The sequence below is a fragment of the Chanos chanos genome, chromosome 2 (genome assembly GCF_902362185.1).
Source record: "Chanos chanos chromosome 2, fChaCha1.1, whole genome shotgun sequence".
Lineage (NCBI taxonomy): Eukaryota > Metazoa > Chordata > Actinopteri > Gonorynchiformes > Chanidae > Chanos > Chanos chanos.
The window spans coordinates 42,628,784-42,698,439 of NC_044496.1; the positions used below are offsets into that span (position 1 = coordinate 42,628,784).

Below are 69,656 nucleotides of genomic sequence, written 5' to 3' on the forward strand. Positions count from 1 at the left end.
CCCGTTTGTCAATAAATCAAGGAAAGTGATGGAGGCTCATTGGAAGTAAATTTCAGAAATTATCCTATTTGCAGACATGTCAATAAGGCACATTACCGAGCTGAATACTCTTAAACACTTTTTGCCATGTTTCTCTTTAGTGGTAATTGCTTTAAAGAGTTTAAGAGCAATTTCTGCGGACGGGGAGGGAAACGGGGATGGAGATATGGGGAGAACTTTTATGATGAAGAAATGATTGTGAGCTGATATTCTTGATTTTTCTTTCTACATGTGAGATGGCACATAAGCCAAACTGACGAAGTGGTGTGTTTCATTATGAGGATGTTACAATGACTAGAGTGTGATCATGAATGATCATGGATCAAGATTATGAATCAGATGTTGCATCAAAATGTTTATAAAAAAGTAAGTTATTTCCTCTGAAGATAACTTGCAAATATCTCAAACGTTTGGTTTCCTTTGGTTTCTTATTTTCTTGGTGTTATCAACTGTCTGTTTCTATAGTTTCTGTAGTACTTGTTAGTTTATTTAGAAATCTGCAGATCAGTGTAAATAAAAAAAATCTGCGCTGCAGTTATCATGCATTTAAGTCCAGAAGAGTTTTGATTCTGTACTATAGTTTTTACATTGAATTCAGCATTTCGTCTCATGCCACGCAGTGAGCGGCACCATAAATGCTGAAGGATCTATAATATTTGATAGCGGTGAATTTCTGGCTTCTCAAGTAACACTGGTAAATGATGTGACGTGATGCAGAGGAACATCCCTCCAAATGACAGCAAACAGTGTTTGTAAAATGTCCTGATCAAGGCTGTCTCAGCCAGTGTATGCTACATTTGCGCTCCTCTCCACTCATCTCTTTCAACCCAAAAGACATTTCTCAACTCAGTGATTCCTGACTCAATGAGACAGTGTGTGTGTGTGTGTGTGTGTGTGTGTGTGTGTGTGTGTGTGTGTGTGTGTGTGTGTGTGTATGTGTGTGTGTGTGTGTGTGTGTGTGTGTGTGCAAATGCTCCCACACACAAGTGAATGCACGTGTGCTTACATTCTCAACTCTTAACTCTTAACTCCTTTCAGTCATGTGAATATTGGGAAGACACAGAGAAACCAGCTCTCCCTTAGCCCTGTAATTATTCTAAATGCAACAACCTCTTCAGAATAGGACTTAAGGTCCTATTGCATGATTTTAATTAAAGATAAGTTCCTCTTTGTCTGAGTCCATGCTTAGGTTACTAATCTGAATTCAATACATCCATATGTTGCAGGTAGGAGGCTAATGTGTGAACAGGGAAAATATTGAAACCCATTGCATTTAATTTGGCTCTGATCAATCCAGATTGACTGCACTTAACATGCAAATGCTGCTTGGGTCAAATTTGCCTTCCTCTTAGTTTGGCGGTGGTCCCAGAACTAGCACAATCTATTCCCGCACTAAGCAGACTATGGCAAATGCAAACTTGAATGGTTACAATATGCAATATGCAATATATATACAACATGCAATGTTTATTTGGCCCGTTTATTGGTAATATGTTGGTATTCAATTAAAAAAAAAAATCAACTGCCTGCGATAAGCAAGCGAGTAAGAGTAGTAAAAACCAGCATTTAAGAACTGTGTACTGGAATCAGAACACACCAAAAGCAGCATAAAAATGGACAGATGAGGTGGTGCAAATCCTTCCTCCTGTAGTATCTATTTGAGGGAAGACAGCCAAGGACAGTTCAGTCACCAAAACAAAATGAAAATGAACATCACAACTGTGTTGCCTTTAGCTGAACTGGACAAACAACGTGCTGCAAAGCAGTGCTAGCAGAAAATAGAAAACATAATTACACAGGATTCCAATAAATTAAAGAACAATTGCTTAATTACTCACTAATTTACGTCACTTACTCTTAATTTACACAGTCTTCACGGTTCGTGAGGTGCAGTGGGAAAGCAACACATGACCGTGCCCAGGAAGTGTATAGTTCCCGTTTTGGTTAGTTCCGGAACTCCTCAGTTCATGAAAAAGTTCCTGAACCACAGTGGAACAGGGGCTAAGGACTGAACTGAACATATGGGTATATATAATGTTCCACCAAATACACACAGTACATAGAGTATATAATGAATGGTCCACAGACATACTTCTGGTTAAACTTGTTTTCTTTTGAGAAGTTACCCATGCACTGAAAGGAAGCATTCTAAAGTATGAATCAAGAAAACAGTACAGCAGCTTCAGTGAAGTTTCATTGCTCTGGGCAACTCTGGGCAATTCTGATCTAAGAAATTATGGAATTTCGTATGACATGACAAAACGACAATATACCTTTTAGAGTGGTTTCCACATATATAAAAATCCAAAATTTTCTTGCAAAGATATCACAAAACTGATCAATGATACAAGGGAGAGAACACAGCATTAGGGGGTGCTGCTACTAAAATTCAATTTGTTGTTCATTTATTTAAGCGTATTTGCTGGTCTGGAGCTTGTTCACACATGAATTTAAAAATGTGTTTGTAATAGCATATTCATAATAAACAAAAGGATTATTAATGATAGACAACAGAGAGGGCTTGCCAGAAGGCAAGGAGAAAGCGCCTAAATCAATAAAAATGCTACATCCATGTCGTCTCTTTGATATTTTTCCAATTACGCATTTCCACACTGCTGCTCTGTAAAGCTGTTTGTTAAAGCTCTAATAGATGAACACTCAGCAGCGTCTGATCAGGAGTGACTGGAACAATCGCAGTGTTCTACAAGGTAAGCATTTTCAAATTGATTTGTTAAACACCATTTTTAAAGACATTTTGCACAGATGTTTTTCTTTCTGGCAGAGCACAAGGCCGAGACGACAGCAATTACAGCCTGTATCTGTGAATAATTTCATAACGTGCCGAGCCATTTTGACATCGGTAAGAGGCAGCACAGCTCACTGTTTCCCCACTGAGACACATCAAGGAAGTTTCAGATCTTTAATTTGCAATCACTGGTACGCCATCTTCTCAGTCTTATTAGCAACCTGCAGGAGATGTGATGGCTAAAAACAGGAGTGTGAATAATTGTGACAACAACAAAAATGAGGAGAAGGATAATGGGGCAGGCATCAAGGACACCACGATCCTCCTGGGACGATCAGATAGTATGAAGTAAATACAGAGATCTGACCTTCTGGTACGGAAAGACATGAGGACAATTCATTTGAAAGAGAAAAAAATAGAAATGTGGCCAAATGTTGCTCAAATATATTTCTAAAACAACAACAACAAAAAACTGTTGGTATTAAAATACCCTGGCAGTGAAAAAAATTGTTTTGAGGGATAATAGAATACTTAATCATTTTGAAACAAGAAATAAACATGGCAATGTGGGTTTATGTACTGTATATCAGTATATCTACAGCCTGTTTACATACAGTGGGATTAGGAGAAGATGGTTCTATAAAATAGTCCTAAAAGGACCAGATATGTAACACAGTTAGTTTTAAAGTGTTTGAAGTACAGGTATACTTTGGGAATACATTATTAACTAACAGAGATGGGTGTGATGTAACATGAAGGAGATACAGTATTGCTGTAAAATAAGAGCTTAAAGTATGTGTTTCATTGATAGTGACTGTTCTGAAATCCATACTCATTAGATTCTAAGTCTCATCTCCATTCAGTGCTTGTTCAGGTGATGCATTGGAAACCTATGTTGTGAATCCAATTTTAAAGAAATTTAGGGCATCGTTTTAGAAATATTTTTATGTCTGAACACTAATGTTCAATTTCACATTCTACAGTCCCTTCTCAAATATTTCAGTATTCCAGTATTGACAATGTGCAATTGGACATTAAACCTCCAAAGTATCATCAATTCATTCCCAAGAGAAGAAAGGTGTAAAGAGGGAAGAAAACAAGAATTTGAAATAAAAATCGGCTGAAAGGATTTCCTGACTGCAGAAGGAAAAACGTAAGAACTGCAGCAAGGTCATCTCTGGTTGGCCCTTATATGAAGAGGTTTCAATGTGTGTTTGTGTATGTGTGTGTGTTTGTGTGTTTGTGTAGGTGGGCGGATGGGGGGGGGGGGGGGGGGGGTTCTGAGGAGTCCCTCTCTCTCTGTGTGCGTGTGTGTGTGTGTGTTTATGAGGGAAAAGACACCAGTCTAAAGGATGAAATTGAATGGATTAGCATGAGCCGCTCTGCTTTTGATTGCCTCTGACTGAAAATATTTGAAAGCCACCAGGGGCCCCTCAGATGTTATGATATGGTCAATTCAGCCCCCAGTGTGTTTTGCCATGGGCTCCTGTTATAGAAATTGAATTGATATTTTGTAAACTTCATTTGTGGATAATGTGATCTGACAGGGACAAACGCACAGGCGAATTGTTTTCAAACCGACTCCAAATGAAACTTATTACAGGGTAAATGTGGATTTCTTTGTCTTCCCTCCTCTCTTCTGGCACTGTCTACAGCTCCCTCTAAGACCCTGAATATGTATCCATTTTCAGGGTAATTGAATTGATACTGTCATGTGTGGGGGCCAACAGAATCGCGCAGCAGGGCGGATGGCCCAAGTGATTGAATTGGAAAAAAGGAGAAAAAATTTCCTTCACCATGAGCCCACTAGGTCACAGTGCCATCATAAGATAGACACACCTCACTGTTTTCTGATTACACCGACGGCCCCAATTGTCTTTCCAATAATCTGCCCCTCTGATATAATGCAGACTTTTCCAATTCCGCCAGCTCTGGCCAGACCTCAGATGTGTTACATATTAATTTCCTTCCCCGTAAAATTTGCTCAGCTTTAGTTCAAATTCAGTTAGCCGGATTGATGAAAGTGGCAAAAGGATACGACGTTTACTGATTCTCCCTTTTCACCTTTGATTAGCTCCACTTGTGAATTATTCCTTTGCTGTCAGTGTGCTATTAAGCGGCCGGGAAAGCCAGGCTCAAAGCTATAGCCAGGAGAGGGAAAATAAGGTGGGCCACAATCCACCAGCACTGCAAACAGTACAGCTTCAGGGCAAAAAACAGCAGAGGGAAAAAAAAAAAAATTCCTTCACAAATATTGTGAAAAGTGAACGGTTCTATATGTGGGTATATATGTGTGTTAAGCAAACACGGGAGTGTTTCTGGAAGGTTAATAGTTGTTTGAATAAGGTCATAGCATTGCATTTGAGGATTTCATTTGTGTTAATGATGCCATGTTTAACACACGCTGGTTAATGATTCAAACAATGCACACTTTGCTGGAATGATGACTGAACAGGTCACAAAACAGTAGTGCAATACCTTTTTTGTTGTATTTACCCTCATATTTAGCCCCCTTTGTTAGTGAGTAAACATCAGCCTAATTGCCTCTTTCATGTTAAATTATTTTTTATGGACATTTAGAGGGCATGTAATTGCCATGGTCATAAACATTGACTTCTGTCTGCAAGACATGACTGGAATCTCACTATAAAAATCATCTTCGATGGCAACCTGCCAACCTCCCTTGATGTTGGTGTGCAGTTTGTCATAAAATACTAATTGCTTATTGACCAAGACCCTATATGGAGATAAGAAGCCTGAGTACACAGCGGGGCATAAAGCTGCAGATATCACGGATCATTTGGAAATGTGATGGGCTGAAAGGCCTGACTGCTGGTATGGAGCTGTGTGTAAAGCTCATTTTTAACATTTACATCAATGCAGAGAATGTGTAGGGTTAAAGTAGAGACTTTTTTTTTTTTTTTTTGAGCATCAATAGTTTGATTTGGCTGTCTCTACACGTGTGAAGTGTTATCATGATTTCACCATGGCTTCAGTGGCAGGTTGTCATTCATTTAAAAAATAATTTTCTTCATTTATTTACTTATGTGTTTTAATAAGATTGGTATTTCTTCCTCTTTTTTATCTGCATAACACCTGCTGTTATATGTTTTAGCAGGTCTTAACTGTATCATGCTTTATACATCAGATCAGTGTTAGAGTAGTATCTGTCTTTAAAATACCTCTTTAGTTTTTATCACTGGAACAGCAGAAACATTGTACATAGAATGATAGCTACACACAGGTATATAGTATATTTAAAAAAAGCGAAACAAGTAAATCTAATTCTTTGTAAAAATGAAATTAACCTAATAGCATAGACGATGGGTACAACTGGTAAATATCCAAGTCAGATAAACATTAATTTGTAAATGCAAGTCGATGTTAAATTGGACTATTTGTCAACCATTTAAATGTGTAAATACCTGCAACTGAGGTGTAATTGACTGATCTTTTGTAGTCTATAAGGCCATAACGTTTAAGCCAATGGCTCCTTTTTTAAAGTCATGTCTCAGCAATCCATGGTGCTCTTAGTTCTCAACAGCAATTCTTACTTAATGGGAGGATAAAGAGGTTTTAATGATAATGTACTCTAATTTCCAAAATGGTATATTAACTGAAAATATTTAAGTGTTAAGCTAAGTGAACTGTTAATGGCTTTATCAACCATGAATCTCTAACATTTACTGAAAAAGTTGATGGGGCCATTTCTACTGTCTGTGTGAGGTATCATTAGGTGAAAGACTGATAAGAAGAGACGTCTGCAATTGTATTGACCAGAAATCTGAAGGTTTTCTTTCAACTGAATTGAAAACCTATGTAAAGATAAATAGAAATTGGGCATTGTGAGGTTAAGAGAAGTTTATCTGAACACTTGCAATATTTCAAAGGTTTTCTTTAATCTGGTAGAGTGCTAAGGTATTTCATTTAGCCATTACACTGCACACCTTACAGAAACCATAATGAAACAATATGCTTTACATACTATAGGCTATTGGACAAAAACAATTTTCAGGTGACCTTGGATTCAAGCTTATACTGCTTACCTGACAGTGTGTGAATTTTTATGTAAGTGCTCTTTGATTGCACATCATCCCTCTTAAAACAGTCGATCACTTAATCAATGTCTAATACTTACTCTTTTTATGAAATCAGTAAACTTGCACTTACTGAACGGGAATAGTCCCTGGTCTGTGTGCCCTCTGGGTAAATCCATACTTGGTTAATGTCTTGTGAATATTCTGCTGCAAGCAAGAAAAACTTTTACATGACATCCAATGCATCTCCATTTCCGCGTGAAAAAGGTAAAGGCAAAAAATGGACACCAGCACATGATGTTTATCACGCCTGAAAAATGCTCATACATGCACAGGAATAACACATGTATGTACATATGTAATAAACTGTCTGTTTAAAAAGAGAGAGAAAAAAATGGAAAAGCCCTGAAATAAGCATTGGTTGAACACAACGTGAAAACATCAGCTTATTCAGCGCATGATTTTTAAAGACCCAATAAAGAAGGTACTATCTATATAAATATATGGAACTTTTTTCTTTGGCAAAATATCAGTTACCAGATCATTACCAAGTTATTGAAACTTTCCTAAGCCCAGCAAAGCTCTTATAAATCAATGAGTAATGATTTCCAAGTCCTTCTTTTACTCTGACACTCTTATAGAGGATACAATTCTTCTACATATTGTTTTTCTGCAGTCCAGTTACCCAGTTACCAACCAGTACGGTGCAGCATCCAGTATACACAGAGTGTGTATACCAGTGTAGTGGTCAGAGATAGATTAATGGCAAACTTTCTCTTTAGAGATTGGGATGCAGTGAGCACTTACTCGGAAAGATAAAGTTAAAACCACACTGAGAGATATAGTACCTCGCTGGCCATGTGGGCTATTATTTCTGCTTCATAACTTCAGAATTATTTGGCTCAAAAGGACCAGGCCTCACAGATAATTAAAAAAAATCACAGAGCAGATCCAATTTGAGATTATTCTATATGAAGAATTTGTGTGAAGAGGAAAGAAAAGGTCTGTGTATCTGAACACATGTGTGTGTGCACTGTGCATGCCTGTGCCTCAATATGTGTGTGTGTGTGCATGTAGCTTAATACATCATTTTATGTGTTTCTTCTGTGTTTAAAGTAACATAATGAATATTATTATACAGAGAATCTTGTGCTTTGAACTGTGTGTGTCTCAGCTATTGACCACATTGACAGTACCCTTTATGGAAAACAACAAAACTCTAGAGACAGCAACACAAAATATTGTGGGTAATATGTACGCATGTCATCTTATACATAACCAAGATCCAAATATGTATATATGCGCACATGTCATCTTATATATATATATATAACTTGAACTTGGATCTTGCTGAACTAAAAATATAGTCTCTATATTAAGGAATGGCAAGAGACACATAAATTAAAATAGCAAGAATACATGATAAAATGATTTAAACGGTTGTATGTGTGACAGTCTGTATTGGTGTTTGTGTTGTCATTGCTGTGTGACAGGGGCACGGCAGGACGTGATGAACGCCGGGAGAGCGGAGAATGATGCCCTGTCATGCCTCCGCCTTAGCGCCACCTTTCCTTGGCACTGCTTCCATCACTGGCAAAAAAAAAAAAAAAAGACACGGCAAAAAGCACACAGGAGGAATGAGATTCCTTTTTTTCCATTTATACAACAGTGATAGCGAGCAAAAAGACAAAACATTTTCTGAAGATAGAAGATACAAGCCGCGGCCGATAAGGGAGCAGCGGGCCAGGCCATGGTGGCGCTGTGACTATTTCATCTTCCATGGTAACTTAAACAGCAGACAAAAGCCTTCACACTCCAGGGCCCACTGCCAGCGTGCCAAGATTGACTGGGATTGTAATAATTCATAGACTTTGGTGTTCCACTCGCTCAAGGTGAGCGATTGCATTAGGCTCAGAGGAGATGGCCACTGGGCGCCCACCGTTGAGCCCCTCCGCGTGTACTGCATGTGGTCAGTTCAGGCGGGCAGTGACCTGCGGCTGTGCGGAACACAGAGTGATGGGCTGGATATCACTTAAGCTTTCACCAGGGAGGCATGCCATGCTGAGAGCATGACTGCCTGTGGATGCAGCCCGTTTTTTAGTCAGGTCATATAGAGTCAGTCAGTTTAGACTGCATGACATTGGAGAGGCATGTGAAATCTTGTGTAAGGTGCACATGCTGAGACTGTCCTTGACCTGATCTTCAGTTGGCACACCCAAAAGCATGAAAAAAAATAAGTCCTACCCAAAAGGACTCACTACTACTGGGCCTTAAAAAACACTGTATCGATTAGCAGAATTTAGAACTAGAGGATTGGAATTAACACGTAAGTAACTGCATGTTATTTTGATATGATATTTGCTGGATGATGTAGAATGCAGCATGTAAAGTAATTTCTGAGAATTAAGCTCTTGGCCTTGGAGCTTGCACGGTTTAAAGTGTGTACTTTTATTCTCAAAGTTGAGTAGGTGAGCGTAATGTGAATACTACCCTGATAGAAAAAAGTGAAGGCAACCATAGTTGTGTATATAACCTCAACCCCTTCCAGACTCACACACACACACACACACACACACAAACACACACACACACACACACACACACACACACACACACACACACACACACACACACACACACACACACACACAACCTTATCATCATTAGCCATTTTCTACTGGATACAGATATCAAATAAGAAGCCTTTACATTGGGCCATTAAAGTGTCATTTGGGCAACTATGCATGAAGAGCCCTCAGATAAGGCACAGAGCTGATGCAGAACCAAGTTTTTGAATCATGGCCGTCCACAATGTACTTAAATCACATCCCGCACTAAAGCAGTCAAGGGTTTCATTAAAGAGGAAGTCACTCAGCAAGACAAATACTTTCAAAATGGAGGAGGGAGGGGTCAACAAAATAGACCAAACCTTTGTGTGGCATGCTGTAGTTATTTCTTTGCTTAGGATCTCAGTTGTTTTTCATGTTCATAATTTTCAGTGCTACTTTCGCATTAAATTGTTACAAGTTTCAATGGGCATTTACCATAATTAAATGGGTAACTGCAGGAAATGGCTAGCATTCCACTTAGAATATCAGTTGTGTGATTGGTTTTCAAACAGAGAGGGAGGCTCAACGACTAAAAAGGCTTGCTGCTTCCCTAATGTTCCCTAATATTAAAACCCTATTTTGTTAGACTGGCTCTTTCAAGGGAACTGTCTTTAACGTATGAACTGTCTTTAAGAAACAAAGATTAAGCAAAATACACTACAATATGAGGAGATATTACACAAAACATTGCATCAATACACAAACTTACAAGAGTAACAGTGACTAAAAATTTTTTTAAAACAAAGTATGAAATATCATCATGAACCACAACATATAATATCTGTTTGTGACAACAAACTGTCAATGTTTTAAACTATAATTGTTTTGTCTTGACCTTTTACAGCATGACAAATCATGTTTCAGTCCATTGCTTTAAGTGTGAATATAGATTTGTGATTCAATGCTAATTCGAATGTAGACCACCAGCTGGCCCTCGCAGATTCTGCATGTTCTTTATCGGTTCGGAGACGAAAAATGATATTGCAGCCTGAGCATGTGAATGTGAGATACAGATTATGAATAGCACCTTCTGGCAGAATAAACGTCCTCCACCGACACAATCTGTGCAGCGTTGTGGGCCACTCTACATTCGTGAAAGCCATACATTCAACTGGAGCTCTCCACTCCAAAAGCTCATGCTGCCAATACATTAAATACATCAGAGGAGGGAGATAGCATCATTTATAGTACTCGTTCATGATGTGCTGCCTGTCTGCAAAGTAACATTGCCCTGAATAGCCTACCACCACTGACTTTTTAAACACACTAAATCAGCCCTTGAAAGAAATATATATTTTTTTCACCGATAACCCCATTTCCAGCAAGTATTCATTGAAATGATATAATAACTGACATGGAAGGGGTAGACAGTGCAAAAAAGGGATTTGATAAATAAGGTATTTGCAAGTTCCTTTGTGGCTTGGCCTTTTATAGTAGGAAGAATTTAAACACCCCGAAAGGCTGAGTTAAATTGAATGCCAGAAACCCTCTGAGCTTGTATGTCTAAAAAGAAATTCAATTAAGTGGGATTTTAGTGTTCTGAATGCGTCAGAGACTTCGCTCAGCTGATAAGGGCTCCACCAAGCTGAGCCCACCTTTATGCTGGGGAAATATCTGCCCCCTCTAAACGTGTAATCCTTGCTCAAAGTACAATATGGATAGCTGAAATACCAATGCACTCGGGAACCAATTTTAACACATCAAATCAACAGAGGGGGACAGTTGGGGATGAACTTCCTGTGGCTTACAGAGGGCCACACAAGATTTAGCGTCCCCTCAAAAAAGAGGTGAAGCTTTCATAATGACCCACTTCCCACTGGCTGTAGACAGTCTTTATTATCCCTCTCAGTAGAGAAGATTTTCTTTTCTTTCAACCTTTTTTTGGAAATGTACGCATCAGTTTCACCTTACAGGAGTCTGCCTGATGGTGTACTCCAGGATAAAGAGGTAAAATGTTGCCTCATGCTTCACTAAAGTGGATCAAGCATCCCATCAAGCTTGGTTTCTTAAGTTCCAGGTTTGCAGGGCTTGAACCATGTTTGAACGACGTTAGATCAAGGGATCTTGTATTTGTTTATTGCTGTTCATAACAATATTGGAAAAGGGATCCCAATGGTTTCCTTTAATGCAAAAGAAAAATAAAAGGTATGAGTATGACATGTTTGATTAAACATTTAAAAGTGTAGCAATTCGACCAAGAGTTACTGACAAATAAAATTTCAGATATGAACAAACATTTAGCATTTTATGAATTCATAAATTTACTGTTGCATTGTTTCAAGATTCCACACCTGTGAAGTCCTAGTGGATTTACCTTAGTAGCAAGGGCGTAGGTTTGGTCTCAACATTGGATTGCATGCAAACTAACGCTAAACGATATTTTAATTATTTGATCAAAATAATTGCTAGGGACAATTCAGTAGTCGCTGGATATTGGTAGGGACATGTCCCTACCGTCCCTACCAAATTCTAAGCCCTAAATATCCTGACTAAATGTAATAAAAAAATGTAAATATCAAAATCTGCCCTGCATTCTCTTAGTTCTCCTCCTCTTATTGAACTGAACTGATTTATATGTCCCGGTTTCACTGGACACAAATACTCACTTATGGAAAAAAAAACAAGGAGGAATATTCCAGCACTTCTAACAAACACAACAAATCATATCATCGACAACTGACTCTATTAATTCATCGACAACTGACTCTATTAACCTTCTCTATTTTTAATGTGTATGTTAGAAGTGCTGTTGAAAGCAGTAGAAAATGGGAAAGTATATGGGCCAGAACTTACTTGGTGAAGATAACATCTACCGATATACGATCCTGCAGACACACACAAACACACGAGGAAAAAACAACAAAGCAACAGACACTATCCGCCATGGCCAGATTCTTTTACATGGATACTTATTCTGTTTAACAATACATTGTTTATGGTTGTCGAGGATTGCTAATCATATCTTTATAAAAATACCTAACTAGAGCATGTGAGATCTGCAGAATTTCAATAACGTTACAATAAACTTGAGAAGGCAATGCAAAGTCAGACCAAAAAGACAATAAAAAGGAATCTAAAAGAGACCATAATTGCTTCAATAACAGAGTTTATGGACAGTGTCCACCTTTTAACTGCGTAATAAAACTAAAAGGATATTGTAAAATGCCTGTACGATATCAGGATCAGAATCACAGAAAAATGTGAGTAGAAATGACAATATGAACGAGTGCTGTTAATGCATGCTTGGGTTCTGAACTGAAATCTCAAATATTTTTACAACTGAATACATCACAGAATTCCTGAAAAGAAAAACCAAACCCTCTTTTACTTTGCAGACCTTTAAATTACCCACCGCACATGAGTAATTGAATGTCTAAGATAACGGTTAATTAATTAATTACATGGGGACACACACAATGAGGAGCCATTAATGTTGCTAAGCTGCTACTAAGGTGATTTGGTACATAAATGTTTTAACTACTTATATGGTAACTTGTGTGACCATATTATACAATTTCAAATTATTAATTAAAGAAAGCCTATTAAATTTCTTGCTTCATTATGTATTTTAGGGAACTTTAGCGGCATTGTTGAGTGTTTCTCCTCCACCTTTTTAACAGGCTAGATTTAAGTGCTTATTTGAAATCAATTTCTCTAATAATGATCCTAATGAGCTCATCAATTAAGCTTGCCATAATGGGATGTTAGTGTGTGGTTGTGGTTATCACTTTAACTCTGCCACTAATTTCCATGCTTCATCTATCAAAGATGATTGGCTAATATTGTTTAGCTTCTGCTAGGGGTGATAGGGAGATCAGAGGGGCAATAGCGAGAAAGTCAAATCCTTGGGAAACCTCTGGAAGGGGAAAACAATGACAATTATTATTCTCCTTAAGACTGATATGTATATGTGTGTGTAAAGGCAGGAATGGGAGGACCATGGGAATATGGAATGTGCTCTGATTTTTTTGTATGTCTGATGTGTGCGAAGGTACTGGTAGTGTTTGTATGCGTGTATGTGAGAGATGGGTGAGTGGGTGGGGCAGGTGGAGGAGGGGTTGACCTACGCACACTATTTGAAACTGCTTATGTAAATGAGTTGGATAATGGATTTCAACATTTCAGCCTATTTACATAAGTAAGCTTTTCAATGGCAGTTCCACATCAGAGATCCCATTATTTGCTTTCTTTCAGGGACGTTTATGAGCTTTGCCCTCTCTCCTGACCCTATCCACACACACACACACACACACACACACACACACACACACACTCTCTGAAGCACCCGTCTGTAATGGCAACGACAGGCGCACATACTTAATGTAGTTGTAATCTATGCTTTGGTTAACCGTCAAGAGCGTTTATACTCTTAAAGAGAGTGTTTCTTTAACCCCAGGATTTGAACAGTTCTTAAACAAGCATACTGCAATCTGCTTAGATATGCCTCAGGGTCAGTATACATACATAGAGTCATGGAGCCTCTGTGACCGAAGCACCTGAATCTCCTGACTGGCTTACACAAAACGTCATCTCTGCCGGCCATGTCTATATAGCTGCTACCTCTATTAGTCTGTTATAATGTGTGTCGCAGGCATGAATTACTAACCTATATCTAGTTTTGGCCTTGAGGATGGATAAGATTATGCTTGAAGAAAGAAAGCTTGACCTTAGATCAGTAGTTCTCAAGATCACTGACCGGGTTGTGTCGTGTTGTTTGAGGCTTTCAGGCCATGATGGATTTAGTTTGTTTTACTAATTTGTTAAATGAATAATTTGAGGAGAGTATAACATTTAATTAAGTAAGAAAGGGGAGATCTTCCCTGATTTAAATTAATTACGTATTTAACAAATACATTCATTAATACATCAGTGAAATAATATCTGAACATCTTTAGAACCTTAAATGACTTCTTATATCAATTTCTTTCAAGAAGTGCAGTTATCAGTTGCAACATACAGTAAAAATGTAAATGATTTCTACAGCAAAAAATTAATTGTGACCGCTGAGAGTGATTAATTAGTGCATGACTGCATGTGATTAATTGATTTATCACATATCTTATAGGTACCATTTATTATTTCACAGTGAAGTGGTTAAACAGCACAAACTACTGAAAGAAGGGGATCTGTGAAGGTTCATAGAGGACTAAATGATATTAGTAGAAAATTACTGTGGGTACAAAACTACCAATACAGAAAATGAGACTGATTGTTCAACTACTGAAACATTTCATCATCACTGATGTTCACTGATACACTACAGTCATCACAAATTCTCAGCCCAAGGCACAAAATGTGTGCACATATAGAAAAAACATGTACCAGCAACAACAAACACTAAATTTCATCTGTTTCAATTCTCAGAATCTGTTTTTTTGTTTTACATTGAAATAATATTTAGAAAAATTACTTATATATGTGAATGAGCATTTTTTTTTTCAGGGCTTATGCTGAGGCAGATTCAGAGGGGCAGTTAGTATCATCTCTTCAGTTAGAATTAAATTCAATGACTTCAAAATGCAGACCTATAACTGGACCTAAGGCAAACTTTGAACAGTGGAATTACACAAGCAAAAGTTGTCATTGAAGAAATACTGGGGGAAAAAACTGTTTGCAAGTTGTGCATGAACACGGCAGAGAGCAGGCAATGGCTGTACATCAGTGGAACCATAATGAAATGCAAAAATCCGCTCAGCTAACAATTGGAGGCCTGTGTAGCAGCTTAGCCTGTTGGTCCAAGGCTATTCGTCATAATCAGCAGCACTTTTCTCATTAGTAAAAAGCCATTACTGCTCGACTTTATCAGCCACCAAGCGTTATCGCCACGGCGGCAGCAATCCTTGCATGCAGTGCAAAGGATAGAAGGTGTCCCTGTGCCTTAATAAGGCTACCGTTTCAGAAATGTGCGGTCAGGTGTCATTTAGTGCCTCTAGTTAGTCAAGTAGTGTCGATTCTCACCCACCTCCATACACCCATTTATCCACCAACTACAGGATTAACATTAGCATGGTGTGCTAGCATGAAGACAGCTAAGTCCTTTCTCATCACTCCGTCCTGTATACTGTATTCTCACAATAAGTAGTTGTGAGAGTCCAACTTGAAGCTATTTTTAAGCTGCCAAAATGAAAAGTGAGACATTTGTGCATCAGTTAAGGGATGGCATCTCTTAAAAAAGAAAGAAAGAAAGAAAGAAAGAAAGAAAGAAAGAAATCTATACAGTGATACCATCACAGTTTGTCAGTAGTTTTCAAAATTTCTGTACAGGAATAATCCCATTATTCGACTTTTAATAATAATGTAAGTATGATTCACTTTCAGCTTCATTTAAACAAACTCAATAAAATAACTCTTACTGGAAAGTTGGCTGCAATTTACATTGAAATTTACATTGAAAAATACAGTTCAAGTGACATTACATTTACCACTCATATATTTCAAGCAAATCGTGCTTAAATTGTAAGTAAGACCCATAAAATTAAACTATACCTTAGTGGAGACATTACTTGTCTGCAGAAATTATAATTTTGGGTCTTTGCTCCTATGCTCTACTTTGTCTATTAGAAATATCGCTCTCACATTTTGGTACACTTTCCAAAATAAATATGTGTTATCTCAGTCCATTCAAGACAGTCCCTAAAACAAACACAATACAGAATATGTAAAGCCTTGCTTGTAAACGTCATTTTACTTTAGACTTTTGAAATGATATGTTCATTCGTCCAGTCCAGTGATCTCAGGTCACCATAGTGTGGCTGACCAGTTTGTCATCATATAATTAATACTGTAATGTTAACATTTCAGCAGCCCTGGTAGTGAGTGAGTTAATCACTGGGGGCTAGGGCTCTGAAATGACTCTCCGCTTTACGAATGGCTTGCCAGCTCCCCTCTTAATCTGTATTTTACGAGTGAGAAACTTTGCATTATGCAAATCGGTGGATGGGAACAGGTGACATTTCGTGGCGAACACGAGCAACGGCCCAGTTTGGTCTGGGACGCTGATTTAGACATTAGTATCTGTCAGCACTGAGTGCCCAAGCCTTGATCTGCATAGCTAAAAATTCCCATTTAATCTGTCTATTTTAAGGTGGAATACTACTGATATTTGTGAAATATATGTGTGTGTGTGTGTGTGTGTGTGTGTGTGTGTGTGTGTGTGTGTGTGTGTGTGTGTTTGTGTGTTTGTGTGACTAAATGTGAGTCGTGTAAAAAGTCTAATTCTGAAACTGCAACATTCAGTCTCTTGTCTACATTTTGCCAGCACTTGCTTAAATATGACTGTCTAATCTCCATACATTTTACTATCATCTCAACTCACATAATTTCACTCTTAATTTCCTTATGAGTACATAAATGATAACAATGTAATAATAACCAAATAATTTACAAAAAGACAATTTAACACAAATGAAACTGGATGAAAAATGATCATCTGCAAATGGTACAGTAAAGACCACCTCATTCGCTGATTTTTAGCACAGTATTACTAATATGCAGTTTTTGAGAGGTAACCTGAAATGCTACCTACTTTGTTGTTTTTCATCAAAGACTTATGACAGAGGTCTGTCTAGTTCCACCTTAAATGAGGAGCATCAGCCCAAGCTTGGGTGCCCCTGGCTAATGTTTGTGTCCAATAAAGAACAAATCAGCACCCAACTTGGCTCATCTTATCATGCAGTCAAAACTGATGATCAAAGAAGTCATAAAGATCCCATTTAATCTTTCGCCTATCTATCACGCTGATGTCTTCATCCTCTTTGTGCAGCGGTAATATCAGCCCATTATGAAAGCAAAATAGATCTGGCGTGCATACAAGGCGAATGAAGTGCTCACTTTGATGTGACAGTGTGATCAGTGAGAGCGGTAATCTGTGGGAATAAAAAAGATCTCAATTATTCTGTGAGCGTAATGTGGGAGAGCGTCTCCAAGCACGCACATCTGCTTTCATATATTGTGACATGCACTGATAAAACATCCTTGCCAATTTACACTCTCTCTGCTTGACTAATCTCAAACAGCTCTCATAACCCCTAATCACTCCATCAAGCGAAAGGGGGAGGGGCGGGGTTTTGTGAAGAGACTGTTGTTGAGGAAAGAGAAAGGGGTCCAATTGGGATCCAAATGAGAGGGAGATTGGACGACTTTCCCAAATTCAAATTACATTTGTAAATGAGGCACGCTTCTTTATTTCAGAGAGCATTAGGAATTTTTATCTTGTGGGCTGGAAATACAAAAGGACATTACAAGGCTCAGTGTGCTGGCTATAGCATACAGCCCAGGAGAGTTACTGCTGTTACAGCTGAGAAAATCTGTCCTCATTAGACTGCTGGAGTATGTATGGAACCCACTCCTGCTCTACTTCATCTATGCAGTATGCAGACACCCTGAAGATCACTGCTCAGATATTTTACAAGAAATACATGCAATGTACAAAACACCGCATTATTAAGATAATACACATCTTCTGTTATTCACACCACAAAGATAAGCCTGCACATAAAATATGACTAAGATTATCTTTCTGCCACCATAAACACCAAGGAAAAGAATGTCACCATAAAGTACACGACCATCACAGCAGAGGTTCTGATAGACAAGTGTCAAGAGGGAATTCAATATATTCCGCAAATGCTTCTGAAATAGAAGCTAAGTGTTAATTAATATGGGAGCTTGATAGCTTATGATTCTTTTTTGTAATTACTCCTGAGGGCTAGGGTTTGTCCCATTGCACAACTATTATTGAGTCAATTATCATAAATTTCCCCGCTGTACCAATTAACAATATAGGAGGGCAGTGCTGCATGTATTTTAAGTGTTATAATTAAGCGGAGCTCTTTTGTTAATTAGCCTGTTCTGACTCTTTGCTTTTTATGCTGCTCATCTGCTCATTACCAGAGCCATTTAATTCAATTAGCACCTTAATTAGATGAACAGCCATGTTCTGATGTTGCAAGTCTTGTTGGAAGAGCACTGCGTGATTAGCAAAGACAAACACAGCATGCAAATCATGGGCACTAATGTCGCAGGAGACTGGTGCTATGGACTGGAGCCAGACCACCAGAGCAGAGGACTGCAGTACGACACCCCAGGGGAGCTAATAACCAGTATGAGCCAATTCAGTCATACATTTACACACATGCACATAAATGCACCTTACGAGTCACACGCGACCATACAGCAACTATAATCATGCCACTGCACATCCTAACCTTGTATACCGAAACTAACCCGTAGGTCAACAATTTACCCCATTTCATGTATTTTCATGCTTTTTTTTTTAGATTATTAGGGTTACAAACCCCACTCAATTTGATGTTGTAAAGTTGCAGCTCACAGTAGTAGGCTCGGCAGTGAGAGTGACACGTAAGATTAACACGAAGGGATTGCAGTAGAGGTAGTCTACTCTCAGATCCCTGTTGACTCAGATAAGAAAGCCCATTCGATGACATGGAGGGACAAACTCAATTAACTATAATGGAGAAAGGCCACTCCGGCTCTCCTCTGACGGACGGCTACAGAATTCAGTTTTCTCGCGCAGAGAGATATTAAAAGGCAGTGAAAAGACAGGAAACAACAGCGAGTGCTTTGGCGACAAGCTGTATCAAAGGCTATCATTGAGAAATATCCTAATCTGTGGATTAAAAGCCTGCTGGGCACAGTTTAATTTGAAATGGAATAAAAACCATCTCCACTGAGAGGCCATGGTCACATTGTAGAGCTCTGGGAAAAATGAGAATATAGACGCTAAAGGACGCAGATCAAGACTCAGGTCTTCAATGGGAGAACACAATACACCTTGAAGGAGGAGCCATTAATCAACAAACTGCACAGTACAGGGCCATTTTTTGGGGTCTAGCTATCATTCTTCCCATTTAAGTATTATTCCTTTTAACGTATCATATCTCAATTACTGGAGAAAGACCTGCACCCATGCAACATCATTCTGTGTGTGATTCATGTCTGTACATGTATACTTGGGCCTACCTGCTCATTCAGTAAGAAATACTGAGGGTATTAGAAGAAAACTTAGAGGTTTACTAGAAGGTTAGAAGGTTAACATTTTTATCATTAAATAGATGTTTAAACAATGCTTAAATCTGAAAATCTGTCACACATTTACTAAACACTGAAAAAGTGCTCAAATTTATTTAATGTTGCATTCTACTTTAACTTAGTTAATGTGTCACATTCATAAAAATTTAGACAGCAGTGTAATGTCATGAGAATGTCATGTCATTTGTGGTTACCCATTTAGGAATTTGAACTAAACATTGGAAAATGTGCGCTTGATGGCTAATGAAATTTTTGAAAATTAAACAAATGGATTTTTGATGTTTATATCACATACAACGCTGCTAAGGCTAACCAATGTCAGTATTAGTGACATGTATTCTTGGCTAGAAACTCAAAAGAACAGTTAAACACTCACATTTACTACCATTTTCTTGTAACATCTATGCAGCTAACTGTGTTTGGCTACTTCAGAATAGTCTACATTTTTTTTCTTACAGGAATGGTATCAGTCAAAAAGACAAAGTTGTTTAAGTTTCCACTTTACAGGGCTGCAACATTTTTTACTTTTCCAACTTTTCTTATTTTTTTCCCAGTCCCCTCTTAACTCAAAATTATTGTTGGCACGCTATTCATCTTTCAAAGGTGTGCTTTGCTGACCTGTCACATATTCACTGACTGGCCCCTGAGAATTGTGTGTACAAAAACTTTGATATATATTTACACAGCACTAATTTATAGACTGGCCTGAAAAGGTTAAATTGTTCCAACTGCCATAAAACCACTATAATGACAAATTAAGCGTCTGACTGAATAGGATTTGCCGCTGCAAATTGTCTGAATCTGGGCTCAATCTAAGTCAGTTTTTATTCCCCTAAAGTTCTTTAATTAGTAATGTTTTCTCCATTTCTCTCCCGATGAAGCCATTGTCCAGCGTCACATTAGAACTATTGTCTCCTGCTGAATGGTGAGCCATCTGGCTGTTAACTGGTTGTGAAATTTCTCTCACTAATTAATTTGTGTAATAGTCAAGTTAATGAGGAGTTGTAAATGGTACCATGGAAGTCTACTTTAAAAGCTTAAATTATGTGTCCTATCTTTTAGAAGAAGCTTTGCTTTAAATACAATTCAAGTAGTCATGCTACAAGAAATTGACCCTGAGATTACTCAGGCAGAGTTAAATTTGGAACAAATCCAAAAGCAATTTGAGAAAGCCAGCAAATGTGGTATCTAAAGCAAATGGCTCATTCTCTGATGAGGTTAAAACAGCAAATTTGCTTAAGGGTATCAGGAGGGAAATGTGTTTATCCAGAACATATGATCCTCTAAAAGGATGTTTCACACTGCTTTCACACAGTCTTTGGTGTTAATTTTTTATTTTTGAAAATTTCATTAACACGTGCGCCTTTCTTGTACCTACGGCTTGTGTTTACCAACATGTCGACCAGACGGGGAAAAAACACAGGTCAGAGAAAACAATAAGGCCACAGAGGTCTCCCATCAGTGAAAGACCCCTGCCTTACCAAACAAATCAGCCCCATTATTGACACCCCCAATGGGATGATTAGAAAAAAAAGGATACCCCACCCCCACTACCCTTCTACTCCCCAAAAAAAGCTTTACTGTCAAAACGCCTAAACAATGGAGTGGGCTTGTAAGTATCCTGCTTGTATCAGCTGATAAATGGGCCGCTCTTTAAGGAACTTATCTCTTTAGGACTTGCAGCATGAGAAATGGCATCATTTGTACTGTTTGCCTGGCTGGACGAGTCAAGCTGGATCCATTTAAAAGATAGTGAGATACTGTCGACAGCAATAGACAGGGTAATTGCAGAGCCACTACTGTGGTATAAATTACATCACTCCAAATGGCAGAGGGGCCCGCCGAGAGCAAAAAAAAAATTCTGACAATTCACTCCACCCGCCGCCCCACCACTGCTTATCGCTGCTTAGCAGAGAAAAAAGAGGCAGGTGAAAAAAAATTAAGTATTGATCAAATTAACAGTTTTACCAATCCATTTAAGACGGGCGGAGGCAGAGGGAGATGAAACAATTAAATTTCCAAGACAATATGAGGCACTTGATAACTCATGACCTGCAGAGGAATAGCCACACTCACATCAGGATAGAACTCACATCTAAAGCTAGTTATGCTGACCTAAACAACATACACAACAAATATATTTAGAAAATAAAATGTGTGTTAATATAAAATGTACAAGTGGTTTTTTTTTTGGTTTTTTTCTCATTGGCCACAAAACTGTTTCCTAACGGTATTTCTATTTTTGGACATGATTAGGGATGAATAGGAGGTGCCCTCTCTTTAGAGACAGCATATTAGATCTGATTTTTCATTTTATATAAACAAACAAGACCGCATGCAATATCTTCCACGCTCCCAAAGCTTATCCTTACTTTGAATAGCAAACAGAAAATCATACTTGTGTCTGACCTTACCGGAAGACAGATGAAACTTATTAGGTTATTATTTTTCCGCCCCATAAAATATGAATAAGTTAAACCCCACAATTCATAATGAACAATAAATCTAAATATTCTGATGCATATTTTTAAACATAAATTGATAGCAGAGTCTGTGCATCTCTGGACATTCTTCATTTAGACGAGGAATATAATACTTCCCATTTTGAAAATTTTCTTTGCCATTGTTCCGGAAGGAGGGCCTCATCCTGGGATGAGACCACAGGCGGATTTGTTTTCTGCATGGTGGTTTTATGCATCACCAGCTTGATCTCATTTTACATGTGTGTCCTGGGTTATAGCTGTATTCATTTAGGTGAGGTAGTTAAATCAGTGGAGTACAGTGTAACCTTCTCAGCTAAGACAAGCGACACATTATAAAACATTAAAAGTAGCCCTCATTGCGCCAGACAGTATAAATAAAAGGCCTATTCATGTTCATTATATCGTTAATTTGTCATGACCTTGTGATATCCTCCAAAACCTGGTGATAGGTCTGGTGGGCAGATCTGGGTCAAATGGAAGTCAGTGGTTAGGGAGAAACATGGATTAAAGTACGTCTACATTTGAGAAGATGTGTGCTATGAACACATCTTTTAATTTGGGATGCTGAAAAGCATTTGACATGGAGTTGAGTGCTCCCAGTATGTTTGAAGTTTGACCTTCTTTTAACATGAGGTTTTTGTCAAGTTAATGTTGGAATTTTCATGCTTCTACACTTCTAACTTTGAAAAATTGTTTACATCTTGAAAAGGCTAAACACAGCCATTGTGCAGCAAACACTATCAAAAGATCTTACTAAGTTAGGGCTTGGGCCATTTTTTTCTCCAAAATGTAGAGAGTTAGGCATATTTTCAAATTTTCCTTGGGCTTTATTCATTAGATACATTATAATCTCTTGTTTCAAGCACCCAGTGAAATAACATGTAAATGAAACCCGACAGAAAAGACCACAGTGTATGGCACAAAAGAACGCGCTGTGACCAGGCGAGGACTAGCTGGAGGAAACAAAAGGACATAAAAAGCAATGTATCTAAAATGATTGTATAAATCACAGGATTACAAATCTAAGTCTGCCTTCCAGACACCCCTGCACATTTGACAAAGTGGGGGCAGCAACACACATTATCGCATTGATGCCTCTCCTAACCTCTTTTGGACTAGACATTTCTCAGAACAGATTTTTCTAAACTCAACAGAATCTTTTAAGATAGGATGCCTCTCCTTTAATGCATAATGTCTTTAAAAAAAAATCCCAGATCTATGTTGTAGGAGGTCTATCTCTCTGGCTGGCTCAACTGCTTTAATTCCCAGACACCTTATAGTGATGGCTTCAATTTCCAGGGCTTTTGATAAAATCGCGCAGTCTCTCGTGTACTGGGATTGAGTACCTCTCTATGGGAGCAGTTTAATGAAGTGCCATAGTTTCACCGCCTTGTGTTTGACATAACCTCACTCACCAGTGCAATAAATGCACTGTGATAAATGTGAAGCCAGCATTCATAAAATATATAGCTATAATTGAGTTAATATGATTTAAAATACTAACCATTTATAATACTGGATTGTGCTGTCATAAGACTTCCACAGGTAAGCCGCTGACAATACAAGGTATCCATGTTTTATTATTTTGCTCTTGGAGATGTCCCAGGGACTTTAGGTTGCCAGATGTTATGCCCTGTTTTTGTTGTTGTTGTTTTTGTTTTTTTCCCCTTTTTTTGTTTGAGAGCAAAGTAAAATACATCTCCAATGAACCAAGTCAGAGTATATATGTTCTGTAATTTAGCCTAAACATGCACACTGTTATTAACCCTGAATGAGGAGCCATCTGTCAATCTCACGACCCAAATGGTAAAATCTCCCATTTATTGCATTACGTTTTCTCAACAGCATATTTCTATATTGGAGTAACAAACTTTCCTTAAATCAATTAAGAATTACCTTTATGTATGGATGAAGGTTGACATGAGACTGCAGACTACAGCCCAATTAGACCAATTATCAGCAAAAGGCAAGAAGCAATTTTGAAAATATTGTACATACAGACATGATATTTTTGTTTGCTTGCTTGTTTTATTTTTTTCAACAACACTTCATAAACAAAGAACAAAAGCACAAGAAGGAACACAATGACACTTTGGGGCATCAGGAGCTAGCTCTTGATGTTTTCTGACAGCTCGAGAGAATCACTTTCCTGTGTTAAAACTCAGTCAATCGTTCTCCTAACACCACTTGATATCTCCTTGTTTATTTTTTTAGCTGGCAGATGACCATTATACGCCGGCCTTTTGTGGTGGAGTAACTACAGGATATCTCACAGGTCACATCATTCTAGAGAGGTTGATGACTCGGTTAGATCTCCGTCACCCTCCACTCAGGCGAAGAATATGTCCTCAGCAGAGGTGCAGGGGCTGCCACTGTTTAGATGGTGATGGGATTGAGTGCAGGTGACAGGTTGTTGACAGCCGTTTCCTTGGGAGATGCCTCTATTACTCCTTAGTGACTCCTTAATGTTGTGTGTTTGCGTTGTTACAGTAGCCTCTCATTGTCTTAAGTTCTTACATTAACTAAATATGCTGCCATGGTTACATCAACAGTTTAACCAATTCCCAGATTTATAAATGATTGCATACAGGACTAACAGAGAAAAATGGATACACCACCTGTGTGATAGATTACCAATACATCCAAAATCAATTAGTGCTGAAAGGACATGAGCCATTCCAAAAGAGCTGGTTAAGGATTACACTAGCACATCATTCATTCATTTTCCAAGCCGCTTATCCTAATTAGGGTCGCGGGGTGCTGGAGCCTATCCCAGCACTCATTCGGCGAAAGGTGGGGGAAACACCCTGGACAGGTCACCAGTCCATCGCAGGGCAGACACACAGACAAACACATTTATGCACACGTTCACACCCGGGGGCAATTAAGTATCTCCAATTCACCTGACTGTCTTTGGACTGTGGGAGGAAACTGATGGATCTTCTTGCTGTGAGGCGACAGCACTAACCACTGCGCCACTGTGCTGTTCAATAGCACATTGTCATATTGGTAAATAAGATCTTATTTGGTCTTAATATTTTACAACGATATTTATATTTTGATATACTGTGCGTCACCACAAATAGATAGATTAATTAACTTATTGTATACATAAGAAGTGGGTACAACAGCAAATTGTTTAGTGTAGGTCAAGCAAAGTTAACCCTACCCCCTTATTAATGTGTGTACCCTGCTCTAACAGGTAAATGTCTCTGTGAGGGCATCAAGATACTGAAAGAAGGTAAATATTTAAAAAATGAACAAACAGTATGAATGAACATACTATTTCACAGTGCCAAATGCAATGAAGAAAACATTTACCAGTAAACAGTATTAGATCATGCTAAGACACTCACATATGGATATAACATTTTTTTAAATGTGGAAATTATGAAAGAAAAGCTGTCATCTTATTTTAAGAGAATGTTCTCTGTTCTTTCTAGAAAAGAGGGGTGAAAACGAAAAACACATTGAGTGTGAATATGGGTCAGCATATGATCCTAATATAACTGCTTACATAATGCTGTGTCTGTCTGCCAACATTCTGGATTTTTTGTACTCATATCCCAAGAACCTCTGTTCAGAAAGCTGTACTGAATAAAAAAAACTGTGCTGACATGCATCCTAATTACTAAATGCATTATATATGTGAGTTCTGAACTGAGAAAACAAGCAGTATGACCATGCCAGAAACATGAAAACATCAAACTGGCCTGAAATCAGCAAAAGCATTTGGTACAAATATAATGATTGATAAAGCAACCATGTGTCAATGCATGAGTGAATGAGCAAAATCTTTTATTTTGGTGTATATATGATTGAATTAACAACATGAACAGCTGTGGGTGAATCACAGATCAGTCCAAAAATCTGTGCCAAGGTTGGACATATCACATTACAGGACATATATCCATAAGCATCCCACTAGGAGAAATTTTACCGCCTATGTTTGGTTCATAACTTTACTGCATTTAATGTTTATAAAAATGCCATTTAAACGCAAAAGGAAAGAAACAAAAAATTCCACAGAGGACATCAGTGTCGTAAGCATGATGCAAATGATTGTATTTACATGACAAGACATTTTTTTAACAGCTGAATATCACATAACTGAGGAGTATGGAAAGAAAGGCTGTCAAAGTGTGTGGGCAGTGCACGTGCCCCAGAGTGAAGCTGGAGAGGGAAGGGTGTATTCATTTGAGCCAGTAGCGTATAATCCTGACAAGTTTATAAAGTGCTAAGGTGAAGAGGTTATTCACTTAGAGCATCGGTCGGCTGTAATTTAAAACAACTAGCCTTTGGATTTGTGCTGGGTTCTTTTTTTTTTTTTTACCCACCCTTGCGGGCCTCCCTCAGCGAAAGTTTTCAGCGGGACATTACACACTAGAGCAGGCAGCAGATTGTGTGAGATTACGACAACATCCTGGCGCAGTCTTGGCTCCGTAATATCTCCATGTTTGCAGTCATGGCCTGTCACCCCAGCTGACCAGTGGGGATGCCTGGTGGCTCGAGCGCGTACCTCAATCAACTTCAAGTGTTATTAAATACTGACCTCCATAAAGAAAAGTACAATGTAATGATGGTTTAAACAAACGCAATTTATCATCCTCCTCACGTTGACATTACTTTGCGCTACTGCAGCCAGCCAAGCAGGCACAGTTCAGCTGGCTGAGTGGCCATGCTCTGACCCCCAAAGGGCCCTCCACTCCCCTCAGCCCACATAAAGTGCCATTTCATTTAGCTTTGCTCCCATGGAAAAACAAGAGTATTTTCACCCCGGTTACACTAGAGATGTTCATGTTTGGTTATAAAGCCTGCAGTATCTCTGTGGTGATGCGGTAGACTTTCTAAGGTCAAGGTCCGACATCTTACCATTCTTTTTCTGGCCGTCCATTCCAAGCCTTTAGTCTTTCTCTGAACTATATAACAATATTCTAATGACTTTCTTCTTTTCCAAATGTGAGATGAATAGGATTCCATTTCTTTACCCTTAAACTGCGTGCAATGTAAGCCACGAGGAAAATGGCGCAGTAATAACGGTGCATTGCCTAAAAGCTACCCATTCAAGCCCCATACAACAAAGTTACAATGTAAAATAGTAAACCCTTGCTGGTCATGGTTGTCCCCCATGGAGCGTTGGCTAAACAGAGATTTCGTGCACAAATGTCACTAAAGGTTATTTAAAGATCCGAGGTCTATGAAGCCATCAGTTCCCAGTCAGCCATGGACGCTGCTCAATCATTGCTGCAATGCAGTCCTGGTATTCACGCACTCCAAAGTATTTCGGAGACTCACCATCATTAGGTGGAAAAATACATTTTGCTGCCTTTAACAAATAATAAAATGAAATGGATGTGCCTGGTAATTGCCATGTGTGGTTATACTTTTATGACTTTACCTTTAGGAAAAGTTTGCATTATCAGATAACCAATACATGCATCATATGGGCCAAAGCCATCAAGCAGGTCATTCAAAAAATTATGTGCCAAGTGGATTTTTATGACTGTATTTTCCTGTGTAGTATACTCTGTGGGTCAATGCTAAGCTGAAGTTGGCTGACACTTCATCTATGGAACGATGATTTTTTATATATGCTATTGACTTGGCCTTTATTGATTGGGGAGAATGTATCACACAAATCATTTTGCGTCAGATCAATAAAGAAATCTTGTGGAAAATTTATATTAAAAAGGCTTTGTTTGCTTAAGTGTGTTTCAGACAGGGTATATTGAGTGTTTTGCTGATTAATTGAATTAGTTTAAATTTGACCATGAAGGGCCCATTAAACAGTGAATTCTTAAATCACGTTCTGCCATTTATGATTGAAATGAGATTTTCAATACAATGAGCGGGCTGTTAAATAAATCAGATGTGCATTTTACAGTGCATAATAACGGGGACATAACTCTTATGAAGCAAGGTCTCCAGCTTTAGATGCACCACTTCCTGTTGTGCATTTCCATACGGGAAGTAACCTGCCTCTCATGTGGATGTCATGCCATAAACCTTTATGCACTTCTTAATCTGACAATATTTTGCAGAGCCTTGTTTGAAAGTAATTGCTTACCTCCCCAGTTTCACATAGAGAAAAATGCTTTCATTTCATTAACATACACACCATTGAGAGCGTTTGCAAATCAAGTCTATGATGGAATGTGATGTGCTCTTTCTTAAGGACTCATAAGGAGTTTCTAATTGAAACGGTGATGAAATGATCACAGTCATATGGTAATTGAAATCTTCATAAGATCAGTCATACTATTTTGAATTGTCTCCAGTCAATACCTATCACCCTGGCTCACTCATATTTGTTGCCCAATTTACAAAAGTCCGATTATGATTGGTCTAACAAATTTGTGACTGAACATATCCATTTTGAGCCTTAATTGTATCATCAATGCTAAGAGGTCTTTGGGCTTGGGAGCTTCATGCTACTATACAAGAGCAGATTTCTCCACTCAGTACCACTGAAGGGCAGATTCCTCAAGGAGCCTGACTTTGTTTTTTTTTTTATAACTATCAGTTGATCATTTCTGTTTAATTATGTGGGGTGGATTTTGGAGTAGATAACAAGGTGTTATCTCTAGGTGAGGAGGATAGAAAGGATATCAAAAGATAAAGTCCCTCTCCGGATATCTAGATTGCTACTGTTCAAATATTTTAATGATCTTTTGTTTTGAAAAGAATGAGAGTAGAGCCTAGCAAAAAAAAAGAAAAAAAAAAGAAAAGTAAATGTTAGGGAAAAAGCAAAGTGAAATAAATGAATTTAAAAAAAAAAACGTTGTGAGGAAAGGGTTAGTGCGTGTATTGATGTGTATGGAACAAATATATGGGTATATTTGTGTTCACACAGATAAACCCTGATGAAATAATCAAAAGGAAGACGAAGAGGTGGGAAGAGGAGAAATTCTATACCATAAATAATTGCCCAGGGGATTAAAAGATCACAAAAGTCAAGAGGTGTGTTAAACGCCATAAAATACAGGAATGATTGAGAAAGATATACCCGGCAAAATTGTGGTGGAGTAAAGCAGAACTCCACATGGACTAAGACAGTGCAACACATCCAAAAGGCAAAATGATGCCAGAATGCAGTTACAGAACTGAACAGCAGTAAGGTGAAATTTTCATGCAAACATGCATCTATAGGGCTATAACATCCCATATACACGCGAAACACAGCCCAGCCCAGCAACAAAAAAACTGTTATTAAAGGAATAATGACAGTTCATTTGTCCAAGCAGTCTATGACATCTGCCTTACCATAGCCCTCAGTGCTCTGCAATGATGAATCAGCTGAGGAAGATTCACCAATAAACTACTTTAAAACCAAACTGGTTTAAAGATATTGCACTTGTATATATTTAGCAGCAGATAACATGTACAGTGTTTGTTCAGTAGTGTAACACTTCAAGTAGTTCTGTGGGTATACATAAACCAGACAAAATTTAAGTCCATATTGTCATGAGTATCATCAAGTGTTTTTATCTGTTTGCAAGTTTGTTTTTAAGACAGAGGAAGAGAGAGAGCAAGAGAGCGAGAGAGAGAGAGAGCGAGAGAGAGAGAGAGAGAGAGTGAGAGAGAAAAGGGAAAACAACACATGAGGGATTACAATGGGAAATCGGCTGCTTCATTAAGAACGGATTTATTCAATCAGCTGGCTCGCCTCTTAATTAAAGGAACTAATTATACTATCGAAAGACTCTTTGACTGGTGCCTCCAAATGTGGGTCGGCCGGCATGCTTTCCCCCTCCTGCCGCTGTGAAGGTGATGACCTTGTGATAACCCATGTGTTCATCAGTCAAATTACTGTCCCCGGTAATGGTAATGCCAAAGCACTGGAACACTGGGGCCAACTAATCTGTATTCAAATTACACGCCACCAAACAGTAAGGTGGGCTCTGTGGCCATAACTCAGCTGTGGTGCAAGTGTGGAGGAGGAGAGCTCAAAGATGCCCAAGACCCCCTCCTCGCCAATCAGACATTATCATACATTTCCCAGGTGTGCGACAGGCCTGCTGGGGAGCGGCTGATATTGGAAAAATTAATCAAAAGTCCCCTGTGCGGCCTTAATGGTCAATTTAAATTAATTAATTGCTGGGGTGTGGGAAAGGACTTTGATGGGATTTGCCTCTGTGCTGTGCAGGCGAATGTTAAGGGAAAGGTTGAGTCTTAAAAAGTTACCACCGGGCCACTTTTACAGAGAGGACGGATTTAATTTGTAATCGTAATTTAAGAGGTTTCTTTTTCAGTTTTGCTATAAAACGTTTGCATTTATTTCCACTGCGTTCACAAAAATGAGGACGGGTCATCTGAACTTCCACACGTGAGCTTCTTGCTTTGTACACAAGTTTTCAATTGCAATAGACTAACTATCAAGCTGACTTATTCCCTCTAAAGGAAATTGACAACTTCGGAGTGTAAGCTGACTCCTGGACAAACTTACCACATTAAACAAATCAAATCAATCACCTTGGTTGGTGCCTGGCTGATTAATGATAATCAACACTGGCAGGTCAGTCTCACTGCTGCTTCTGTTTGCATTTTCATATTACTAAAGGAGGCAACGACAATAACAACAAAAAGAACAGAAAACATGTCAAGACAAAAATAATACAATAATACATGATAAAAGAAGTTAAATACTAGAGCCGCAGTGAGTGGAGAGCCACTTGTACATGGCACATAAACGACAGCATTTCAAAAGGCTGACCATTTTAATGTATTCCAAAGAAAATCAGCATTTAGCAAGCTAGTTTTGCAATTTATCCCTCTAAGTACTGTTTCAAAGAAAACTTCTGCAATTAACCATTGCATTGGGAAATTACTGGCAATGATGTTGTGAGTTCAAAGGAAAAGTACTTAGTTTGTATGAGTCTTTTTCCTAGATCCTTTTACTACGATAAATGTCCCTATGACTCCCTCTAGTGGAGGAAAGTTTTGCCTTTTTTCCCTCCTTCTTTTTCTTACTTTACTGTACTGGTAAGCATTGTAAAAGAAATTGGACATTCTACTTTTATGAATTGAGGTTCAGGGTCAAAAATGAATGATTTGCATTCAGCCTCACTTTTTCAGCTCAGTAAAAATATACTAGGAACCTGTATTTGCACAGTTCTAATAGATTTGATTTTAAGCAAACCACACACATCAATCAGATTTTCCAGCATTTTTTGAACTGCAGTGGACATCTTTAATAGCATGAAGAGCAGGGCTTATTCCATGTGAAAAGATTTTTTTTCTTTAACTAAACAGGTGCTAAAAAAACTCAGGCCAAAAGCCAAGCTGTCCAGCAGGAGGAAAAGTTTTGACTTTAGCTTTATGTGTCCAAGAGATGGTGGTACTGCTTTACTGTTACTTTTTGTTTTGGCCTTTTGTTTTGGCCTTCATCCCCATCCTGTGAGCCATAAAGGCATTTCAGTTGTTGTGTTTTCAGTTCAAGATGAAGTTGCAGAGCTGTTTAGCTTATCAATATTTGTTAACATCTGATAATTTCCCCACTGTATGCCCCTATCTGTTGGCAAATGAACTGTACCATACAATGTCATGGCAGTGCTTCCATCTGCATGTGACTTAACTGTGATTGTTCTGTTTTGCCTTCTTCTGCTAAGAGAAAAATATAACACTACATTTCAGAGCAGGGTCATGTTGAGGTCTGAGAAAGACATATTTGCTATACCTCCAATTTAATTTACTGTTTTGGGGAAAGTTGAGACACATTTTTAAAAGATAGGAGAAAGAGAAAGAAACAGAATTCAGCCCAAACCTCCTTTCAGTGGAACTCTGGCTCCATCATGTGGAGGAAGGTTATATGTGTACTTGTGAGTTTCACATGCACAACCATTGAGGGACATCATCTCAGCTTATCCATATTTTGGTTCCTGTTGAGCACTGGCAAACTCGATTCCCTTAATCAAATAATTACAATATCCTTGATTAGCTAAATCAGATGTGCCAGGGCAGGACCTATAAAAAAAAGACTCAATTCAGAAATTAGTTCATTTTCAGGTAAATCTAATCAGTCAAAAAGTTAAATGGAAAGCAGTTTATTTCCATCTTACAAAAAGTAAACTGTCTCCTTCCTGCGGTGACAAGCTGCCTTCACTGAGGTTCTTACAGATAATTGTAATACAACAATTTAAAAAAAATCAATGTCTCATCTGTCTCCAAAATCTAGACAAAATTGGAAGCAGTAAAAACACTGTGGTAGGTCTATATTTCACATTCATAGTCACAATATAATTCTATTACACCCATATATTCTTCGGTCCCTGCAGAACAAACATCTCAATGTCTTTTTTTTCTTTTTCAAAAAAGTATACCTACACCCACTGTGTCTTGGTCACAGACTATTTGTCATTGTGTTCAACTGGTATATTACAATATATTTGTAGATATTTTAGAGAAAAATGATTAAATAAAAACACTAATTGCATAGTACGGTTTGTCACACGGTGAATCTTGAAGTTAAATAAACATTGTAAATGAATCCTTAAATAACTTACATTACAAAGAAACGTATAGAAAATGACAACAATGCTTTAAAAAGAGAAAAGTGCTTGTGTTGACCACTGAGCACTGAATCGCCTTTTTACATTCTATAAACAACACTGACAAACCGAAACTGAAAAGTAGCAATTGTCATTCACAGCTATCAAACCTACTTGACAAGAGGTCAAACAGGAACAGAAAGTTTGATCAACAAGAATATACTAGTTGACTGCCAGATGTCTGCCAATTAATGATACAGAAAACATGTCATCTGAAGTCTTTTAAAAACTAACAAAAGATGATCCAAGGCCACAGTTTGTTGCATGTTCCATGCTTTAGGCCTGTGGTGGTGGTGGTGGTGGTGGTATGTGGATGAAGTATCAATTCCAATAAGCCTTGATGTTTCTGGAAAATGACTCAGGAAAATAATTCACAAAAAAAGCTACTTTAAAAATGAAGGAAGTAATACTAAAATCAGTATACACAGTATACAAGCAATATATAACCACACGCCAGGCAGTGTGCAGGTACCTAGTGTTTTATGAGTGTCATCTTAATGCTTCTTGTAGTTTATGATGTGTTGATTGTTAGGAACATACCAAAATGATGCATCGTCTGCTAAAACATGTCTGGCTACAAAAACCCAAATAAACACAATAATATTTTCACTTTCAATGGTCAGACTGACAAATGAGGCAAATCAACAGTGTCTAAGAAATTATACACGACATCCGCCTGTGTATTAAAATAAGAATTTATGAACAGTAAGAAGAGGCGGTCTGTTTCCAGGGAGTAACATTCCCATGAAGAGACGATCGGTGCCGTGATGTTTTCCTCCTGAAATATCAATAAACAGAAAGGTCTCGGTCCTGATCAGGACTCAGACCTGGTAAAACACTGCAGACTGGGAATTTTCCAACGAGATCCGCTATGAATGCGCAGGTCCAGCCATTCCTGCTGGGCAAGTGCCAAGTAGGACTCAGGAGGAGCTGTGGAGTGCAGCTCAGGGGTCAGTGAACCCTCGGCCTGGGTCACGACCTGGTGACAGGCTGCTTGGATGTCCATGCTCTCCAGGTTATTGAGGCTCCCAGCTGCTGCCTGGTCCACCACCTGGGCACTGTTTGGGCCTAACAAACAACAACAATGCACTAATGAAGAAACAGGTATGTACCTACACAGGCAGCAGAAGTCTCATTGTGACATCAAGTGTTGGGCATTTCAGTCTAAAAAAATGATGTGTTTCTTTAACTTTGTGTATATATGTAATGTAATTCTTTAACTTTGTATATAAATCAAGCATGTAGCCATTAAGGAGCAGGCTGCTGCATTAGTGCCACCCCAAGTGCAGTATTAGACCAGATATAAACGTAAAGGAAAGTAAGAGAGACGACTATACATGTGTATCTGTCAACATTATTTGCAGATTAATTAGTCTTGGTATTTGTTGAAACTCACAGCAGCGTCTGAAAGGTTCCCAGACTCGTGAGGGCATATATGGTTTGGCCATAGGCTGCTGGAGAAGGCATACAATGGCACTGTCCACCTGGTGGAAGACACGCAGAGACAGGAGCCTCTGGAGCAGGTCCTCCGAAAGGCTGTACTCCTCAGAACGGATCAGGTCTCTGATCAGGTCAAAATCCTGCTTCAGCTGCAGTGCCCCCTGGATGCTAGAGAGAAAAGAAATCTGGGTAACTTAATAAGCTTCAAGCATTACTTCTATCCACAGAATATAGAAGAAAACAAACTAAGAAAGAAAAGATTTGCAGCAGACATTTTTTTGAGACGGGTATTTTTGAAACCATTACCTTTTGATACTGAATGTTTAATGTAAAAAATTGTGGATTATATATGAGAATACAGAAATGAGAATACTCATTTCTGATTTCCACTGAGCACAATATCTTATTTAGTTACAAGTCAGTACTAATGAACCGAGATATTATCTGGCTACCTAAATTTGATTTTCTGTTTGAGGATGTGCTCCATCCAGGCTTCCATGAAGGCGGTCATGGCCTCAGTCAGGGCAGGGATGCGAGCTTCATCAGATAATGGCTGCACACCCTCCAGCACCTGCCCAATCACACTCTGAGCTGCACTGGCTGCATACTCACTGGGGCTGCTGGGTAATTCTGTCAAACAGATATGAACGGAATCATATCTACATGTTAGGAGACAGAATACCAAAGTCATTCATGCGTTGTGAATTTTTAGCACGTTTTCACCTGTTTTGCAGTTTACTCTCCAGTGTCTGCCTGATGGCATAGTTTGCTCAAAGATCTCCACAGACATTTTTTTGCAGTCCATGGAGAAAATCTTCAAAACCAGCTCTGAAAAAGCCTAAAGAAATAAAGACTATTAGCAGTCAAGTCATCAAAACAACTGATTTTCCTGTGAAATGTTTAAATGATAGGTATCTGAAAACATCAGCAATATTTTCAGAGTTGTGATATTTGAAGTGTGACACACCTGTAGTTCTGTAACACCCTGTCTGAGCTGGGCTGCATGCTGCGTAATAAGAGAATGATCTGCACCTGTGAGCGCTGCCTCTGCTCCCTGTGCCAGGCTCTCCACAGCAGCCTTGAGAGCCTATAAACACGCATGTGTGAAAAACTACAGCTGACAACAAAACAGTGACTTTAAAAGCTTATCAACATGCATACACAAAGATTTCTGAGTGAGCCAAATAAATCTTAAATTACTTCTTATTCAAGTCAGCAATCAGAGATGAAAACATTATGAATACCTTGAGATCTCCTTGTGTGACCAGCAAGAATTTAGTAAGGGACCACGAGGCCAGAAACTGGTAGGCCTTACTCATGATCCAGAAGGTGGAGGACTGAATGGTTGCCACAGATCTACTCAGTGACCCCATGTGACGGAACCTGAAAGTCCTGGCATCACATTCACCTATCAAGAGAGATTATATGTATCAATATTCTGCATGTAACAGACAGCAAGTCAGATCTGTACTGTTTCTCTTGTTCCAATAATTGCACTGCAAGTACAATCCATTTACACTCTTAACTACTTCAAATTAAGATCTTTCACTTAATTGAAAGTCATCAGAGGGCTTCCTTGTCCCTGGGCTATGTAAGAGACAGCTAAATCAGATCACAGTACGCGCCTGCGTTTGGACAGTAGATGAATTCGTACAGGTGTTTACCTGAGTTTGAGTCTGAGGTCTGCTGCAGATGCTGAAGCACACACATGAGAGGAGGAAAGAGTTGGAGAATATGGTTCATGGTAGCTGTCCTCACAGCTGAACCATCATTTTCAGTTTCAGGAAGACATTTATCCTTTAAGCTTGAGCCCAGTGATGCACACATTGCTGAAATACAAATGCACTCACATTAACATCCTTGGTAAAATAACCATATTATTGTAAAACCAAGTTGGAAAAAACCAAAAAAGTTCTGCTCTTGAACGATGATGACATTTATCTAAACAACAGAAATGCACAATGTGACGCAAAGATATTTTAAGAGAAGAGTGATTGTTTTGGATAAATAGCTAAATTGATCTTTCTGGTCATTTTGGATAAATGACCAAGAACAGCTTGACTAGCTGTCTGGTCGTTGAATTCAGGTGTACTTGAAATGCATGTCAATTTTGTGGTTAAACCAACACCTTACCTTCATCCCAGGCCAGGAAAGCAGCATTGGTCAAAATCTGAGTGCAGAAGCCAATCATCTCTTTCTTGCATTCTGCCGGGATGTTTTCTACAAATCAAAAAACGTCCGATTAGAGGCTGATACACTCCAGAGCTTTGTTCTATTTTGCAAATATTAGCTTTCAAAACAGCTCAAATCCTTGCAAAACATACCTTCTTTACAGGCATGACTGATCCATGTGGCCAACAGGAACACCATTCGGTTGTTCCACTGGTTCACACTACCCAGGGAGCTATAGTGAGGTGGGTGATAGAAGTGCTTGATGACTGTTTTGTTAAATTCCTTCCAGACCATGCTTCTGTATTTAGCAAAAAGTTCCAAACAAGCAACTGATTTGCTCAGGTCTTTCCAGTGGACAGCTCTGTGCATCCTGTGGTCGACACGCGGCCTGTTTGTTAGCCTGACCTCTCCTTCACTAGTCTGGTAACAACCCTCCCCAGGAGCACCTACAGTCACTGCCCTGTCAAGATGGGGTCTTTTGAGGACATGTGGTGCCAAAAGGTCTGTAGAGCTTACCAAGGCTTGGAAAAGAATCTCAAGACATTCATGGTCTTGATGGATGAATCTTGAAAAAGGAAGGTCAGAAGACCAGCAGACGTGCAAAAGCTCATTTGGGGGCTCTTCTGGGATTTTTTCAGGCACATTCTCTGCTTTAGCTTGTTCAACACTGGAAGATGAGGGTGGGACATTTGATTGTGGGTGAGGTAGAAGAAAGTGCTCCCACTGCTGGTTGGGGCACTCTGTAAGCGACAAGAGTGCACCTTGCTGAGCAGCCCAGTGGTGGAGTTGTTCAGCTGCAACACGTGCTCTGTGTTCAGCCAGGATCTTCATCAGCTGTGTCACCGAGAAAGGTTCTGGCATGATGCTTTTTCCGGGCCAGCCTGAGCTTAACCATGTCTGGCCTAACAGAAACACTACCTGTGTGTCTTGGTGCTGGACTTTCTGCTCCTCAGCAACATGATTGAATTGTTCCACAGAGGACAAAAGGTCCTCTAAGGCATCTCTGGGTATGCGGTCAAGCTGAGCAGCAGCAACTGCAGAGAGGGTCGTGTGAATGCACCGTTCCATCAGCAGCAATGCCTGAAAGCCCAGTGTCCTCAAACTCTGCCTTACATTGCTAAGGGTCTCCATCCGATGAAAAAGAACACGGTGCAGGTAGGCATCTGTGCGTGCTTTGGCATAGAGCAAGTTCCAGTGGCTGACATGGAGTCGTAGTTCCTGGCACAGTATTTTGAGACCCAGATTCCAGGTAGAGTTACAATGCTTCACAGCTTGGCCCCTGGCAGCCAGTAAGAACTGTGCCCGCTCCAGCACCGTACCAAGTTTAGCCACAAAGCTGACAGCCACAGAGGAGCGTCGAGTGTACTCATGGAAGAACAGGAGCAGTGCTCGCTCCTCCAGCAATTGCTGCAGTTGTCCATAATGCTTACTGAAAGCAGCCACCTGAGGGTGGTAGTAAAAGTCACCATCCAATGCAGGGGAGAGTCTCCCAACGCAGCTTTGCAGCTGCCCGCCTGAATGCGGGTCCCGCAGCATGTGGTACTGCGAGCTGAGGGCTAGCAAATTCTGCTCAAGGCGCTGCAGTCGCACAGAGGACCGAGAGGTCAGATTTTGGCATGCAACAACATTGTCCTCATTCTCATAGTCCCAGTTGCCATCATCACTCTTTTGCCTCAGAAGCCACTTCAAGTTGGGGTTAAAGCGTGTTCGCAGAAGAGCCTCCGCCCTCTGAAGAGACTTAGTGAATGAGCCCTGACACCACGAGGCTGTGGTAAACATACAAAGGATGATACAGAGATGAAAAGGAGAGATGAAATAACATTTTACCAAAAGCAATAATGTTGCCTAAGCTTAATGACTTTACGTTAAATGGTTTAAAAAGAAGTCTTTCGTTTCAATTTACCATCATATTTGTCCTTTGAGAGACAGTTCTCAGTGAGGATTTCTTGTGACAGATCTGTCTTCTTCTGAAATCCATAAGGAAAGTAACAGATTAACAAACTGATTTTTCGAAACATAACCATTAAAAATCCCTTTGTTTTAGTAACCAAGAAAAAAGACCTGTTCATCATCTTGGGCTGGAGGATCAGTGCTGTCGATTACTGGACAAGACTCAGTCTTATCTGCATAACACAGAACACAGGCCACAACACAAACGCATTTTGCTTATTTAGAGACAGATTATTTATAGCTTATTATTATGACTTAAAATTAAACAAACTGTATGGCCTATACTCTTAAAACAATGTTACAATGAAATTACAAGTCATTTATTTCATATTAAGAGAGTGGATATGAAATTACAAGTTATTCAGTTCAAATAAAGACAATAAGATGCATGGATGAAAAAAATAGAAAAGTAATCATAAAGTCAGTATGTTATTTTTCAACCTCTACAAATAAACGGAAGTAAGCACTTAGCCACTCCAGCTACCTGCCACTTGCTGAGTTCCTCCATTTGGATTCTTGCCTGAGCTGACCGCACTCGGTTCACTCTGAGAATTCCCAGAGGTCTGAGCCATCTTTGTAACCAACTTTCCTCGCTCTCACAAACACATCCGTAGAGCTATCACATGTCTCCTGTAGTTACGGCAAGAAACAGACGGTAGAAGGTAAACAGAAGTCTATCTTTACTTATGGAAAGGTAACAAAGACGTATTTGGCGAAATTTTCAGCTTGCAATTTCGGCATTGAAGACGAGCCGTGGCAAGTGAAAATGTCCCAAAAAGCTAAAATGATACTGAGATGTATATCCCATAAAATGAAAGATCACGACATCGAAATAGTCAAATCTGTTCAACAGTGAACAAAAATTCAAAGAGGTCCCATATACTCTGCTTCGACGAGGTCTATCAACTGTTTATTTACGAATGTCGACCTATATTCACCGATGTTCAACTAGATACATCAAAACAACTATTGTTAGAATACTTCAGGAGTGAAGTAGCTGGCTAAGCTAGTTACCGAATCAGTGCAAGCTAGATGGTGTATTAGACCTTCCGTTACTCACCAGTGAAATCATAGTCTCAGTTTGAGACTCTCAGATACGATGAAGAAAATACTGTGATGACACACATTGCTTGACGTTGACGTTTCTAACGGCAGCTGGCAATAACACATACTAACTAATTAAATAAAGCTAGCGTTAGCTGTAAGCCAGCTGAGAGATGCCAGCATTCACACACAGGAAGAAAGTGACTCGATGATATAGCTTACGTTCCTCTTTCCGAAATACTTTCATGGGAAGAAACGATCACGATTGTCGACACTTGATTAAGGTTAAATATCTATTATTAGAGAGCTCTACCTTCAGTTGTACATAGCTTGCTAATTAATCCTACAAGGGGCAAGAAGTACGTTCACTATAATTAGTACACAGCCTACATCGTGACCCGTTGCTCTTGCATGGGATGAGCCAAGCCAATCGGGAGAGAGTGCCGTTGTTGTGTTTTGTTCCTGGGAGGAGCATTAGGATTAGATCATCGGCCCCAGACTTGAACCAGTTTGAATGTTGTTTCTGTCAAATGTCGTAATATCAAGTAACTCCATAATCGAAACTCTAATTCCTGTAAACGATCCATGAAATAGTGCATTGGCATTAAATCTTCTGGGCAATTCAGTCACACCTTTCTCCAAAATTATACGATGAGCATCGAACAAGCATTTCGTTGTTCAAATTTTATTCATCCATTTGAAAATATTAACAATAAAACACTTGCGTTAACGGCTTGTCAAATTCTGCAACAAAAATAAAAATGTTTCTTTTCATACGTTAAAAAACACAACAGACTAAAATATATTTACACACAAATTTTCAGTTTCTGAGGCTAAACAGTATCTGTAATTTGTATGAAGTATTTCCACCAAAAGTTATTAAGTTTTCTTTTTTTTAAACATATGATTATTTGTCTTCCTGAATGAAATCACTATTTTACAGAAGTTCCAGAACTACCATGACAATGATAAGAAATACAAATGTCAATGTGAATCCAAGCGAAAGTATGAAACGATGTGCTCCCTCTTCACCGAAACAAAATAACCAAACAAAACAAACAAACAACAAAAAAAATCAAAACAATGGTATCAAAAAGGCACCTGACAACACAGATAATGCTTGAAGAAAATAAACACCATAAACTGTAAAGTCCCAGGCTGTGGATTCTAGCCATCAAAGGCAGACCTCAGCTGATCAGGAGGTATTATTTGCTGCATTGGAGATCCAGCCATGCTGCACCAGCTGTTGTCATGTTGAACCTCAGGCCATTTCAGTCTCATCAGTCTTCATCATTTTGCTGGGAGTCGCGGTGCATGAGTCCTGAGACATATAAGAAATGGATGCATTGATTAACTCATTCATATAGAGCACAGTCAACTCATCTGATTTTCATACAGTTGAACGTGTTAGCATCTAAGACTGATTCCTGTATTATGCATCTCTAGATAAATTTCAGTACACGAATGATGTATAATTAATACCATTATGGTGAACAGGTTTGCTAGTAATAATTTAAGTAGGTTCAATGATGATTGGGTGAGAGAAAACACTTACATTTGACGAAGATGCATTGTTTGATGTTGGAGATACAGCATCTGCCTCTGGATCTGGTGAACATTCTACATCTAACTCAATGTCCATGATGTCATCAAGGTCAATCTCCTCTCTGAAATGTATGAAGCATGTTAGTTATGTTGTTCAAAATTCAGAAAAAACAGCTGTTTGACAGAACACAACAACTAATGGATGGCATAACTTTCAAATTTCTATATGACCTAGGGACTAGGAACGGATCACTGAAAAGTTCTGAAAAACCTACATAGCTTGAAGATCATGGCCGTCTTGAGCAGGCGGGTCCCACGCATGAAGCTTTACCCTCCATAGTTTAATCTGTTGGTCCCATGAGCGACGGCTGTACTTCTTAAACTTGTTTGGGGTTCTGGGATGGACCCCAGGCTGTCTTAGATGCCTAAAATAACCAAAAGAGAGGCATATGCAATGCTGATTTTCATAAATGCTCAATATTCTCTTATACATCATCCAGAGTTTCTTCTAAGTTATATCTCCTTTGCCTTTCAAAACGCAAATGCGGAAATTCAACGCAGTCTTACATAGACTGCATTGATCACAGTTAATTATTCATTTATGCTCCAGAATGCAAATTGGGTTTTTGGAGCTGTCACGTACTTGGGCACCTCTTTGATGTATCGGTCATAGGCAAGGGTGTTCTTTCCATAGTTGATTTGTTTCTGTCTCCTCATGAGGACAACCTCGTCAGTTTCAATGTCTCCTGGTATAGGGGAGTCTCTGGAATCCCTTGAGTCTGAGCTGTGGAGATGATAAACAACCGTTCCCATCTTACTACAGCAAAAGAACAATCGAAGTACGTCTCTGCGTGGTAGTTTGAAATAAGATCCTTACAGTAAAAGACAACTGATTACTGATACAGTGCAGTATCCACAATTACCACAATGATGAACACATACCTTCCAGATGAAGTCTTTCTTTCTCTTTGGGCAAAATCGGCCGTCAGAATCCTCCGTCTGTACCTGTGGGGGAAAAAAAAAAAATAAAGAAAAACATAAAATAAAAGATTACTGAAGCATCACCCCACCAGTAATCTAGGCTACAAAAACACGAATTTGACCATTAGGCTGACAAGGCTGTTCAGTAAAAAGGCACTTAAACATACTGTTTATTGTGCAGCACTGAGGAGCCCCAGTTTACAGTTATTATTTGCCTCTGTATAAACAACGTATGCGTATGCAGGACATGTGACTGACCGTTGGATGTCACGTTGGACATTTGTGCGCATTTCATCAGCTTCCACCTCATCACCCCAGTCTCTTATTCTTGACACAGGACCTTGGCTCTCCGGGGTGGTAAAACTGCACATGTATCATAACACATTTGAGTGATCACGCTAACAGATCACTAAACTTTGAAGTCACTCCTCAGTTGCATTTAACTTGTTGGAAAGTAAAATAGTGTGGAACAGCCTACCTTTAAAAACTAAGCTATGCATGCTATCAAGTTTTGACAGATATATTTAACACTGTGGTTTGTGTGAAACAATAAAGTTACCAGTCCCAAATCTACTTTACCTTGGATGCCGATTGTCTGTGGATCTGTGATCTTTTGTATTCCTTCCACTAGCGGCTGGCTCTGAGTCCCCATGTGTTCGTAGATTACCATCGGAACCACGCTTCCTACTCTGAGAATACCTTGAAGTGCCCTTACTCCTGTAACAATGATAAAGTGTTAGCCAAAAAAGTAACTGTAATAACAGCACAGGAAATCCAGTCAAGGATACGTTCGGAAAAAAAAAGTCACGATAACAGATGAGTGCACACATCAAGTAAATGATCGTATAACTAGTAAAATTCCAATTATTACTCAGTGTTGTGTTCGTTAAGGCTACGCTCAGTATGTTGACGGCTTATCTTCGATAAACGTCAACAGAATTGGGAAGGCGGTTGCCGTCCTTTCCTGCAAGCTCACCACCGTTAGTGTTAAGTTTCGATTCAGGCTAAACTACTGTAATAACAGAAAATATGACCCATCACAAAGCAGTGCACCAAGGCTGTGAGCAAGTTGTTGTCGCGGCGGTAATGAATTTATTCACGTCTGGCAGTGAGTAAATTCACCAACTATTTTATTACAGCTATCTGCAGAGGGTTTGTTATCATGCGACAAGAATGGCGGGAGCTAGCTGACAGCTAACGAAAGATAGCCATCCAGGGTTAAACTGCTGCTCAGTGAACTGCCTTTTCGCTTGAAGTGTTAAATAGCATGTGATGGGATAACACAGAAAAAAATAGCTTTAAAGGAGCCCTCATGTTAACCTTCTCGCGGAGCATGATGTAAACAACATCAAGCTCACTGATTCCCAACTATACAACCAACATTTTCAGTGAACTTCTGAACCAGACCTTAGCTATCGTGTTAACTACTCAAAACGACTTTTAGTCTAAATTATAATCCCTCCCTATAGCAGCAATAGAGAGTCTTTCGGAGGCGTTGAGCCAAAGAATGGACATTCGATGCTAAATCACTGATTAACCAGTGGTATGTTCGCACACGTTTTGTGAACATCTGTTAGGCAGCTAGTTAGGTTGTTTTTCATTCAGAAGCCGTGTTAGCAGTGGCTGACTGGTCTTTGTTGCTAAAACTCGCGGGAGACCAGCACGGCGAATCACATCAAAATAAAGATGCGAACTTTAAACATTCGTGCACTTACCACTGACTTCAAGCAAAAATAGCTCGGCGACCTACTAACCTGTGTTCGTCAGCTTTGTAGTCATTGTTATGTCTATAATTTCGATGATAAGACATGATGATGTTGAGACCTATGTTCACCACACCGCTTGGTCCAGAGAGAGGGAACCCAATACACGATCCGCGCCAAAGCGGGAGGATATTATTCGGTCAAAGACCTGTAGCGCAAATAACAGCAAAAGCGGACCAGATGGACAACTCTTGGTAAAGAACACTACCGCCTTATTGGGGGAGGCGGGGTATAGCCATATAAGGCAACAATGAGAGGAACTCACTTTGGTCGCGTATTGCAGACAACACAAAAAATTGAGGCTTATATGTGAGGGACGAAATGCTAGACTGTTACATAAGCAATTAATACATATAAAATTTTATTACGAACACTTCTGAACTAACTGAACATTTAAGATACTTCTGTAAGTTGAAAAAGGCTGAGTACCTGTCGTTAACGGCTTTTTACAGTTACAAATCATCGCATGTTCCGAACAGCGTTTCTTGTGTATTGCTGTTTTCACTCCTTCTGTTCTCTTATAATTCTATACTCCTCCTCGAGTTGTTCGATCATAGGACTTCATATGTGTAAATTTAATTGTTAAAGCCTCACCGTTTCAGGTACCTTGGCTTTGTTAGACTCCGCCCAGTTTCTGGTTGCACGTTTCTTGGAGCGCTACGCAGTTAACTATCTATTTTTTTGTACAATCTGTAATAATGGTGCGGTGAAGGGTGTCGCTCATTATTGTGTCACTTCCTGGGACGAGCTGGGGTCGTAAAGTGCTACCGAGCCTGTTTCTTGTATGCGCTCTGTTAGGATCCATATACCCTATTTTAAATAATCGTCTATCTAAGAAGGTTTGCTCTTTATATAATACACAAAATGTGTCGTTTAAAGAAGAATCCGACACTGGTTTCACCCGAAACAAATTGGGTGGCACACGCAGAATGTCATAGTATTGTTAAAGCTATGCTCAGCGTGGAGCCTACGAAAGCACACCTGCCTCGTATCCGGTTCAGTGGTAGATATGACACCCATCATTGATCTTATGTAGTTGTATTTATCTTGCAGGTAAAGCACGGAGCTACCAGGCTTTAAATGTCTCCAGCGCTCATTCTGAGGTAGTGAGCCACACATCTGGTGATGTTGAAAAATGGACAACTGTAAGTCTAAACTTCATCGCTCTGATTAGTTGGAGATGTGTCTGTACCTTAAAATTCAGCATTCACACAATTCGCTAGTATGGACAGACAACGTGCCTATCTACTCCATACTCCATATCCTGTTCCTGTGAATGCTGTCAATGTTGAACATTCTTTTAACAGGTCCTTGTTATTATACTGCCTTTAAAGACTGGACAACTGTCAGTTTACGTGAAAAAGGAATCCCGCATTTATTCCCTGAGTTTACTCTATATTTGATATATGTATAAATCAGAGAAAAGGAACACACAAAAATATAATAACTATGAAGGTGTCATGCACAAACGAGAAAGCCATAATCATAATGATCGGGAAGCCCAAGAAAAATGTTTGTTGGCTTTAAAGTTTTTCAGTTTCAAAATCAATACTTACTATGAGAGTTTCCAAACCTAAATGAAACAAAACCTTTAAGACCTTATCATTTATGTCTGTCACTGAAAATCTTGAAAGTTCCCCAGTTGTTATGTAAACAGATTATTTCAATGTATGTTTGAGGCACACGGTACTTTTCAAAATGAGCGAAATGGGAAAGCTGACCAAAATATGAGGAAATACCTTATTATTACATTACAGCTTCTCAGGCACATGGCATCAAAATATTACAATCAACTCAATAAAGATGAGAGAAGGCAAGGCTTAAAAAAAAAAAAAAAATGAACATGAACAAAAATTGAAGTCCAATTCTCATTGGGGCTGTTTTCATCAACAGTTGTCCCATGATGACGTGTGATTAATGAGCAATGCAAACGTCCAAAATGCAGAATTTGGCCCTACAGGTTGGACAGGGCACCCTGCTGCCCAACCAGGTCTCTGGCCGCTGCTGGTCCTGTCGACTGGCAAACCACTTTCCCATGCAGGTGAGGCACCACATAGGTCGGCAGTAACACTGTTGGCAGTCACCTTCACCCTCATCATGGCAGAGTCGCACTAATTTAATGCTGGCACTCTCCTGCATGCACCCGATACAGGGCTCCAGTTCCTTAAAAAGACAAATGCACTTTAAACTTAGATAAACCATTTTATCACTTCCACATACACAAAACTTATTTAGGTTGTCAGGCAACACAGTGCTATTTAGAAATCAGGTTAGCAGAAAAAAAGTACCTTGTATATGGGTGAAATCAAACATTCATCAATTTTTTAGGCTTTTCTTGGCCCATTCCATGTCTAGATCAGAAAGCTAGATCATGTACACTACAGTGTGTTTATACAGTGATAAAATGACATATTTTGTTTTGCACAAAATAATGTACAATTTGCTTAGTGTAAGTGTTCGTCCCTACATATATACACTTTTATCAACAAAAACATTTCAGTTTCTTTCCTGTCTACCTTCATTTTTCTTTCTAAACTGAATGCAGCTGTTTGTTTCACCCCAGAGCATACTGTGCCCCCTAATGGGGAGCACGGTTTAGAAGTGTGTGCAAGATACATTATAGAATTCTTCTAAGAATTGGGAAGTAGTATTATGAAGGAATGAAGTTTGGTGATATGTTTTCTTGTTTATGGATGTGAAAATTCTCAGCTTGTGGATAAGATTTAATCACCTGGCATGCTTGTTTTGTGAATTTTGTCATTGGGAATTTGAGCATTTGCGTGCCATTTATCATTCGTTGACTTACCTCAGGTCACCTCACAAATACCTCAGCATACCATTTGAAGAAGGGAGGATCTCTTTGAAACACATTATCGTAAATCAAATGGAAATATAAACAATGATTATGAAAAATAAGGGAATTGAAAAAAACTGAGTGGACCCCAGCAAGGGGCTGAGACCAGAGCTGGCCTAGGGAAAACATGTTTGAGAAAACAGGTTAGTTCCAACTGGATCTGGGTGCCTGCGGCCTGCCTAGAAATGTTCTTTTTCATTTTGTGTCCGCTTCGTCTATTGTGGTGCACTCATGTTAGGTTAGCAGCACACATGTCCTAAACAATTAGATTTATTATGTTCTCTTGGCAGTGACATAGACCATTGCCCTTAACACTGCCAGTGATGTTGTGGCGTTCTCACCTGTCCGCTTGTGCGCTCGTAAACTGGGTTCATCTCCACATGGGATTTGAAGGTTTCCAGGAAGAGCTCACTCATTGTTAGATGAATGACAACATTGGCAGCATTCCTGATCGGAGCGTGTAATTTCTCTCTAAGCTCAGCATACTCTGTAGAATTCAATCTGAACAGAGCCACGACATGTGTGTTACTTATATGCGCATTGGATATTACAAATGTACATTTTCTTGTAAAACTGCCTAACAGATAATAAAAACAGTACCTTATGTCAAAAGCCTTGACTCTGGGATTGATGCTGGCGACTGTAAGGGTCAGGATCTGCACAGGACTGTTTGAGTCAGGTGAAAGATCGTGCTGTTTTGAGTCTGTGACAGTTAAGTGTGTGTCTTGCTGCAATGCAACATGCAGGTGATATGTTGTGACCTTCATTATCCATGTGTCAGTAATGATCACTCTAGCACCAGGGGGACCTGTCGCAAATTTGTCAATGCGGCGGAATTCTGTGTTGATGGAAGATGCCACTGCCCTCCAGCTAGACTGTGGTAATGCATGTACACTAAGGCACCTAGCTATTGGGTGATTAGACCATTTATTTCTGGACCAGTAAAAAGCAAGGGCACAGCTCAGAAGCAGAAGAGTGGCTGACACTGCAAAATACAGCTGCCAGCCTTGGCTGGCTGAGTGAACATACACAAGATTCAAATCTGGAGTCGCAATGCACATCCCCATGTAGTAACCTGTGGAAAGGAATTCAGTGCTTTAGTAGCTAGATATTTAAAATGTTTCAACTGAAACCAATACATCAAAACAGTTCCAAACTGTGATTTTTAGATTGCAACTCACTCCAACACTTCTGACTCAATGTTTGTCATAAAAACAAACAAACAATAACAACAAACAAACACAACAACTGAAGAGCCCATTTGCAACCGATTAGAATGACTTTATGCGTAGCTATGGCTGATGAAAAGTTATGAACAGATAAAGGATCGTGTTTCGTGGACAACACTGGTTTTGTCTGATTAGCCAACAGGGGCTCAGGGAGTTCTTATGTAACCATCCGAAGTTGCACTGTAGCAGTCATTGAACTAAGGAAAAGAGAAATTACTAAATTATATAAGCTGTGGGACCGACACGGGACGATAAGACGGTATATGGATGTACACATCAGAATATGTGGCGATATGAACGACAAGAAAACTTACCAAGAGGTAATGAGCAGTGGGCAAGCACAGTTAAGGTCGTTCTTTTGATGTGGTGGTGAATAAAACTAATATCCTCGCTGCCTAACCATCCCGAAAATATATTTTGTATCGTAAACCCTGCTGAACGAAATTCGTTCGGGGTGAAGACAAAACAAAAAGCAAATACTATGTAGGCCAAGGTAAATGTAGTATCTGGACTATCCATGTTCACGTCAGCGGTAAATAGTGGCAAATTCACTTCCTGGATTTCCGCGCAACGTTTTCAAAATAAAAGCCCGTGGAACTGGTCGTATTAACCAATTGCCCGCTTGCTATTGATCAGTTAAAATTTTACGACCAGAACATTTTATACCCTGCTCAATGCAATTTTATGCCATGTATCTTTCATGCAATTCTGTACCACATGTTGTGCATGTATAATCACTTTAAACCCACAAATTAAATACATGGCGCAATGAGATCACATTAGACACATTAGACATGGCATAACCGGACTGGAGCAAATAAATAAAGCCGCCTTACTTCACTAATTTAGGTCACACATAAACTCACCCGAATTTCAGAGCAGAACATAAATGTTTGAATAAAAATGGGCTGGGTACTAAATAATATCATGAATGTGAAAGGCCTAATAAGATTTAAAGCAATAAATGGACAGTAATGGACAGAGTGCTTGTAACGAATAATTACAGCATCACAATGCATTCTATGCTTAATGACATGGATAGTGCTTGCATTACATGTTATGCAGCAATACTTGTGTAGTTATGACATGCCTTGAGATGTCACCACACAACAGTGGTGTAATAATGATCTTGTGCAATATCATTGCAAATTACCGCTAAACACACTGTTATTCACAATTTCGCTCTCATCCTTTCAATGACAGTGCCAAATAAAAATTACTTGTAGTGCCAATAGAGAAGATTTAGGCCCCAAGAAGAATAACACACAACAGGAACTATTATTTTCCCATGGCATTCGTTTTTAAAACCCTCTGGCAAAAACAAATTATAATGATGAGCGCTCTGGCTTTATTGCTCACTGTCATTTTGCCAACCACTAAATCATTACATTTCATTAAGCACTTCACTTTGAATGGTTCACGATAATTATCAGTTATACCCACTACACCCACCATTTATTGACTGAAGCCTCATTAACCCCATAAGATTTTGCAGTATAGTAACTGCTCAGCAGAAGTTTTTAATTGTGTGATCTCTTGAGGCATCTCTGTGGCTTCAAAATGGGCAGACTTGCAATTTTGACCTCACTTTGCCAAATTTTCTTTTCCTTTTTTTTTTTTTTTTTTTTTGTAAATGTTCAGTGGGGTAGGGTCTGACATGGAAGGACAGATATTCTTCCCAGGTTCCACAGTTAGTAAGTTGTAATTTTGGCACTGTTAGTTATTAAAAGGTGAGAGAAAGACAATAAATTAGTCCATCTTGAGACCTACTGTTGTTAAACTCTGCTCTCTATTAAACTATTGTCTCACAGTTAAACTAAGAAAAAATATCACACTGGCTGTTTACTTTTTGAGATTTATTCAAGAACTATCACACACTCACAACATGTCAGGACCCATAAAGGCTACAGTTTATTTTGTTGAATGAGTTTCCAGACTTTGGGCTGCAGCACTGCAGAGGTCTATGCAGGAATGCAAGAGTTGTGTCTGCCAAGTGGAATGTAAGCTGTTCGTAGTTTATTAGCTATGAACGTTACCGAAATTTCAGTACGGAAAATGTCTTGTCAGATCAAATATTCATCAAACCTGTCACTGATCAAAGTAAAAGGTAGACATAGGTAGACTATGAGCCAAGTATCCTGGCTATACAGTCACAAGTAGACTCTATAGCCATTCTACTACTAGTAGTTTGATTATCCTCATAGTCAGAATAATGCATTTCCTGTAACATGTTACTGACATCTGAAGTGTCTCAGCATGTGGTGACCAGATCTGCTATTACCTGTCCTTTTGAGCAATATTTATGATAGGGTTTTATTAATATTTGCTCTACCTATATTTCTTTAGCAAAATATTAGATATGTACAGTACATCTGGGTAGAGGGAAATGCCTGAAGAATGTTTGTCATACCAAAATGAACCAAAGAGAATAAATAAATTAAAGATTTCTAAAACAGAGAACATTTGTCTGAACAGAAGGATGGCAAAACTTGCTTTTAAATGAAAAGGCAGGGACCTGTGGCTTTGAAACACTTAGAGCATTTTAGTTAGCTATGAATTACCTCATCAGAGGAACACTGTGACACTGCCAGCTGGAAATATTTACTCTTGGGGTCTTGGGGAGGGCTGGCGTCAGGCAGGGCTAAGTCCACGCCAGAGGAATTTAATATCAGGAGGAAGCAGCAGGTCGCTGGGCAACTGGCATGTTGCCCAGGAACAACTGGAGGCCCTTGTACTTGAAAAAAGAAAGAAAGAAAAAGAGATTGTGTTAAATGCCTGTGTAGCTCCTTCTGCTTTGCAGGAAAATGTCTTGTTGTCAGGGTCTATCTGATGATATGGCTGATGACAACAGCATGTGTTTTTATATTCAGTACAGGTTTGATCAGCCTGGAATTACCATTTGAGGGAATAAAAGTGTTCCTTATAAATCAGGAGTCACTAACAACAACAACAACAACAACAACAACAATAATAATAATAATAATAATAATAATAATAATAATAATAATAATAATAATACGATTACAAGATTGCCGAGGGCTTAAACTACATTATAACACATTGGGTGGATTGAAGTTTGAACGTTTATTCTCATGCATTTGCGACATAGTTTATTTCTGACACCAAAATAAATAATGTCAGAATATTTCTTTTAAGCTATATTACAAACAAAAGAGATTAAATGTACTCATTGTAATCTAGTCAAAGAGTCTTTTATTCGCTGTAATTTATATTGTTCCATAGCTTCAATATGTGATCAACTCCAGAAGGAGGCGCAATTTCCTTTAACATGAAGGCTCTTGGTTAACTTTGATGTGTGGCTGCAAGGATTATTACACCTAATAAAATTTAGCTGTTTGGAGGTGACCAGGACATTTGGACATTGTAAAAATCAAATGCAAATCACATATCTCTTCTTACCCCTAAGCTTTACGAACAATAACAGTCTGTAATAAGTAATTTAGTATAAAACAAGTGGTTACGCTCACAGCACATTTCATTCAGATATTAAACTGAACATAATGTTGGTCTCGAAACATAAAACATTTAGGGATGTTTTAATGTGTAACACTTCTGATTCCCCGCGAACTTAAGCACTTTTTCAGTATGCTATCCCAGGTGGACGTCGGAGAGGGGAGTTTGTCTGTAGCCGTGTTGCGGAGACACAGCCAATGTGATTATTTGAGTACCACCGGGGTCGTTTTATTTTGGGCGGTCTTCTGGTGGAGGCGGCGTGCTGACTTATCTCGCCAACAGGGGCTTCTATGTAAACTGAAGCTAAATAAATACAGATGAACCTCCGAGCACATTCACAAAAATGCTGGCAATGCCTGCATGACTTCATAAGAGTGTCGGAATCCACAGGAGCAGCACGCGCTCATGAATACAGCCTGTCCTTGATTTCTCTTAGATACCAGAAACATGCGCTTGTGATTAGAGTCGTTGTCTACTAAAAATTGTAGGTTTTTAGCTGTTTGCACAACTTTGATCTTTAAACGTTTCGCGGACAGACTTGGACTGTCGTAAATTTTGGGGATAAAAATGAAGAACCCTCATCTGCATAACGGTAATTGGAAGACACTCAATCCGACGGAAGTATCTACCTCAAAGAAGTTTAAACGTAAAGCTCGGGAACCCGTCAAACGTATCAGCGAGGATAAAAGTTATAAATATGATCACAAAATTGACGAAAACTCATTGGCGGACTTGATGGAGGACACTTTCGAAAATAACAGCCAACAGAGACTATCCGACCTGGGCTCTAATATATCTAGTGGTGTGCGCATCGGACCACTGGAGAATACGAACACGGCTCTTGATATGCGAATTAACACCTTGCCCACAATGACCGGAAAACTCAAGGATAAAATTCATTCATCATTCCCACAGGTTACAGGCTTTGACAATCAACAGGCGTTTACACCAGACCCCACGTCACAGTCACGAATTGTAATGTGCCAGCGTTCTGAAAGATCGCTCTCCTCAGCCTCCCAGGCGTCTTGCATCAATAACAGCGGCGACCCGGCTGAATCGCCTAGGAAACGTCCAGGAGAGCCGTCTGGCGTCGTCACTGAGATCAAAGCAATTCAGCAGACACGGAGACTGCTAGCAAATGCCAGAGAAAGAACCCGAGTACATACCATCAGTGCAGCCTTTGAGGCGCTGCGAAAGCAGGTATTCTCACTACTCTAAATACACAGTCCGTACAATCGCGTCTCTCACAGAGTGTTCTTTCCGCACGTCATACATGTATAAATTCACACTCTCGGACTGTTTTCAGTGTGCATAGGCTATTGTCCAGGCTACCTAGTTCCAGACATTCGAATCTGAATCTAAATGAGAACACGAGCATACTTGAATCTTTCTAAAGGGTTAGGAATAAGGTGTTTAAATATTTTTTTCTTATGTATTTTGCAATATAAATGTAAGGCCTGAAGAGGTCAAAAATAATTATTTTGCAATACTCCTACAGCAGTTCAGCCTCTATTGAGTGTGACAGCTGGCAGCTAATTTGTATCCACGCTCATATACCATTCACCACACGCCCCTTGGCTTGTCAAGGGACTAAATGCACATAGCCTACTGTACATACAATGTTTCGGCCTGCCGTTCGTCGATGATATGCCTCTTCCATTATGTACACCATTCATACGTTCAACCAAATCCAACCAACCCCGTCACATTGGAATAATAATCATAACTCTTATACAAGGACCTTATCTAACCCTAAGATAGTGCCGTCACGCTTTGAGCGTAACAGCGCTTAAACGTAAGCAAAAATGTAATAAAAACAAAAGCCAAACGCAAACTAAAAAAAAAAAAAAAAATCTTACGGTATTTGCATAAAAATATTTTCTACCGATGAATTTACATAAAGACTTGATGTTGCCTCACATTGTACCAAGTACAGTACTATAGCAATTTAGTGAAACGTATTTCTTTATTGAAGAGCATTGGAATAGATAGAAAACACAGTTTAGGTTTAGCTTCAGATCAACCTTTAGTTCATGGTGGCATAGAAAGGTTAAAACAGGGAGAGCAGAAACCTGATGCTGGATCAACAGTTGAGAGTGCAGCCGCTCTGGAGCCAGAGAGTCATCAGCTGCAGACACTCATCATGACATCTTCACCAGCTGCTCAGTCTTCCAGATGAACATGGAGAAATAGCCTACTCACTCATCTTTCACCAAAACCAAGCAAGTGCTGATCACTAGAAAATAACAATGCTCCTTGTATTTGCAAAAGCAAATGTCTTAACCCCCCTACACTGATAACTTCTTCTCAGCAAAGGAAAGTAAAAATACAACAACAACAACAACAACAAAAAAAACCCCAACAAGGTGCTGTTGTTTGGTTTTCCAAACTGGTAAACATGCTTATTCAAGGTTTCCCCCCAGTTAGTGTTCATTTAATGTTTGGGATAACAAATTCGTGGCGGTTATATACAGTCATTTATAAGGCTTTGATATTTGTTATTCTGAGGACTGTCACAGTCCTGACGTCTTATGTAATCTATATGTGACATAACATAATGCCTGCTTCTCAACCTGTGGTTAACTTTACTTCTACAGGTGCCCTGCTACTCCTATGGACAGAAGCTTTCCAAATTGGCTATATTAAGGATTGCTTGCAACTACATCCTGTCCCTGGCTCAGCTTGCAGATCTGGACTACACTCCAGACCACAGCAACATGAGCTTCAGAGAGTGTGTGGAGCAGTGCACCAGGACCCTGCAGGCCGAGGGTCGCTCTAAGAAGAGAAAGGTAAGGGGATACAGACAGAAGTTTTTAAGATCCCGGTCTTGTGTGTTAGGATGGGGAGGTGCTTGAGGGATGACTTGGTGGAAGTTCAAAGCTCAGAGACCATGTAGAGCATGACTACGCTGAGGCTATTTGGGGCTTTGTGAATGAACTGTGATTAATTTAGAAACAAAATCCTCTAAATTGAGGTTTTACAGTACCCTTTCCCATGCCATTGTTTTGCCTTAATTAAAAAGAAACCTTGAAATGGTATGAGGCTGCATTCTAATGGAGACCTTGTACAAGGCTTTTGATATCTTGGTTGCACAAATTATTGTGATAAAATGAACAAGGAATTTCAAATATTAGAGGGCTTTTGGCATTTGAACACAAAGTATTTGCCAGCTAACAGTTTGCAGCCCAAGAGCTTCTACAGTGGTATCTCAGATCTAATGACAGGCTAAGAAAACTATACAAAATGTTCTGCTCACAGCAACAGTATGAGAATTTTATTACAATTATCTTAATTTCCAAAAACCAACTGAATAAAAACAGAAAAGTAACAAAAGTGTCTCACAGTCATAAATTCAATATACCCCTCACTGCTATATAAATATCAGTTGTTCCCAAAACAGTACAATTCATAGCTCACCTAATTTAAGCACACTTGTCTTATTTTGATAGATCTTGTCAATAATTTACTGTATAACTAGCACAGCAATTTTCTCAAAATCCTAACAGTAACAAGAGAGGAAATACACTCAGTCCAATTAAAGAGAACATTCCTTTGCTTAACTAGGATCCCATTAAATTAAATCATCATCAACTGTTGTTTGAAGGGGAACTGGGTGTTCAGCCAGCTCCTTCCTCCCAAACAGAGGGAAAGTGCCCCTGGTGAATAAAGGGACTGATTGATGCCTTTGTGTGGAGTTTTATGACACAGGGAGTCATGTAAACCGGGCCTGAACTTCCTCTACTATACTCCTGGATCCACATGTCTGGGCTCTCAATAAATCAACAGGATTTTTAATGCATGAATAAGACTCAAGCAATGGGAGCATTCATTTGCACACAAGCATGGTTGAAGCTGATATAGATGGGCTTGTCTTGTGTGCCTGTATACCAAAGTGTCATTTTCAGATGTACTCCTCACATTTTGTTCACTATGACATGTTAACTGTATAATGCAACTGTGATACTATTTGGGACCACAGGACATAAAGACAATGTTTGATCTGCTCCAGTAAAAGTATCAATTAAAGCTTAAAAATATTAACTAAAAAGAACAGCTTAAGCCCTCTCTAAAATGATCATTAGAGGGAAAAAAATCAGTTGCATGTTACGGTATATTTCAACAGCAAATCAGATTAAGTATTCAGTGTTTAGGATTGCCTGCCAGAAACAAGCCCAATTAGGGACTTTAATAATTTATCTGAAATGAATTAATTTTAAGTTAGGTATTGCAGTACATGCTATCAGCTGATACCCATAGACATAATTTTTTTAATACATTTACCGTACAAGTTTAAATTCTGCATCTCCCTGTTAAACTATGTCAGCAAAATATAATTTGATCACAGTGTTGCTGCTTTTAAAATAAGTAATCTAGCACAATGATAAATGGTGAGGCTTTTTTTTTTTTTTAGAAAAAATGAAAAATAACTGAACAGATCCCAGTCTCTCTGCTCCCTGGGAACTAATGTGTTTCCCTAGCATAAGCGCATTCAGAAGGAAACTAGCTGAGCTGCTTTTTTCCCTCTCTCGAACCCCCTTCCCTCCAAACCTCCCTCCCCCCTCCCACCCCGGCAGTCCCAGACACCAGATGTTCGTAACGCTAGTTGGGAAGTCCTGCTGGCGCCACTCAGGGCAGAGGGCAGGGGGAAGGCACGCGAGCTGGAACCCAGAGAACTCACTCACTGCAGGAATTGGCACATTCCCCAGCGCGGTGTTGGCTCGCTCCCCAGTTCTCCCTTGGCCATCTGTTCCAAAAAAACACTTTGAAATAAAAAACACTGATCATCACTCTCTCAGGATACTGCACTGAAGAGCAGCTGTTACAGAGGCTAGAAGGGGGAGCGGGGGAAAGAGGGAGGGGGAACTCTGTGTAAGAAAGAAATCCCTTTGTCAGAGAGAGCCAGTGAGTCTGAGGGGAAACTTTGTGGAGAGAGAAAAAAAGTGTTTTTGCAGGGCAGGCTGATTAAAGGAATTCAGAGTGTATTCCTGAGCTTGTTCTAAGCTGAAGTTAAACATGAATTTGGTTGTGCTTTACTTGTTCCTAAGTATAGATCTACCATTAAATTTTAAACTTTTGATGTGTTGATCTAATTAACTGAAATGACTTATGAGCTTATCGCAGATACTTAACTACCAAATTCAGTTAGGATGAAATAACAAAACCAAACCAATATTTCTTTCTTAAAACTATTGCAAACTTATAGCAAAGAATGTTTGGTTTGAATTATGAAAGAATAAAATATTCTGAAGCCTGATTTATTGGATGATCTGTCCATATCAGTTTAGCATTTGGATGACATTAAATTTTTATGCGTGTACTCATGTTTATGTATGTACTAAATTTTTATGTATGTTTGACTGACCCCATCGACTTAAATTTGCTGCCTGTATTGTTTACTTTCTGAGCCCTTTTCATTTGAACATTCATGCTTTTTTTTTCTCCACAGGAATGAAATGAAGTGTTAAATGCAAGTAGCTGCAGAAGAAAAACAACTTCTTTACAGGACTTTTCTGTACTCAAACCCATCTCCAAACTCCACAAGTATCTATGCTGATCTATAAGACCACATTTACAATGAATGTAACAAAGCACTTTGTCAAACTTAAAAAAATACAGCGGTCTTATGGTCCCGTTTCTGTTATAATTGCTGAGACAGCAAGAGATATTTGGCAGGCACACATAAAGCCTTACTACATGATACATAATATGTCATTCAGTATATCTGTATTATCCTAGAAGTTATTGCACATTGAAATCAGCTCATTAATCCCATCAAACATACGATTATTTTCCATTTTCAAGTTAGTTTTACATTTTGGAGCAATTTTTCTTCAACATCTTTGTTTTGTTATGTTTTAAAATGTATTATTATGTCTGCATACTATGTATTTTTGAAGGACAGCAAGACCACACACATTAAAGCATTTGGAATATCAACATGGAATATGGAATATCAACATCTTCTAACTCTAAATAGAATTACATATACAGTCACACGATGAACCTCTGTATTACCTTAAATTTGGATAGCTGAAAGTAGTAAGAGCTGATATAATTGTCAGTACGTCATGTATTCGAAATCAGCGAATTGTGTAACACCCAGAGCTGATCTGACACTTATTTTTCCTGGTCATTAGAGTAAAGGGAGTTCAAACCCTCTGACTGCTAATTAAACTGTATTATGTAAAATGTGTTAATATAGAGTATACCTATTTGTAAATACAAAAAATATATTCCCTTGTAATGGGGAACAGTTGCCTAGCAACCAGCTCTGAGTTCTTAAAGGTTGATAAAGATCGGATCCCTTTTACGTTTGTACATATGTATATGGTCAAGACTCAAAAAACAGTGAGTTTTCTTTGCTTTATATTTAAATTCATTCATGGTGTTGATAACATGGACGAATCTTGGTGGTCAGACCAAATAGTCTCTTGGCAAGTAATTGAAAGGGCAATGTTGATTTAATGAATGAATGCATAATAATGAATGTTAAACAATGTAATGCAGCAATAGGATAATAAACCCTAAGGCTTTTGGACTAAGTGTGTTTTCTAATTATTAATGAGAAATATGCAATTGTAATAGATAAAGTAACTCTGAAAAAGAGGATCATTGTGACATGTATTGCTAGACTGAAATAAAAAAAAAAACTTGATCCAGGCAAACTCTACCTGTTAACAGTATGCAATCCCAGATGGCAAAGAACAGCCTCATACAACCAACACAAAGGAAAAAACAGCTGTGCCCCCAAACATCTGGCTTCAATATCTGGAAAAGTCTAATACCATTGTTAAGACCAAAACACATTTGTAAAGGGCTAAACACCACTGGATCTTCACTTAAAAAGAGTTAAGTCTGTTTAACTCATCGCTCTAATAGACTTATATGTTGTTTCCGTTGTAGCCCACATAGCGGCAACCGATGTAATCAATACAAGGAAAGGTACATATTTTTAATTCTTGTGACTTGAAAAATGAATAAAATGAGGCAAGTTTTCGGTGCGTACTTGCACTAGTGTAAGAGCGCTCTGTTTTCTGGTCGGCTGGCACTAAGCCCTTGAAAGCTGGAGCCAGTTCAGCCCTTTACAGTCCTTCAAATTGAGCCTGGAGCCGGAGAGGAAACACTAGTATCCTGTATATACAACTTCTGTCTGTCTGAGCAAAAAGGCAGCACGAATGGAAAGCTAGCAGTGTCAGCCAGGAATCAATCTGATCCGAAGTCACCCGTGAATACCCATTAGACTGAGAGAGGACACAGTAAACAATAGACAATAACAGCTTTTCTAGCCACTCTTCTACACCAAAAACATTCCTTTAATCGATTCCAAAGCTCGTCATTTTCTATTTCTATTCTGCAGTTTTGAGGGTGATTGCTCGCGTTCATTCACAGTGTAAATTACATACTGATATTAAAAAAGAAATTAGGCATCAAGTGTGGGTCTATTTGTACATCACATAATATAGTTGCTGTTCTTTCAAAGCTTAAGAGCAAGTAGCTTCTAAGAATGTCACTGAGTCATCATCAGGAAGGCAAAAATCTAAAATTGTAAACATGATCATATATGTGAGATGATTTGTTTACAATAATCAGGAACAACTTTCCCCCTGTTCCAAGAGAAAAAAAAATACACTTTTGCCTACAAGACACTTCACACACAACACTTCATTCCTATCTTCAATCAATTTCAGCACTTCAAACAAGCGTAACCATCACAGGAGAACTGACTACGAAGATGAACATCAAAAGTACAAGGGACTCCATCTCTATGGCATTTAAATGTTGTGAGGATGAGAACTTGCTCTTTGTCACTGAATTCTGTTCAGTGCATATGCTGTATTATCTTATTTGAAATGACCATTATTTCAAACACAGAAAATTACAAAGACTTAAATCACCACGGCGAGTGTTGAGTCTTGATTTTACAAACAATTTAAGGCAGTTTTTCCCAGTCATAGGTAAAGCCTACGATCACTGGAGATTACGCTTTAACAGTGAAATTTAATCCAGAAAACTGCCAGTTGGTGTTTGTATATTGTTTATTCACCAGGATGAATACAATTATGACAATATTTTGGGTGGGGAAATAACTATATAATTACACATAAAGCATTATAACTGCAGACGTTTTAATAGTTATTTCTAAAATAGTATTGCTATGTATAACATTTGACTCCAAGTTTTTGACAGGCACCATTGAGCTCCAGGTCACCAATCCTGATACACTTGTTAGTTCGGGATAGATTTTAGTTGTGCACATAGTGGTTGCTTAGGAGAAGAGAGGCAATGAACTGTCTAATGCCCAATGGGCTAAAGCAGTGGACACTAGTCTGTTTGCTTGATCAGGGGAAATGTTTATTTCATTGATAACTACACTGATAGACTGTTCATTTTCCTTATTAATAACTAGGTGACATTATCACTACAGCGATAAAGACAGAAACATTTTATAGCTATAGAACAACCTGAAAAATACAGAACACATAATTTTGATTTTGTATTAAACGGAATCCAACACATTTTTCACAGGATGCAATTACGAGTGCGGAATAAAAACATTACAGCCCCTGTATAACTTAAGAGTTCTTGTAATTGCTTTTTTTTAGCACCTCCACCACAATTATGGACTACACTGCACACAAATATACAGGTGACTGAATGGTTAAACACCACAAACATACAAAAAAAAGCAAAGCAAGCAAGTCAACAAACAAGTATTAAAAAAACAAAATAAAAACAGAAACAAAAAAAAAACCCACTGGTTGTTCATACTAGCTTCTCAGGTTTGTTCATAAACAAGCAATCTAGGCATTTCATCAGTCTGTGGTGCCTGAACCAATTTCAGATATATTCTCTATTTCATAAATAAATAGACAATTAAAACAGCACTAAACAGCAGAAACAGCACAAGGTAATTGAGGTGCTGGTAATGCTTTGAGTAAACAACCTAAAGGAATTCGTAGGTCTCCTGTGCTATGAGCAAAGGTAATGGAAATTTGGAGTTTGAATGGAATAGTAAGGAGTGGACTATGGACAAAGGAATGGACTTAAAGTTACAATACACAAATTAGACATTAAACCTAAATTTAAACCTTTTTTCAGATCAAACTCTTTTTGATTACATTATGGGTAATGTACAGTAGCTCTACATACACCCTCAATATTAATAATGATCAGATTGCACTTATCATGCACACAGTCCTGATATTAAAAAGTTCTTCGTAGCGGGTGTCAATAGCGTTATCTTTTCTCATGCACTGACATAGCCAGAAGTTGTTCCAGGCAAAGCTAACTGGAACAAAGAGTCCTCAACGGGGACAAAAGCTACAGTGCAGCCCCCCTGTTAGGTCCGTAATGGTGCCAGCTGCTACCAGGCTCTGTAGGAAGGCTCTTTCACGGTCTACATTGTGCATGCCCTGATCCAACATTACAGTCATGGGCAGGTTGTCATAGTAGTGCAATGGTGCCCCCCTCTGGCTTAAGTTGTAGCCAAAGCCAGCCAAACTGACCTCATCACACAGGTAGGTTGCCAGGTTGAGAGCCGAGACCCCCAGTGTGGGGACATTCTGGTAAGAGAATAACAAGAAGTTTAGGAAAAATAAATTCAAAAATAAATACCTCAACCTTCTTTCAACTGTCATGTCACAAGTATCTTGAAATACTGTCACATTTTACATAGACTACATGACTATATGAAGTTGTACAACTTTTATTTTAGCTGACTGAACACAAGAAGAATATAAGTACACTGAAATGCAGATGCAATACACTATATAATGTACATACATATATGTATATCCTATACATATGTCAAAATTTCTATATACCCAAAGCGTACATGTTGATTCCATCAATTAGTGTGACCCCCCCCCCCCTCCATCCCTGCATTATATGTACAGTAAATCTGCCTGGATAATTGCAGAATGGCCACCTAGCTTGTAAATTGTAATTGTAAACTTTATTAGGGTTGTCCTTCAAAAGTACGAAATGCTGCCATACTTTAGACTTCTTCTGAGACGTGGTTATAGCTAGGCAATAGTTTACCAACCACTCCACTTCAGGTTTCAGCTTCTCTCATCAGTTCACCACCAGCAGATGATGTCACATGGATTTTTTTTTAGCAAGCGCGACGAGAACATAAAAATATATTTATGATTCCCCTTATTTATAATTCCTCATTGAAATGTTATCCCTGTGCATTTTAGTAAGCTTCTATCTGTTTTACTTTATTATAATGCACTGACTGACAAAAGAAAAAACAAAACAAAAAAAAAACGGTTGCTCGACTTAATGAATCTCAGTCAACTGACAGATGATTTGACTCGTCGACTTTCAGGGGGAAGCCCTAGTGATTTTCCATCAAATAATCCGGATTTCAATAGGTAACGTAACACCTTGTGACGCCCGCAATAGTAGTCGGGCTTCTGTGTAAAGGTGAAAAAAAAAAAAGCTTTTCTACTAGAATTTTCCACAAATGACATGACGTCATATAACGCTATTGTCTGCTCTAAATGACTTGTTTTCAGTATCAGGCTGAATGAATCAAACATTTACGAATAAATGATTCGATTCAAAAAGCAGTGGCTCACCTGGTCCCAGCCCCAGAGACGACGTTTGGGTGTGGAATAGTGCAGCAGATCCATGGCTGTCTCCCTGATAATCTCCAAATTCAGGATGCGGAACTGGGAGGGATCAATTGGAATCTTATCTGGCACCTTCTGCCAGAAAAACAGCGAGTCCCAGAGTGACTAGAATAGGAACATATAAGATGTCATAGTTCACCTCAAAACTTCTTTGTATTAGCAAAATGAAACTCGGCTCATGAAATGAGGTGTAAAGCACAAATAATTACATCAAAGATTGACTGAAAATAAACACTGTAAACTTCTCAACATTATTTGTAGTGTTACTTGAATCTGAGTATACAATTATTTACTTCATCACATTGGGTGCTGGCACCAAAAAAAAAAAAAAAAACTTACCATTTTCTCTTTGGTGATTATTGCACGCAGCCAGTTGAAGTCCACAGATTTATAGATCACCATTAAAAATATGAGCTGAGGGTCTATATCATCCCAGTTCCTTGGGCTGCCCTCTGGGTAACTCATCCGAATGCTGGTGCGATTGCCCACATCTTGTGTAAAGTTTCGTACAGGGCCACTATTCAGTCTGTGCAACAGAATTTCTAGGCTTTTAAACTGGTTCACATTTATGAGCAAAAGAATAAAAAAAATAAATCACCTGCTACCATGGTAAATCATACAATCAATGCAATGAGGAAAGGTTGAAACACAGCAAGAACATTTGCTCTTGTTGAGCATTAAATGAAATTTCACAAATTACACCAACGACTGAGTACACAAAATAAATTTGCTCAAAAACAACATAAGAGTTGTTCCATCAAAGACTATGGAGAGAGTTCAGTTATCAGGTGATCCTTGTCCTTGTTTCAGAAGCTGGAAACTGAGCCGTGAATAAGTTTAAATTTGTTCTGCACTGAGAGTCATATTAAATTTTAAATGTCACTCAATTCCAGAAGCACAAAATGTAAAGAGTGGATGGCGACTCACCTAATGACTACATCAAACTGATTAAGGAGAGATCCTAGCTCTAATCCACGCAGTATCCCACCGTTCCCAATCACCACACAACGCTGACAGCCCTTCCTTTCAGATTTCTGATCTGAAGAGTTTGGCAGAAGATTCAAGATTTCCTTGAGCTTGTGCTGCAGGTCCAGGAATCCAAATGGAGGTGGATATCTGAATACTTCTTCACTTAAATGGGTGTCTTTATACAGAAAGGGCTCCGTGACAGGTCTGGGACCAGACCCTTTTGCCTCCATTTTTTTACTGATGAAAGATGGTCTACATTCTTTTGCCAACACACTTTTTACGTAGGAATGAACAAGCTGAAAAATAGAAATGGTTCTCTGGCTGATTACTGATAATTGAATACAGACAACTTCCATTTTTTCACATCAGTTCTATGCGCAGAAATTAGCACTTTAGTGATTCTTTATCTCAGGCGAGTACTGGGGTCGTCAACCTGTGGGGCCAACCTCCATGTGGGGCGCAAGCACTTGTAAAGGGGGTGCAAGATTAGGAGGTTTTCTAGGTGCGAACCGGCAAGTACAATGAAGGGGGGGGGCATATATTGAAAAAGGTTGAAAATGCTTCGGCTAGTAGATACAAAGGTTAAGCTAGAAAAGATACAGTTGTGTAGAATTAGAACAAAATTTTTTGTGCTAGAATTAGAGGGGCAGTAACACCACTGAAATATATGGCATTGAATTCTGCACATGGAAAATAGGCTCATGAAAGTAAGTATTAAAATTGATCTTAAACAAAAACAGCAAGCACTGTAATGATAGCACGTCTGGCATAAGGGAGAGAAGTTCTTACCTTTCTATGACTTGGATCCACATGCCAGACAAGGCTATATGAATCCGTTTTAAATATGTTCCCTTTTAAAAGGCCAAGTAAAAACAAGCTTAAAATGACCAACAGGATCAAGAGCCGTCTGCTGGATAAAAGACAGATATATATGTCATTCATAATTGACCACACTCCGTGGTAAATACTCTGTTTTTGTAATACACAAGTGTTGTCAGCTATTCCAATTACCTCTGGTATGCACGGCAAACCAATTTAGCGCTTCTCATCCTGCAAGAAGATGCTTGACTCCTGACGTTGGATTCCTCAATTCTGTCCCTGCCAGCTTCCTTTCTGTTTCTCATGAAGTCATAGACACATCTGCTCAGGTCAGCATGGTCCTAATAACTGCTTGCCTTTCTGGGCACAACTTGTTATCTAATGAAATAAACATTCCATGTTTTGTTGTGAAACAGTTTTGCTAACCACAACCCTCCTGTTTGAGGTGAGACTGCAAACACATACCCTGCCAACTGATTGATTCTTCTTGACAATCAAGAACGCCCCCCCACCCCACCCCCATACACACACATACACACACATACACTAAAAAGGCCTTATAACCGTGTACACCTGCAAATAACAAGAGCTAAAATGAATTTACCCCAGCTAACTCAACAATGGAGACCAACACATACTGTTGTAAGCTAAAAAAGGTTTGCAAGATCGTGAAAAGCAGCTATGGTGTTAACTTAAGGCATAAAATCCAGACATTGGATTGAGTATACAGTTTAGTGTAATATTTTTAACTCACTTTCACTTTATTATTAGATTCACTTTGATTATGAGTTATATTGTTGGGAGTAACATAATATTTGGTGCTAAACGCTCTAGCTAATTAGCACCTCTGCAATCTGACACCAACCTTTGTACCGAGTTTTTTTTCTCCCGCAACATTTTTCCATAGAGGTTCAATCCTTCTGTCAACATGCGGTTATTAGCATAATCACGGTGGCCTGTGAGTAAACATTTGTTTATTTCAAGTTACGTATGTGATTTTTCCTAGATGCTCCGACGTACCAACAACCTTTTCAACTCCATGACTATTGGTTACTCGACGATACAAATAATGTATTACCGCCACCTGCAGGGCTGGAGTGTGGAGTACATTTCATCACCATATATCAAATCCTCTACATCAAATTTGAAAATTTGATTAAATTTAAATGAAACTTAAAATGAGCACTTAATATGAGAGTACACAGTTGTAGGTCATCTCGCAGCCTTTTTGTACTGTATTTTCAGGTTCTTCAAAGCACTCAGTGACCACTCCTAAGTCAGACTTCCATGCAAATATCATAATTCTCATGGATCATCAATAAATTCAGCTGTCTTCATAACTGCTCCTGCCACCACGCCCAAAATGATCACCCCCTTTTTGCAGTGCCTGAGATCTTGTCTTCAATCCAAGGTCGTTAAAACAATGGGTTTTGAGGCCTGCGTAGCATTCTAGGCATCACCTCGACAAGTTCCGTTTATCAGAACGCTAGTGATAGCTGTCTATTGCGCCTACTTTTCTTTCTGCAAATTTACCGAGGAACTGTACACACACAATCTCTTATGTGAATGAAATAAAGAATTTCGTGTGTGTGCCTCCGGGGGGTGAGGGTGGTGGGGAAGAGGGGTTACAACATGTTGGGTCCACTAGACATTAGCTGTGAGACTGCAAGACGGCGTCACATTTACATCAACATACTCTGATGTAACTGTAGTGAAATATATTGTACTCGTTTTCAATCTGACCTTCACGTTTAAAAGACTCCTCCTGTCCACGTAGGTGCCTGTTTACATTTCTTGAGATCATTACTTTAACACACAATTCGAATCAACCAAATTTGTTTTTAATCCCTAAGACTACAACAGTGTAACTTCACAAGTATAATTGTGGTTTATAGCTGTCTGGAAGAACATCAAATGAATAATTTCATTTGGGCAATACTTTGGCTTACATGAATGGGTCCTTTTCGTAATGCATGGTGCAACCCATGTGGTGTTGGATAATTCCAGAAGCACTGAAGTCTATTGGAGTGGGCAAAAGTCCGACAGTGTCTTTACAACGTTGCTGGCAATAGCAAATAATTCTGGCCTGTATTTCGCCCTGTCTTGGAGAATAAGGACAAGCGGCATTTCGCGTATTTGTTTGAAGAAACTATTCAGAGCCATTTAAATTTGTCAGCTCGCCTCCATTTTCTGAAACATACGAATCAAGATGCTGAATGTAGCAAGAACAGTTTCAAGAACTCTCTACTGCTCTCAGAATTGCTCGCATAGTGTTTCCAGTTTAGTCAAAAAGGTATGTGCTTTTTTATTATTGTACTGATAAATAGTTGCTCTTCGTGAAAGACGCTTTAGTTTGTTTGCTGCAAATACGTCGGTTTGATTTTGTTAACACGGTATTTGCTAAGATGCTAGCTGTTATAGCTAGCGGAGAGGCAGGGTTATTCAACGTTGCAAGGTTGCCGCTTATTTGCTAAGCTAACTGTTGCCTTACATAAGGAAGCCTGTGAATTTACGGACGAACTGGTGGTTGAACTTAATGTTAATTATGTGTACAGCGTAGCGAAACGTTCTGGAATTGTCTTAGCCCGCATCAAATTAATTTCTCTCTGGTAAGTTAGTCAGCAACCTGTCTTGTTATACGAAGCTAGCGTAGGTGCGTAGGCCTTCTATGTTAACAAATGGTCGAATTATAAAGGCCAGAAGTTTATTTTGACAGTGATTAACTTGGCGCTCTCGTTACCCAGCACACAGTAATTGTGTTACTGAAAAGGAAAAGAGATTGGGAATGTCGCGACTTCGACTGCAGTTGAAGGCCACCTACGAACAGTCATACATAGTTAACGAAGATGTTATAAGTTCTTGGTGCATGATATATACGAGAAAGTGCATATATTTTTACCGTTATGTATCGTTTTATGAAATTTTGTTCAGAATCAACGTCAGCACCACAATATGCTGCTTTGGCTAGGCTTTGAAGAGGTCATTCATTCCTTTCTTACATGAAAGCAGTCGATGATGTATGTGACCTTCATGAAGTGTCCCTGAAAAATACCCTCCCCCAGAATTTAAACCGTAGCATAATCCACACTCTCGTAATTTCTCATGGATTGTAATACCCAGGCGCAGATGTTTTTTCTCAAATTTTGTATGGAAGATATTTTGAAGTTTGATTGTAAAAGAAACAAGTATCTCGAAACCACGTGCGTCAGGTTAAGCTGAATCCCCTTCTTGCTTATGTTGCCTCATATGCTTTCACGTACGTTTGTGAATTGTATTAAGGCTGTATCGCAATGACTGAGCATAAATATCTTTTTAGGCTTGTTGGAATGGGCTGACGCAAGATGCTCTCCGAGCTGGAGCCAGGCGCGACTATGCGTGAGTAACTTCGGTTATGTCAGTTGATAGCTGTTTGTAAATAGTTCGGTGTTATTAACCTGTTGATGTATTGGTTTATTTTACATGTTTTATTTTACACTTTTGCATTTCAGATCAGAAGCAATCAAAGGTGCAGTTATTGGTATTGACTTGGGTACCACAAATTCCTGTGTGGCTGTCATGGAGGGGAAACAAGCAAAGGTGAATTGACTGACCTGCCGATTTAATTGCATATACATTTTATAAATGTAGACCTCTCCTGATCAAAACTGAAATTGTGAGAAATTATATTTGAAGTAAACATTTTTAAAACGAACAGCATTTGTGCTCATGTTGTTTCTGGATGTACACTATATATTATAGGTTTTGGAAAATGCAGAAGGTGCAAGGACAACCCCTTCAGTAGTGGCCTTCACAGCTGATGGAGAAAGACTGGTTGGCATGCCAGCAAAACGGCAAGCTGTTACAAACCCGAACAACACCTTATATGCCACCAAACGTCTCATTGGACGCCGCTTTGATGACCCAGAAGTTCAGAAAGACATGTGAGTTGTAGTGGCAAAAGCAAAACATCTCTGATGTGCCGTTCTTTTTGATATCAGGAACAAAAAATATGTGGGAAAAAAAAACAGTACAAAAGCACAACCCACCAAGGTTACCTAATGTGTATTCAAAGTGTTAGAGATGTCCTTCCTTTGGACATACTTTTATAGTTACTGGACAATTTCGTGCATTGAGATTGTTGCTGTTTCACAGGAAAAATGTCCCATACAAGATTGTGCGTGCCTCTAATGGAGATGCCTGGGTGGAGGCTCATGGCAAGATGTACTCTCCCAGCCAGGCCGGTGCCTTTGTTCTCATGAAGATGAAGGAGACTGCAGGTAAGACAGAGAGTGCATCAGTCATGTTTTTGGTTTGTATCAGTCACATATACCAGTGTAAGATAACTTAGGTATGTTAACTTGTTCCAGAAAGCTACTTGGGCCACAATGTGAAGAATGCTGTCATTACTGTCCCAGCCTATTTTAATGACTCTCAGAGACAGGTAAGGACTTTTCTCTCAATTTATTTATGCTTTGGCCTATTATTGTATTTTCATATATATTTTGGTGCAGTCTTCTTTGTCCATCCATTGGAAGATGGCACAGATGTCAGAGAAAATAGATTTGCAGTCCAACAGTTGCTCATTTCATTTGTGGGTGTATGCTATCAGGACAGGTTTGGTGAAGAAGTGTTTTGAAGGAATGAGTTCTGAAAGGGATAAACAAAGCTTGTCAGAGGCTTGACAAAGGAATTAAGTAACAAATGGCATAGTCTGCTCATGCAGTCTGTGCAGGTCATTGTAACGTGACTTTTTGGTCTTTCAGGCCACCAAAGACGCAGGTCAGATTGCAGGCTTGAATGTGCTTCGTGTGATCAATGAACCCACAGCTGCTGCTCTTGCTTATGGGCTGGACAAAACCCAGGACAAAATGTAAGGTCCAAATCACTCCACTGTTCAAGTGGTAGTACAGACAACATTGTGAGTGGTGCAGGATCAGATAAACAGATACATAACCATAGCACTTTTTGTAGCAACCTTAATCTGTGAATTCTTGACTAATTTTGAATACCCCGAGTGTATTAACTTTTTAATGTATGAGAGGTAGATATTAAGGCATTAACTTACAGATAGTTGTGTTTTTATTTATTAATCAGTTTTCTTCACCTTGCAGTATTGCAGTTTATGACTTGGGAGGTGGAACCTTTGATATCTCTGTTCTGGAGATCCAGAAGGGAGTTTTTGAGGTGAAATCCACCAATGGAGACACTTTCCTGGGAGGAGAAGACTTCGATCAGGCCCTTCTGAGGCACATTGTGAAAGAATTCAAGAGAGAGGTATGATGTTGTTGTGGCTCATCTCATAATTTGATCATATATGACAAAAAAAAGAGTAAAAAAAGATCAAACTTGACTGAATCTCTCCCCTCTAGTGCTCTGAGTACATTTGTACGCGACTGTTGTTGCAAGAATGGATGGATGGACAAATTTATGAAACCTTGTGTATAAGCAGTTTCGTAACTGTAATCACTACATTAATGTAAGAATCAAGAATTGTGTTCTCAGCCTTACTTGTGTCTGTTATTTCTTACAGTCTGGGGTTGACCTGACTAAGGACAACATGGCTTTGCAGAGGGTGAGAGAAGCAGCAGAGAAAGCCAAATGTGAGCTTTCCTCCTCCTTGCAGGTGAGGGATCAGCTGATCATACTTCACTGATGGATTACTTTTTGGTCAGTCTGTAAGATAATGTGGCTCCTCTGTATAATACACCAGTTTTCCTTCAAATGATGAAACTTTACCAGTGTAAGACTCTTTTGTCACTCTCTCAAGCAGCTTGCCCCCAACCTGGGTTAGATGCACATCAGAAGTGGTCAATTGCATTAGTGTATAGTTTGCTGGGATATATATATATATAAATAAAGATATTTTTTTTTTTTTTTTGATGGCAAACAAATAGTATGATAGTTCTGAGTTCTGTTGGTCACTGTGTGACTGTGGTGTCATTGAGACCCAGTAGTAGTCAGCTGGGCAGGCCAGTCCTGTGCCTGAGCTAGTGTTACTCTGCTGGGAGAGAATAGCAGTGCCACACGGACTCAGGGCTGGAGCTGCTGTTTTTGTGGCTGTTGCTGTGAGAGTTAGGTGGTGCTGTGCGCCCTCTGAGAGTGGGTAGTGTCCAGCTGTGGATACTGCCCTAGTCTGGAGGCAAACAACGAACCTTATTGTTAAGATACAGGCCTTACTGTGACTTGTGATTTTTTTTTTTTTTTTTAATGATCGTAAAGACTGGATTAAAGATTGTATTACTGGTTAGGATTGATATTTGAACACATTAAATGAGATACTTTGTAG

The 69,656-nt window shown here is 39.1% G+C and overlaps 6 protein-coding genes and 1 non-coding gene across 8 annotated transcripts in view; 3 read left to right on the forward strand and 4 right to left on the reverse strand.

Annotated features, from left to right (window-relative positions):
* Positions 1 to 33,286: 33,286 nt before the first annotated feature.
* ccdc142 (coiled-coil domain containing 142) lies at positions 33,287 to 38,645 on the reverse strand. The gene is made up of 12 exons (XM_030765357.1): positions 38,558 to 38,645; positions 38,185 to 38,246; positions 38,027 to 38,090; positions 36,276 to 37,889; positions 36,085 to 36,171; positions 35,616 to 35,780; positions 35,196 to 35,359; positions 34,919 to 35,038; positions 34,675 to 34,789; positions 34,404 to 34,581; positions 33,908 to 34,119; positions 33,287 to 33,579 (listed from the first exon to the last, which is right to left on the reverse strand). The coding sequence occupies exons 1-12, from the start codon at positions 38,643 to 38,645 to the stop codon at positions 33,326 to 33,328; spliced, it is 3,123 nt and encodes a 1,040-aa protein (XP_030621217.1). The 3' UTR covers positions 33,287 to 33,325.
* A 1,372-nt stretch (positions 38,646 to 40,017) lies between these two features.
* On the reverse strand, positions 40,018 to 43,471 carry slbp (stem-loop histone mRNA binding protein). The gene is made up of 8 exons (XM_030766488.1): positions 43,398 to 43,471; positions 42,223 to 42,360; positions 41,902 to 42,006; positions 41,605 to 41,667; positions 41,306 to 41,446; positions 40,938 to 41,087; positions 40,673 to 40,784; positions 40,018 to 40,438 (listed from the first exon to the last, which is right to left on the reverse strand). Exons 1-8 carry the CDS (start codon positions 43,451 to 43,453, stop codon positions 40,379 to 40,381), a joined length of 825 nt encoding a protein of 274 aa, XP_030622348.1. The 5' UTR covers positions 43,454 to 43,471; the 3' UTR covers positions 40,018 to 40,378.
* Positions 43,472 to 44,775: 1,304 nt separating this feature from the next.
* Positions 44,776 to 48,008, reverse strand: tmem129 (transmembrane protein 129, E3 ubiquitin protein ligase). The gene is made up of 4 exons (XM_030765013.1): positions 47,804 to 48,008; positions 46,861 to 47,335; positions 46,602 to 46,761; positions 44,776 to 45,569 (listed from the first exon to the last, which is right to left on the reverse strand). Exons 1-4 carry the CDS (start codon positions 48,006 to 48,008, stop codon positions 45,321 to 45,323), a joined length of 1,089 nt encoding a protein of 362 aa, XP_030620873.1. The 3' UTR covers positions 44,776 to 45,320.
* A 3,522-nt stretch (positions 48,009 to 51,530) lies between these two features.
* Positions 51,531 to 56,494, forward strand: atoh8 (atonal bHLH transcription factor 8). The gene is made up of 3 exons (XM_030765358.1): positions 51,531 to 52,163; positions 53,561 to 53,752; positions 56,410 to 56,494. Exons 1-3 carry the CDS (start codon positions 51,531 to 51,533, stop codon positions 56,413 to 56,415), a joined length of 831 nt encoding a protein of 276 aa, XP_030621218.1. The 3' UTR covers positions 56,416 to 56,494.
* A 3,707-nt stretch (positions 56,495 to 60,201) lies between these two features.
* On the reverse strand, positions 60,202 to 64,388 carry st3gal5 (ST3 beta-galactoside alpha-2,3-sialyltransferase 5). 2 transcript variants are annotated; one of them, XM_030765049.1, is made up of 7 exons: positions 64,257 to 64,388; positions 63,584 to 63,769; positions 63,362 to 63,479; positions 62,531 to 62,868; positions 61,943 to 62,129; positions 61,550 to 61,708; positions 60,202 to 60,526 (listed from the first exon to the last, which is right to left on the reverse strand). In XM_030765049.1, the coding sequence occupies exons 2-7, from the start codon at positions 63,694 to 63,696 to the stop codon at positions 60,269 to 60,271; spliced, it is 1,173 nt and encodes a 390-aa protein (XP_030620909.1). In that variant the 5' UTR covers positions 63,697 to 63,769; positions 64,257 to 64,388; the 3' UTR covers positions 60,202 to 60,268. The 2 variants fall into 2 exon arrangements, with proteins under 2 accessions (XP_030620909.1, XP_030620908.1); XM_030765048.1 differs by having other exon boundaries at positions 63,362 to 63,482.
* Positions 64,389 to 65,427: 1,039 nt separating this feature from the next.
* The window catches only part of hspa9 (heat shock protein 9), a 9,467-nt gene continuing 5,238 nt past the window's right edge, over positions 65,428 to 69,656 (forward strand). The window contains exons 1-9 of the mRNA XM_030765046.1: positions 65,428 to 65,684; positions 66,708 to 66,766; positions 66,880 to 66,967; positions 67,130 to 67,311; positions 67,523 to 67,647; positions 67,738 to 67,811; positions 68,134 to 68,240; positions 68,482 to 68,644; positions 68,901 to 68,993. Coding sequence (XP_030620906.1) covers positions 65,601 to 65,684; positions 66,708 to 66,766; positions 66,880 to 66,967; positions 67,130 to 67,311; positions 67,523 to 67,647; positions 67,738 to 67,811; positions 68,134 to 68,240; positions 68,482 to 68,644; positions 68,901 to 68,993 — 975 coding nt within the window. The 5' untranslated portion in view covers positions 65,428 to 65,600. The remainder of the gene's footprint in view (positions 65,685 to 66,707; positions 66,767 to 66,879; positions 66,968 to 67,129; positions 67,312 to 67,522; positions 67,648 to 67,737; positions 67,812 to 68,133; positions 68,241 to 68,481; positions 68,645 to 68,900; positions 68,994 to 69,656) is intronic.
* LOC115806224 (small nucleolar RNA SNORA74) lies at positions 69,317 to 69,518 on the forward strand. The gene has a single exon (XR_004025127.1). It is a non-coding gene; the product is annotated as a small nucleolar RNA SNORA74 (small nucleolar RNA).

Coding starts and splice junctions, on each gene's coding strand:
- ccdc142 (XM_030765357.1), bottom strand. CDS start 38,645: ATGGCTCAGACCTCTGGGAATTCTCAGAGTGAACCGAGTGCGGTCAGC. Junction 36,172..36,275: donor CAGTCATGCCTGTAAAGAAG/GTATGTTTTGCA, acceptor TTTGATTTGTAG/AAAACATCCCGGCAGAATGC. Junction 34,582..34,674: donor GAGAGTAAACTGCAAAACAG/GTGAAAACGTGC, acceptor TCTGTTTGACAG/AATTACCCAGCAGCCCCAGT.
- slbp (XM_030766488.1), bottom strand. CDS start 43,453: ATGTCTTATCATCGAAATTATAGACATAACAATGACTACAAAGCTGAC. Junction 41,088..41,305: donor TACATCAAAGAGGTGCCCAA/GTACGTGACAGC, acceptor TGGTTATTTTAG/GCATCTAAGACAGCCTGGGG. Junction 40,785..40,937: donor GGCCATGATCTTCAAGCTAT/GTAGGTTTTTCA, acceptor CATACATTTCAG/AGAGGAGATTGACCTTGATG.
- tmem129 (XM_030765013.1), bottom strand. CDS start 48,008: ATGGATAGTCCAGATACTACATTTACCTTGGCCTACATAGTATTTGCT. Junction 47,336..47,803: donor CCACTGCTCATTACCTCTTG/GTAAGTTTTCTT, acceptor TCCTTTCCACAG/GTTACTACATGGGGATGTGC. Junction 46,762..46,860: donor GTCAAGGCTTTTGACATAAG/GTACTGTTTTTA, acceptor GGCTCTGTTCAG/ATTGAATTCTACAGAGTATG.
- atoh8 (XM_030765358.1), top strand. CDS start 51,531: ATGAAGAACCCTCATCTGCATAACGGTAATTGGAAGACACTCAATCCG. Junction 52,164..53,560: donor TTGAGGCGCTGCGAAAGCAG/GTATTCTCACTA, acceptor TTACTTCTACAG/GTGCCCTGCTACTCCTATGG.
- st3gal5 (XM_030765048.1), bottom strand. CDS start 63,696: ATGAGAAACAGAAAGGAAGCTGGCAGGGACAGAATTGAGGAATCCAAC. Junction 63,483..63,583: donor GTTTGCCGTGCATACCAGAG/GTAATTGGAATA, acceptor TCTTTTATCCAG/CAGACGGCTCTTGATCCTGT. Junction 62,130..62,530: donor CAGTTTGATGTAGTCATTAG/GTGAGTCGCCAT, acceptor TCTGTTGCACAG/ACTGAATAGTGGCCCTGTAC.